Source organism: Cyrtonyx montezumae, unplaced genomic scaffold, assembly GCF_038088225.1.
Source record: "Cyrtonyx montezumae isolate F1298 unplaced genomic scaffold, pur_monq_1.0 scaffold_8, whole genome shotgun sequence".
Classification (NCBI taxonomy): Eukaryota; Metazoa; Chordata; class Aves; order Galliformes; family Odontophoridae; genus Cyrtonyx; species Cyrtonyx montezumae.
In genome coordinates, this window is record NW_027072089.1 from 32,935,273 (window position 1) to 33,007,361 (window position 72,089).

The following is a 72,089-nucleotide window of genomic DNA, read 5'->3' on the forward strand; positions in this document are numbered from 1 at the left end:
CCAGGGACCATTCTGACCTCTGTGAGTGGTCATGGGCTTGAGCCTTTGCCCTGACTGATTTTATTTGTTAGAACAGGCACAGCCTGAGAGAACCTGACTGAGAAGCACTGAACCTTTTAAGCATGATCTCCCCTCAGATGTTGACAGTCTGCCCACTTAGCTTGCCACTCACATCTACTTTGTGCTTTTCAAATTTTACCTGAACTCTGAACAGAAATAAATCATTCCAGAGCTACCTTTCTCGTGGGTAATTAGACTGCACTGCTGGATTGTGGCATTGAAGAGCAAGTACCAGCATCTCCATCCCTTGTTTGGTCTTCAAAGATTTCACTTCTGCCTGGGGGCCTCCAGTTTTACATTTCAAGGTCTAAGGCTTCCCCTGTCTGTATATACATAAATAGGTTGTACATATGATTGACTGGCTAGCTGGCTGACCAACTATGTTTATTCGTATCAAGAGGAGATTTTGGTGCCCAGAGTGCTGCTTGAGTTGTCTGTGAGACTTAATACCACTTGAATAATTCGGATACATTCTGTAGAATTAGTCCAACTAGTCAATTAATGGTGTAATGTGCTGAGAAAAACCTTAGATTCAAGTATTCTGAATGTTCTGCGTATTTATGTATTCACAATGATTCTGCATTATGTCAGGCAATTATTAATACTTCTTGTTAATACTAATTTGTATTGCAAATTTTTCCCATGTGTGTGCTAAGTGATGTTCACAGAGAAATGTCTTCTCATTGAATGCAGTATGAGCAACAGAGCTGTTCAGATGCCAGGGTAAGTTCTATACATTGATGGGTAAATCAAAGCTCAACAATTTTATTGCAGCACCTGGCAGCCTTGTGTTGTGAGAATTTTTCTCCTCCTGAAAGCAGAGAAATTCCCATGTATGATTCCTCTTCTGAGCAGTTCTGCCTATCACTTTTCTGTTTCACTTTGGACATATCCACGTTCACTGCTCACTGCTAGCAACTGTGCAATTCCATGGGATCTTCTGGTTTTAGAACTCTAAATTGGAGGCTTAATCTGTGAAGTATCCAGTAGGCCAGTGTGGAATAAATAGCAACTCAATATTCACCTTTTTATTTTCATTATTCCTAGATGATTTGATTCTGTGCTTTCAGTGAAACTGACCTGACACTGACATAAATTAAAAATTGTTCAGCTGTATGGACTGATGATAAAGTTGAACTTATGCCAATATTAGAAAGGCATCACAGGTTTAAAGACTTACATAAGAGGCATAAATGAAGAATTACATACTGTTCTGCGATTCACCCCTCAAGGTCTTGTGATTTCCCCACAAGGTCTACCAACACGTGACCCCATTCTGCCTTTGTTCCACATCGGTTATAATCCACCTGACTGAATTAGCCAAAGCCTGTATATTATTTCATTTCTCTGTCTTGATAGCCAGGACTCAGTGTTGCTCCATCTGGAGTCACGAGGTTTGGCATGACCTTGCAGCTCAGAGGGTAAAAGACAATGCTGCTTTCTGTGTCTGCCCAGCACCCCTCCCTGGTGCACTGAGCTGCTTTGGGAGAAGCATTTCTATGAAGTTGGAAACTGCAGTCACTAAAAATAGTCAGGAAGGTTAAAAAAAGCAATAGTGAGAAAAAGCATTTAATGTGTTATAAAGTAAGTGCTTTTATAACTGATTTTATTACTTAAAGTTTAAACATTATTTTCACTAGTCTTTGTCTGGTACAAATGAAGATGAAAGAAGTTGGACAAGAGGAGACTTGGGTACTGCAGTATGCTTCAGGAATCACATCTTTAAGGGTTATTAAACACAATTCATTTTTGTCAGATTCCAATTTGTCTGTATTTTAGCAAATTCTACAAACTTGAGTTCTGACATTTTGTATATTCCTATTAATTACTCATTCCTGAGAATCTGTACTTGTTTGACCTTAAGAATTACTGCCTGTTTACCTTGAAGAAGACACACTAAGACTTGTCATACATTGTCCTTCATGAAAAATAAAAAAAATATCAGTCTTTCTCCCTGGGTAAATGAGGAAATAAAACAAGCTGGGCTGGGTCAATGGTTTTAATACTGGTGGAAAACTCTTAACGTGCTGCAGAGGCAGCAGCTCAGGAATCTGCTGAGGCAGCTGGATCTGCAGTTCTAGGTTAAACTTAGGGATAAAGGGCCACACTTTATCAGTGTTATGTGGGTTGAACTGACCTTTGTGCATGCTGTCAACGGAGTACTCACACATCACTTATGCCTGACAAAATGTCCTAAGTGGGACTTTGGTGGTGCATAAGGCTAACATGGTCATTTGTCACAATAGCTAAGTTTCAACCACTACAGGTAGGAGTAACGCAATCTCTCTCTTTATATAATCTCTCTCTTTATATCACTTTGTTTTTATTGTGACAAACTTCCAAAGAAATCAAGCACAGAACTTATGCAGTTCCCTATCAGAATTGGTTGCATATTTCCAGATAGAACAAGATTTCACTGGAAAATCTCAACTCTGTGAAACAAAATGCATTCAGTGGTGTCAGCAGTCCAGTCAGAACCTCTGCTGACACAGTTTTACACCCTTCCCTAGTGTTCTATTGAAGGTTACCAAGGAGCAAGTTTGACAACTCCCTCTCTGCTTCCCTTCTCAGGGAGCTGCAGAGAGCAATGAGGTTGTCTCTCAACTTCCTCTTCTCATGACTGGGCAACCCAATATTCTCAGCCTCTCCTCAGTCACTTGCCTTCTAGTGCTTTTGCCAGCACAGTTGCCAATAATCTTAACATCCCTTTTAGGATACCTAGAACTGCCCACCATGTTGAATGTGAAGACACACCAGTGTTAAGCAGGAGAAGAATTACCTCTTTTGAATAGCTGGCTATGCTGTGTTTAATGAACCCCAAAATGCAGTTTGCCCCACAGAGCACACTGCTGGCTCATGGTGAGCTGCTGTCACCAGCACCCCAGGTACCTTTCTGTCGAGTTTCTTTCCAGTCACTTGTCTCCCAGCCTGTGCCTATGTCCAGCATTACTCCTTTCCAAGTGTAGCACCTGATATTTTCTGTTGTTGAACTTCATATCACTGATGAATACCCAGTGCTCTAATGTATCTTAACCCCCTCTGTAGATTCTTGAGATCAATGCACTCAGTTGCTTATATTACATCATTTGATGGTGGGTGACTATCTTTTTTAGGCCTGCCCTGGGAATGAAAGCTGAATTAGAGCATTGGCTTGGCTGCTGTCTTTCCTAAAACTGGGTAAAGACTTGAGTAGAAAGCTGTGTTGATGATGCTAATAAACTATAACTGTTTTTTGGATGTGTTGATCATCTGTCAATCTATAAGCTGCATCTGTTTGAAATGACACTATGAACTTCCCAAAGGGAGTGAAGAGCAGTACCTGCTGCAGAAATTGTAATTCTGGAGAAAAATAGGCCCCATCCCGCACAATGTTCTGTGGAAAAAAGGGATCTTGGAAAAGTGGTAAAACATCCTGCTTGAGCTTGTCTGCCATAGCTGTTCTCACAGAGATGCAGGCTTGGTCTCCATTCCATGGGAGATTTCTAGGATATTGTTTCCTATGCTCAAAAGGAAGATTTGTAAACTCAATCTGAAAATTCAAGATTCCATCTTGATATCAGCATCAAAGATGCTGAACTTCTTTTTCTTTTCCATTTTCTGTCTTCATTTAATGTAAATCCTCCTTTGCCTGCCACCACAATTTTCTCTTTTTTCAACTTGAAAAAATTCCTCTTCCCAAAACGAGTCACTAGTTGCTTTCTTATCATGTTTTGTCTACTTCCTGTTTCCTTCTCTCAATTCTTAGGGTTCTTCAAGGGAGCTTAAATTCCTCCTAATCTCAGTGAAACACGAGGTGCGTCAGTCCCAGCTGTCATATCAGCATAAGCAATGCATTTCAGAACAAGAGACTTCACATTCAGACCTAGCTGTTTTCTAGGTGGATGGTAAACATCTTATTACAGACTATGTAAATCAAACAGTAACTAACTGACTTTGCATCCCAAGAGATGAAAAAAAAAAAATGCATCCAGAGCACCAGGTTTTCAAAGCAGGAGAATGTAAATAATGATCTGCTGTGAACAAGAGAAAGAAAATCCTTTCTGAGTGAGTTCAGGACTAAAAAGTTGTTCAGTGGTGAAGGACTAAGGAAAGAGGAAAACCTGAAACTAGTTTGTCTCCAAAGGAGAAGGAGCTTAGATGGAAACACTGTCCCCAGGATCCACGTGAGAGAAGAGGGAAGAAGGTGACTCACATGCTTGCAGGTGTTGCACCCTATCTGCTGCACCACAACAGTTGCCTTTAAAGCTGAGACAAACACAGAAATATACATAGCTTTCTTTTCATTGTTTATCAGTTTCTGTAAGCTATATACTGTGAGAAGCTGAGCTAACACACAGGACACCACAGTGGTACTCTGGCTCTTTGGCTATCTTCAAATGACCAGTGGGTTATTACTGCACTCAGTGAAACTTATCAGTGAACACCATGAGCTGCTATTCCTTGTAAAATGAAAGGCAGACTGCTTTCCCTCAACAAAATTCACTTGTTTGCTGAACATTGTTATAGAGCAGTTTTCATCTTTTAACGTTAAATGAAGATGATAATAGCGAAACCCCTCTGTCTTGTGAAATGTAACCTTCACATTTGGATATTAAAAGCTGAAAGGTTACATGGCAATAAATAAATAAATAAATAAATAAAACAAAAATGTATACACGCACATATATATATACATATATATACACACGTGTGGGAACTATTGAATCATGGCCTGAACCACTGATTGATTGATCACCTGAGGCAAGCACTGAGTCAGCCACAGGAGCACAGGTGAAGGCAATTCATCTGTGTGACCCAAAGGGGGTGGAGTCTGGCTCCACCTCTCTTAAACCCCATTTAAGGGCTGACCATGATGGGGAAGGCTCTTTTTCTGGAGTTAGCTCCTTTGAAGTTTCCACTGTGAGTCTGGAACACAGGTGAGCTTTCAATCTCTTTCTGTTTATTTCTTTCCTTTGCAATAATATTTCTAGTTATATATCCTGACTATTATGCTGTTTGAACTGCTTATACTGTTAACTATACATCTGTTAATGATACAGTACATATTATCAAGTATATTGTTATCTAATCTCTACATGTATATAACATGAAAAGAAGGCACTGTTTTTGGGGGAAGAATGTCTGTCACTTAAAGCCGAATATGGATTTTCTATCTAGGTGGTGAGCAGGGAAGAGAATAGTAGGACAAGTTCAGCCTGGGGGGCAGGGCTGCAAAGAGAATCGAAAGTGAAGCAGGGGCTTTCTGGTAGGAAAGGTAGGGTTCATAATGGAACCTGTGTCTGTAACCGTGGGATTGTTCAGAATGAAATCATAGAATTGCTCAGGATGGAAGAGACCTCAAAGATTGAGTCCAACTATGACCTAGCCATACTACCCTAACTCTAATAGCCCTCTGCTAAATCATGTCCCTGAGCAAAATGAGATAGAATGATTAGGTTAACAACAGATCTAACAGATCTAAGTTTACTTCTAACTTGCTGTGTGATTGGTGCCAATTCATCTAATTTCTCAGGGTGTAAGTTTTTCCATCTGTAAAATATGAACGAAAGTGACCACCTTTAATAAATGTCACAATTTAAGTTTAATGTGATACCTTTCCCCTGTGCCTCATGGACAGATTTTTATTTAGATACTCAACCACCTTTGAGATCACTTTGAATAGGTGATTTGAAAGCTTTGTCATAAATCTGAATATTGCTGACACATTAAGAAGAATGAGGTGATCTGAGGATGCTCTGCATTAGCAGGAAAAAATGTTTAAATCTGCTATGAAATGTAGTGTTATGAAGGTATTTTGGCTCAATGCCTAAACAAAAAAGTAAGCCATTCACATTTTTTAATCATTTTCATGATTTTTCTTTCAATATACATAAAATACGTTATTGTTACAATTTGGCAGATGTAAATAAATCAAATACAATCTGACTATTGCTGACAAACTGTGTAGGTAAGATTTGCTGTAGAGGAAGTAATTTTGTGAATGTAAAATTGAGAAGAAGGGGAACTCTATGCTCACACTGCTATTTTTTTCCTCACAATAAACAGATCAAAGGGAAAGCATTTGCTTTGCAGAAGACTGTGCACTGATTTGAGGACAGTTTTTGTATCAGCAATGGGTATCACCTTCCAGGTTTTCCCAAACTCTCTACCAACTTTATAATTTAAAGAGCTGAGTACGTCTTTTTAGCACAGGATAAAAGCTCAAAGAAGTAATGCTGTTCAGCCTTTCTTGAATGAGTCCTTTAAAAATTCTGCTGAAAAAAGGCCCTAATAATAAACTGAATTGCAACTCTAGTTTCAGTGCTGCAATATAAGCCATGCATTTTAATATGTACATCATGCTTGCAGCAGTGTGATAATATGGAAGCATAACAATTACATCAGTAGAATGAACACATTTCTAATGGTATTTGTATTATATGGATATATAGCAGTTGGCCTGTATGCTGATACTTTCATTGCTGCCATATACATGCAATCTACTTATGGTTAAGGTTGCCAGGCAAGTAATTACCAGAATGGAGTGCTAAGCAAGCAGTCCCGGTGTCAAAGAATCTGACCTTGTGAAGATAATGAGACAAGGAGAATTCAGAACAGATGAAAGCCAAGAGCACCTACTTTATCTACTGACAGCCAGGGAACACCTTCATGCTCAATCAGCTCCTGCTAATGAGACAAGATGGGGCAAGATGGTAAAACAGCAGTAACGGGCAAACTTTTTTTCAGCTTAATGATCTATAACTTAGTTTGATAAAAATGTCTTTTAAACCAGGCAGTAGCATAAGTATTAACAGAGAAGTACAAAGAATGTAGTTAACATCTTCTGGTTTTGTTTACATTATAATGGAGAATGATTAATGGGTGGGGAAACATATCCTATAGCGTGGCTGAGGGAAGCTCAATTCATTTGACTTATCAAAGGGGGCAAAAGGGCAGCACAATCTGTCTCTGAGAGTCCACATCAGGAGAGGAGACTGGTTAATAGAGGGCTTTTCAGCCTAGGCAGCTAACAGGAACAGTGAATGCTGTCTGAAATGAGAGAAAACTTGGGTGAGAAATAGTGAGATTTATTTGCGAGGGTAATTTATTAATCAGTATAGTGGGTGACTCCTTAATTAATTTAAAATGCCTATTTAATTTATTTAAATAGCAGTCTGGTTTTGTTTACATTATAATGGAGAATGCTTTTTGAAAGGTGTATGTGTATTTTTTGTGCTTTGGAGGTCCAGGGGCTACTCTGAAAGGGTCTAAGAAAGGCTATCAGGAAGGACAAGTTCATTATCAGTGGGCCTGAAATGTTTCTACAGTATATTCAAGAATATTAGAAAGTTTAAGGGTATGCAAATTGTAAAAGGTTGGAAACTAATGGACTAGATAAATAGACTCTTGGACTTGGATCAAAAATTAATGTAGGGGAATGCTAAAATCACTCTTAGAATATCAGACTGAACAATTGCTCTGGACTACTCTCATTCTGCAGTCTATAAGTAGGAGTAATATTGTGGAACCAGACAGAGGAGATCAGGAAATTCTGGCATATGCTATAGATTACCTTTTTGTATGTATATTAGGCAGACAACCCTATTATGTGTTTGCAGTATAGCTAGTTGAGTTTCTAAATTATCTTCTTTCACAGTGTTTTTTTCTTTTTTTTTCTGGATAGCAACACAAGTTGGAGCCTCATTCCTTCTGTTCTCCACTGAAAACTTCTGCACTTACTCACTAGAGGCCAGGGCTTGGGAAGAAGGTAGCACAAGGAAGGAAAAGAGTGAGGGGTAAGAGTGATGACCTATAGTTTCAATCTGACTTGAAACTCTAGACAAAATGATAATTAACAAAGGTCCTTGGCAGGTTGAAGACAGGGAAGAATATGAACTCTCTACCCAAGTCACTTTGTAAAATTCTTTTCCTTTGTTGTTTATTGCAGAGAAGTCAAGCCAAGCAGAATAAATCAAACCACTTGAGAAGAACAGATAAGAGGTTTTTAAAAGGTGTTCACCTTTCTTATTTCCCTGGGTGGGAAGAATAAGTCATCACCTCTAGAAGCTGATGGGCAGAAACCTGCTCTTTCTGTTCTGGGAGGGAAGTTGAGTACATCTCTGGATCTAAGAAACCATTTTTAGAGGGCAGGAGAGGCACCATGAGGTTTTTGAGTTCAGTTTTTGTCCAGTCTGGAATTGTGTTCATTTGTTTCTATGCTGACCTACAACAAAGTTTGTTGGCTTTTAATAAAAACAGAGTTTAATGCCTTCGAGTAGCCAGAGCACTCTGCAGACTTAACTTCCTCTGAAATTGAGGAAAAAGAACTTATGGTAGTTTCTAAATACAAGTCACTCCTTCAGCTAGGATGAACCGTCGCTCCTATGATGCTCCTTCCTCTTTTTACTCCATTTAATAAGCAATGAAGTACCTAGTAGCATACTGATAGGTGATGAATTATGCTGATTCATTTCCAGACTTGTCAGATCTTGCATGTTGCCACCGAGACACAAGTTACTTGCTCTTGTTTTGTGTTCTTCAGGCTTGGCCCACCTCTTAGTGTCACGCTACAGTCCCACTGCCATTGCAGGTCAGGGTGCTGGTTCACCTATCTCACTGACAAATATGTTTAATCTTTTATCTTAAAGGTATGGTACATTGCATATAATGTATCAATACATCACATATAATGCTGTATATATAGTATATGTGTAATTTGGATTTTACCTCTGTTGAGTTAGTACACTTCTGTTTCATGGCTTTCTCTCCTTTTCAGAGCTACGAGTAGTGGGTTCAACAAACCCTTATCCTTCCCTTTAAAGTAGCAGGTAATGTCTAATTCATTTTACCACTGTGGATAATAAGCTGCATTTGAAGTTTGATCTGCTCCCATCTTACCACAGCTGCACAATGGTTATAAATCCATTGCTGACTCAAGATCATGCTGCCCCACACCTTTGTTCCTCATTTCTATCGCAGGGGTAACAAGCTGCATCCCTCATAGAGCCCTACAAAAGTCATGTATTGAGATTAGTAAGAGCTGAGAAACTGGCATGGATTAAAAATCAATTCTGTCTCAACCAGGGAAGCTCTAATTCATGTCAGTTCAAATCTGCTGCAAAAGGGTTGGATGTTTTCTTCTGACCTCCGGGGTTGGTTCTGATGAGCCCCGAATGCTTTCCATTGAAGTTGCTTCCTGTAAGGTTTTTCACTTTAATTAGACAGCCCTACACCAGTAGGTTGAGTGTGGATTTAACAACATCTTTAGATCCTTCCCTTTATGGTCCTGTCAGGACATTGCTGTGGCTTCTCTGCTTTCTATCTGTTTAAGCAAGAATTAGTGTCTTGCAGCTGGAAAGTCTGGGCCTTTTTTCTTGTCCCATTCTTGTTCTACATGTGAACTGTCTCCATCAATACTGTGCTTTAGGTTTCTGATGCAAAATAAAACGATCTTTTTTAATTTAAATGAGTAATTAATTAGATTCCTTTCCCTCCATCAACACTTCTAATGTTTCTACTGTTATATTGAAAGGAGGAATTTTGTTTAAGGAAGAGTGAAGGCTAATTCACATACCCGCTTGAATATACTAGAAAAAGTAACTAAGGGAATGCATTTTTCTGTCTTCAATGTTTTTGACAATATTAGTCTTGCTTCTTCCAGTTGAAAAAGACAAAAAATATTCAGACAATGTAAACATTTAACAGTATGATTTTTATTGCTGCTGTCATTCTTTCCTGAAGAAAATCATGAGCAACTGTATGTAAATGCTGAAAATGAGACTCCCTCTGTGATTTTGAAGATCTACAAAAATAATTGTTTCAAAATTGCATTTCAAAAACACAATTGTGTTTTTTCTTAGAACATATGAGCTGCTATCAGAAAACAATTCAAAGTTTAGTGTAGAAAAAAGAAGAAGGGTTATGGTTTGGAGTGGGACATGCCTACTTCTTTTAATTCAGCTGTGGCATAGAAAATTTCCTCTCCTTCTGTTACATATTTTGTAAATTCTTAAAGGAAAAATTGGGGAAATCTAGTATTTTACTATCTTTAAATAAATTGGAGTGTATGGAACTGTACATGCATGTGTTAAATACACCTACATATAAAAGAAAAGGAAAAATAGTGTTTTGATTTCTATCTTGATTCAGATTATAGTGGATATAAACAGAGAAAGAGAAGCTGACCACATCATTGTATTCTAGTATATGGTGCTTTTTTTTTAATATCTTGATTTTTGCCTGGTTAGCTACCAAATGAAACCTACTTTTGAAAAATAGACGGCAGCACTCATTTTCTGAGCTAGCAAACAGTTTAGTGAAGTTGCTTCATTCATACCTGTAGCAAGCCTCAGCAGGGTCATTTGGGTCTGTCTTCTGCTTGGGAAGCCAATAATGTGCTTTTTTTTTTTTTTAAAATACATGCAGATTGACTTTATCCTGAAGACTAGATGTGAAAGAAGTCTTTCACAGATGAAGTCTTTTTAACTACAGAGTAGTTAAAAGGTGCAGGGATTCAGAGCAGGGAGGTAGGTGATCATCCCCGTGTATTTGGCACTGGTGAGGCATCACCTTGAATGCTATGTTTGCTTTTGGGCCCCTCAGGACAAGAAAGATAATGAGGCCCTGGACTATGCCCAGAGAAGGGCAACTAAGCTGGTGAGGAGTCTGGAGCGCAGGTGTTAGGAGGAGTGGCTGAAAGAATCAGAATTGTTTCCTCTGGAGAAGAGGAGACACCCTATAACTCCCTGAGGTTTTAGTGAGGTGGGGTTTAGTCTCTTCTCCTAGGTAACTAGCAATAGGACAAGGTCTTAAGTTGCTCTAGGCGAGGTTCAAGTTGAATATAAGAGAAGTTTACGAGAAGTACACCTGATAAATGAGCTGAGGCAGCAGATAGGCTTACACCACTGAAGGATTACCATGGGAGGAAGGGAGGAGAACATACTGAGGGGTCCAGAAATGGAAGCAAGGCCTCTCTCATGGCTTGTGCTGCTCCCTTCTTCTCTGTGCTGGTGGCCCTCATTGTAATCCATGTTTCCCCATTCCCTGGCAGGGAGCACACCTCAAACACCTGAAGCGTGGTCTTGGTGGGGGGTGAATTCAGCTGGCAGCGTGCCATGGCAGTCAGATGCACACACTGCAGGAAGCCTGTCAGCCAGGAGCTTTGTGATGAGGCACAGAAGGAGTGAAATTCAGCCTCCTGACAGCTGATCAGGGGCTGACAGCTCTGCAGCAGACACCAAAAGTAATTGGTAGGTGTAGCTTTGTGGAAGAAGACAATCGCAGGCTGAGTGAGGCACAAACTGTCACAAGGAGTGTAATGTGGTAGCATCAGCTGTCCTGCTGCACAGCTCGCTTCCCAAAACTTTGCCTCAAATTCTGTTCATTTTTTTCAAAAAGAAAACAACAGATAGTACAAATTGTGAGGTAGGTTCCAGGCGAATCTCACTTCATCTGCTGAAGGTTGAATCATAGCTGAAATAGCGTCAGCTGAAGAAAGAGGTGGAGGGAAACTTGACAGCTGAAGTTTGGCACCCATTTAGAGTGGTGGGATGACCTGCTTGTGTGGAGAGTGGCCCAAGCTGTGGTGAGAAGAGCAAAGAAACCCTCAGCTCTCTCACAATGGGTGTGAGAGAGATGCAAGAAGTGGGAGAAGCTGCTGGTATTTTCCTGATGAGAGGGAATGTGTTTATTCAGTGACAACAGAACTTATGATGATTGATAGGTAGGTGTCACTTGAAATGTACTTCTCATATGAGAGCTTGTATCAGTTCACTAACTGATCAATTTAATTTTAATTCTTATCCCCTGCTTCCTTTTGTGTCACCTTGTGGCACATTTCATCTTGGTAAGACTGGTTTCAAACAAACTAAATAAAATGACTCTTGTTAACATTAATTGAGCAAGTAGTACAAGTTCAGGATCCTTCAATCTCTAAAAAAAAAGACAGAATCTAACTCACTTAATGATCAGTGTTTTAGGCTGAAGATTTTTCACAGCTGAAGCCTTCACATTTTTCTAAGCCCACATTTTCTAAGTGGAAATTTCTGACTCTACACGAAGAAGAATTTGGTTATGCTGTTGTAAGCAAATTCCATGTTTTCCCTAGTAGCTGTTTAGATTTGTGATTTTCATTTGACTACCACTGAAAAACAGAATAAAAGATGATATCTGGGCTAGTGAATGGAGCATAACCATCAAGCTTTAGAGAGTGTTCAGGTCTGAAATGATGTAATTCTGGTTAATGAAACTTTGCCAACACATCTTTTCAGGATGTACTCGTATTATACCCAGAAATGCAGAATGTTTAACTTCTTGTTAAATGTCTGCTAAACTTCATGGACATTGATCCAGTGAAATTTTGTTTAGAATAGATGCATGTGTAAAGGCAGTAGTTACATGCAGACAAGAAAAAAGAGGCAGTTTTCCTAAACAATGAATTGAATTGAATTTAAAAACATCCATCAGCGAGTTGACATGATTTTCAGAGATGCCTCCCATGTTCTCTGTTTATCCTTTCTCTACTCCCTGGAAGAGTGGCTGCAGACTGCTTATATTTTATTCTTCAAGATAGGATGAGACCAAGAAGTTTAGAGGCAGAAAATCTATTCAAAATAGCTTTCAGTTCAACGCATTCTTGTGTTTCATAGAAAACAAAGATTCCTTGGATCAGTACGAGGGAGCTGTAACAGAAGAAAGCTTATGTTTTTGATGGGGAACTGAAGTTGAGCAATAATATTCACTGTGTAGTTTTGTAGTTTATCACATCTTCCTGTGTGTTGTCTGCCTTGATAGATAGCAGGATGACAGATGACATCTGCCTGCATCTGAACACAATGTTAAAACACGCAGACGCAGTCTGGAAGGATCCATTGGTGCAGTGATATGCCTGTTCTAGGAAACCTAAAAGAAAAAAAGGATTGAAATCAAGGCTTTTTAAGATTTTTTTTAAATTGAATTGAATTATAGATATATACCTGTATACAAGGGTTTTTTTGTCTGTTTGTTTTTGTCTAATTTAGTAGTCTTCTCTACATCTATGGCTTAAACATTCCTCAACGCTTTTTTGTCTGGGCCTCTATTATCACTTATTTTCTCTTACAATTTTCTCCCCTGAACCACTGCAAACATTTTATCCTCCATTACATGTTTTTGCTCTCTTACCTTACTGTTTACCAAGCTGTATATATTCTTCCATTTGGTTTTGACTGTATCTCCAATTTAAACAAAATAGAACAACACAGCTTTTTCAGTCCTCAGAAATATGTTCCCTCAGTGATGCAGCTCTTGAGTGGTGAGAGGATAGCTCATAGGGAATGATTTTTAGTGGATAAATTAATCTTGTATTGCCCTGTGCTTTTCATAATTGGCATTGTATGCCACCAAATGTGTGAAACTAAATGGAAAACCTATATGTGAAATCAACTTTCTCCTTAATTGACCATTCAGTGTCCTATGGTACTAACAGAGCTTTCATTACTGAATTATTATAGATACCAGTTTCATAGTGAAGTGGTTATAATGGACTAGATGGACTCAGACAAGGAAGACTACGTGCACCTTCTTCTTTTAGCCTTATCTATGATGATATGGCCCTTGCAAATCAAGTTGAATGTTATTAAATCTAGAGAACATAAAATATTTCTATGCAAATATCTTACCTAAATGCAAGATTTACTCCATTATAAACCTCATGAATTCTCTGGAAATAGTCTTGAAGGTACTGTATAGTTTCTAAAGAGACCCTGGAGGTTGTCTGTCAAGCCTACTGCTCATACTATTTTACAAGTCTAATGGAGTGAATATGCAAAACAACAACAAACACAACAAGATAGGTAGTTATTTCATTAGTTGGATTAATACCTCATAGTTATGTTACAAACGTTAGTTATGGTATCACTCCACTATACATGGACACACCTCAAATAGGTTGAGAAAATTTCATCAGATTGTTGAGCATGCAAAGTTTTAAATTAATACCAAAATTAAGACTGAATAAATTTATTGAACGCAACCCTGCTGAAAAGGGCTTGAGGGTACTGGTGGATGACAAAATGGACATGAGCCAGCAAAGTGTCCTCACTGCCCAGGAAGAAATCTATGCCACGGGATGCATCAAAAGAAGCATGATCTGCAGGTCAAGAAAGGTAATCTTGCACATCTACTCTGTGCTGGTGAAACCTCATCTGGAGTACTGAGTCCAGATGTGGTGTACTCAGTACAGAAGAGACATGGATTTGTTAAAGCGCATCCAGAGCAGGGCCACAAAAGTGTTCTGAGGGATGACATATCTCCTCTATGAAGACAGGCTGAGAGAACTGGGGCTGTTCAGCCTGGAGAAGACTGCAGGGAGATCTGAGAGCAACCTTTCAGCATCTGAAGAGGGGCTATAAGAAAAAAGGGTACTGACTCTTTAGCAGAGTCTGTTGTGACAGGACAAGGAAAAATTATTTCAAACTAAAAGCGATTCTAATCTCTAAGAGTTTCCAATTACATATAAAGAAGTTTTTACTGTAAGCGTGGTGAGGCACTGAAACACCTTGCCCAGAGAAATGCTGGATGCTGTCTCTGGAGACATTCAAGGTCAGGCTGGACAGTGCTCTGAGCAGTCTGATCTAGCTGTAGGTGTCTCTGTTCATTGCATGGAAGTTGGTCTAGATGACCTTTAAGGGTCCCTTCCAACTTAAACAATTCTATAATTTCATGATTCCATGAAATATTTGTTGCCTGATAGCATTTGCCCAAATGCTTTCCCTTTCATTGTCCTTGAATAGTTTTTCTCTGCACAATTGTATTTATTATTCAGGAATACTCATCAGATACGTCACAGAAATAAATCACTTAAATTTTGTTTTGTAGCGCAATTGGTTTGCATCACCTAGTATTGAAAGCACTTGATGGCATGACTAAAAACCAAATGGGAAACAAAATGTAATGTCACAGCATACAGTCAATTAGCAATGTCAGTAGTTCTGAAATGGGACTGGATCACATAACATTTATCCGAATATCTATGAATTCAAAAGAATTCTTCAGCTAGTCTTTCTAAAACATATTTTACATGTCTGAGGATAGAAATATTTGTCTGTTTCCTAATCTAAATCTCAGGACTGCACCTGTCTAAATTCCATGTGATGAGCTTTCATTTATTTTAGAATTCATTTATTTGACTCGTTAAAGACAAGAATGGTAAGAAAAAACCTACTTCTGATTTTCAAATGGATCTCCTAGAGAATTTTACAGTAATCATCCCAATAGCTTTGGCTCAGAGCTAAGTGAAGACTCATGGATGTTGACCGAGTTGCTCATGTTTCTACATCATAATCCAATGACTTTAACACTGTATATTCTCATGAAAGCAAAAGCACAGTATCAGTGTCTAAAGTGGTAGAAAATAATTCTACAAGTTACCGGTTGCCTAACCATTGTCTTTTGTTTTTATTTTACTCATGTTTCATGCCTGTTTAAAACAAAGGCTTCTGATTGAGCCATTAGAAGTCAGTAACAATACATAGCGAACTTGAGAAAAAATCTGCAGAGATTTTGTTTCATGGATTCTTTAGAACATTAATTTCACATCCTGTTCTTTAAAATGTGTTCCCTTTTGTAGCAATAATTATTGAGGATGTGAGTAAATCAGAGTCTGAATCATTTAAGACCTCTACATCCATGAATAATGGTCACCAGTGACTATTTCTAAGCTACATATTTATGCAGTAATTCAAACAATGAAGTCTTGAGGTGTTTCTAGAAAATCAGCATTAAAGTAAACATCTTGTTCTGTATTGAGATTATTAGAGGAGCTATTCAACAAAGATGAGACTTTTGTCAGAGTTTATTATCAAAAGCTATTGCAGTAATACAGTTATTTCAGTAGATACAAGCTGATCAAGTTTCCTGGGATTTAAAGGTCAATTCAGGTCACTCGTTACTTTTGTTGACCTTGTAAATCTGCAGCATTATAGGAAAAAGAAAGAGATAAGTGTGCTACAAATAGCACAGATAAATATGGAAGAGATCATTTTAACCCTCCTGCATGAAAATCTTGTTCTCCTTATGCAAGAATCACAAAAACAAGAGGCAAAAAAAATCACAGATTTTCCTTTTCCAGCCATAATATATATACATCCTTATTTCTGTAGAGCATCCTCAATGTCCTCAAGCTCCTGCACTCTGTGAATTTCCACTGGTTCCTTCAAACATAAGAGGTCATAACCACCAGCTCAAACATGAGGGAGAATGGCAAATTTGCACAATAAACTACTTGAAGTCTGTGCTGGTAATTCTAACAGCTGTAGTCTGTAATGTGAATATCCCTTAATTCAAGTCTAACTCGTGAAAGCTGTGTTTAAATTTGTGTTTCAGTGCAGTATGAGTAGATCTACTTCTCAGCAGACTTGGATTGATTATAGTTGCACATCTTCTGTCTTCTTTGTTACATTTTTTCTCCTTCTTTATTCCCAAAGGAGATGAAGGGCCAAAAATGACACATTTGCCCTCAAGTTCTCAAAAGTCATAGTAGAATGTTTCTCTTTCCCAACTGTTCTGCCTCACAGATCAATTATTTTTTTCCATGGAAATAGTTGAAAATTTGTTTCCTGTAACACGAAGACTAGATTGATAGCTTCTAAGCATATTAATCTTGCTGTTTCTTCATGTTAACTGCTCCTTATTGTTAATTTATTTGCTGTTGGTTCTACTTGCAATTATGGACAGAAGTTGTTTTTTTTCTTCCTCTGGTAGAAGCCATATATACTTTATTCCAGGAAAGGTCTGATGGATGTATGTGCTTTTAGTGTTTGGGTAAGTAGAATGCTACAGGACTCAGTTCGCTGAAAACTGCAAGCAGAGAAGTTAAAGCAAGTTTTTATCTGGAGCGGTGTTTGAACAACATCTTTGTTTTGGGATCTCATTTAAGCATCTTCATATACACAAGTGGTCAAATGTGAGTCTTGCAGGTGATGGAGCTGAGATTTTGTTCCTTTCAAAGGTCAGATTGGAGTTCGTTTTTTTTCAATACATGCAAATAAATCTGAGCCTTGTAGGTAATTTTTCATTGAGTCATTGAGGCTTAGTGCAACAAGTACTGAAGTCTGACTATGAAATCTTGGAATGGTCATTTTCCTATGTATACCCATATAAAGACAGAAGCTCAAAACACCTTGCTCTTTTTGGATGTAGATTTTTATCAGATTGTAGTGGCTGATTATACATCTAGAAAAGATAATAAGAAGATGAATCATCTGATACTAAGTGGAGATACAACAAATTGGTCCTTGAAAAAAGATTAGAAAATAGAATTGAAATTGATTGAAATTCTTCCTGTCATGAGCATTTTTAAATGATATCCCTTCTGTAATATAAAACAATGCTCTTTTGTTTGTAGGACCCAGACTGAAAAATTGTTTGAGATCTTAATTTTACCATTATGTCTCCTGTCTTCAGAGTCTTTCTTCCAAAGATAGATTCTAAACAAGGTATTGAGATGAGATACAAGGGGATGCAGCCAATCAACCCCTGTAATCATCGGAGGGTACATTTTGAAAACAGCTTGGTTGCTCAGCTTCTCTCTCTTCTACCCACTGTATACAGAGTCTGGCAGATGACACATTCGTTCAGCCCTGCACTTACTATCAAACACCTTTCAACAAACACAAGCTAAAACACTCTACTATAGTAACACTAACTCCTACTTCCAGTGAAATGCTATTACAGTTACAGGGAGGAAAAGCATCAGCTGTGTGGGGAAAAGTGTTCCCTCTTCTGAGCATATCTGCTGTCAGGATGGTTAGGTGTCTAGCATGAGTGTTTGTGCAGACTGCTTTTAGCACAGCTGGGAGTCCTGCTGCCCGACGAGCCCGTCTGGCTGCGGAGAGCGCAAGCTGACTGACACCCTCTAAGGCTGATGTAGAAACTTTGCTGTAAAACCTGATATAGTTTCTGACACTGACGGGTATGAATTGTGAGAAATGTCAGTTCAAGCCAAAAAGCTACTGGTGAAATAGCATCCGCCAAACATATTCCCATGATACCATGGAAGACTTTAGCAGCCTTGATTTTCTTGACGTGGTAGCAGGTAACTAAATGTCTCGATGTAGCTACAGTCACATTATTTTCAAACAGTACTCAAGAGGCTGTATCCTGATTTGCAGGGTGCATTTTCACCCCTATTGCAGAAGAAGGTTGGTTTCATACTGTTAGATACTTGGAATTTAATACATTTATATGTATGTATTAGAGCATGTATATATGCTTGATTTTAGCATAGAAGTATGTGGGAACAGGACATCCTGGAAACTATTTTTATCTTTCATTGTCTCACTTTTCTGTAGTCATTAATGTGACTAATAAAAAGCACAGAAAGACAGCTATTCAAATAATTAAGTACTTTATTTTTGCCTCAAAATATGAAATTTCATCTTCTAGACTAAACTCCTTTGGACTAACAAGCCTGAGACTGAATGATGCTATATCATGTGCAAAAAGAATACTTAATATCAGAATTTTGCCCTCTAATGGATATGAGATAAAAGTTGGCAAGATAGTTTTCACTGAAAGCAAGGCTTTTAAACAAGGCTTTTTACAATTCAATTTAGTTTGTTTGCCCTTAGCTTGGTTGCACTTCTTGCTCAAGAACACTGAGGCATTGGCTCCTGACTTGTTCTGACACAAGCAGACAATTTTCATGAATGCCTCTGCTATATAAAAAATACTTACTCAGAACAGTATTAACTGTTTCTATCTAGTGACATTTTAAGTTATCTTTTTCCATCACTCATTTTTTCTGTTGCTTTTTAAGAGTAGAGCTCAAGGCTTCTTTCAAAATACTATTATAGCACCCGAATAGGTAGATTTCTAAAGATAGAAACCTGACTTCACATGTAAAAACTAATGACTAAGTTGTCCTCAGAAGGCTTTTGAAAATTCTCTGTAATATTTGTAAAACTTTCCTGCTAAGTGTTTTTGTTACCTCTTTTTCTTACCTACAGCACACTGTAGAATGGTACAACAGTTTTACAATCGGTTTGAGGACATACAGCACCTACCAAAATTGCAGGTCATTTATCAGAAATGTCAGAATAACTTTCACCAGAAGACTGCTCTGTTTAATGGTGTCGTACTAGTAAAAACCAAAAATAGACAGAGATATTTAGTTTGAATGTTAAGAAATTATTTTTTTTGGCTGCCAAGGGTCTTATGTCAGGCCTAATAAGGTGTAACACTAAATATTACTGTCCATCAGAAATATGCCATTCTCATTCTTTGAGCAGTACTGAGTTGTGGGACAAAGTAGTAGGGTTGTCATTATTCACGGATTTTCTGACACACCTTAAGTGAGCAAGTTAGGAGTTATTTCTCCTAATCTTTCTACAGAAATGCTTTAAAAGATGAAGATGAAGATTCTTTATAGTACTTTTTCATGCAACCCCTGACTCTGATTCTTCTCTTGGAAATGTCTTCCAGGATTAGTTTCTCCATCACATTCCTAGGAATGTAGTGAGGCTGACTGACCTGTAGTTGATCAAATCCTTCTTCTTGCAGGAAAGGCAGAAGTGACAGCTGCTCTCATCCAGACCTCAGGAATCCTCCTGATCAATTTGGCCTTTCAAAGATAATTGGGAGTGGCCTCACAGTGACACCAGCCAGCTCCCTCAGCACTCGTAGGTGCGCTCAGTCAGGCTCTGTGCTTTATATGTTTAATTTGTTTAAATATTTCCTAACCTGAGCCCTGCAGTTATCACCAGCCTCAGGGGCCTGTGATTTCTGAAGGTCTGAGTCTTTTCATAAGTTCATAAGTTCATAAGTTCATAAGGTTGGAAAGGACCTATAAGATCATCTAGTCCAACCATCCTCCTATCACTATCTCTACCCAACTACTAAATTAAGTCCTTTAGCACCTCATCTAAACGCTTCTTGAACAGTGCTAGGGACGGTGCCTCAACCACCTCCCTAGGCAGGCCATTCCAGTGCCTGACCACTCTTTCAGAAAAGAAATGCTTCCTCAGGTCTAATCTAAATCTTCCCTGGCGCAACTTGTGGCCATTCCCTCTCGTCCTGTCATTACTTATCAGGGAGAAGAGGCCTACCCCCTCCTCACCACAACCCCCCTTCAGGAAGTGGTAGAGTGCAATAAGGTCTCCTCTGAGCCTCCTCTTCTCCAGACTAAACAATCCCAGCTCCCTCAGCCGCTCCTCATAAGACTTGTGCTCCAGGCCCCTCACCAGTTTTGTTGCCCTTCTCTGAACACGCTCCAGGGCCTCAATGTCCTTCTTGTAGTGAGGGGCCCAAAACTGAACACAGTACTCGAGGTGCGGCCGTACCAGAGCTGAGTACAGGGGGATGATCACCTCCCTGCTCCTGCTGGCTACACTATTTCTAATACAGGCCAGGATGCTGTTGGCCTTCTTGGCCACCTGGGCACACTGCCGGCTCATGTTGAGCCGAGCATCAACCAACACCCCCAGGTCCTTTTCCTCTCTACATTCTTCAAGCCATTCTGCCCCAAGCCTATAGCATTGCATGGGGTTATTGTGGCCAAAGTGCAGGACCCGGCACTTGGTCTTATTGAACCTCATCCCATTTTGCTCAGCCCAGCTGTTCAGCCTATCCAAATCCCTCTGAAGGGCCTCCCTACCCTCAGGCAGTTTGACACATCCTCCCAGCTTTGTGTCATCTGCAAACTTACTGAGGGTAAACTTACTGAGGGTTTTCAAGTGCAGGTACAGGGATCCTGCTACTTTTCCCTCTCTTCTCAAGATCCTGAGCTCTACCATAACATAGTTTCTCCAGGCAAGGCTGCTCTGAACCTTCACATCACTAATGTGTTCTTTCTTGCTTTGAAGTATGAGATGCAGCAGAGCACAAGCTGTTAGTTTCCAAAGGAGGACTACAGAGAAGATGAAAAATCTGGAGAGCAAGGTATATGAGGAGCAGCTGTAGTCCCATGGTTTGCTCAGCCCAGAGCTGAGGGGAGGCCTCATGGTCGTCTGCTCCAGGGAGTGGAGGGGCAACGCTGAGCTCTGCTCTCTGGTGGCAGTGACAGAGTCTGAGGGATTGGCATGGATCTGTGACAGGGAGGGGCAACTGGAGGTTAGGGTCAGGTTCTGCACCAGAGGGCCATGGTACGGGCAGCCCAAGGCAGCAGGCATGGCCCCAAGCTGCTGGAAATCAAGAAGCATTTTGCTAAAACTGTCACATAGGATTTGAATTTTTACTGGTTCTGTGTGGATCCAGGAGCTGGAGTTCAGGATCCTCGTGGGTCCCTCCCAACTCTGGATAGTCGATGATTCTATCGTTTGATAAGAACACGTCTCCATGTTGTATCCTTGATCAGCTGTTTCAGGAATTTGCCATCAAGGCATTCCAGAAACATCCTGGGCTTCTTTGTGCCTTGCTGTATTCCTCTCCCCACAGATCCTGGAGTGGTTACACCGCCCTGGAATGATCAGGCCCTGTGAACATGGAGCTTCTCCCTGTTCTATGAACAAATGAGTATCTTATGTTCGCTAACAGCCAGGTTGTACCATCTCCCCTTTTCAGGAAACATGTATAATGAGTAGTTTGAAAAATGTTTTGGCTTCAAGGTAGCATATTTGTTTTTGCCAAAAAAGCCATACATGATCAGCTTGATTTCTGAGCTAGAGAACCTCCTGCAGTTCAAAGAAACGTGATTTTTGAACAGATACACAGGATTATTTCTGATGTGTGTGCCTTGGATGCAAAACCAAGACATCTAAAAGCAATTCAGAATATCCTAGTTCATAAGCCTAAAGAACAAAGGACCAAGCTTATTAGGTATCCTTGACTTTGAGTTCCTGTTTGATATCTCCTGTGGCCTCAGTGGAATGTCTTTCCTGGACAGTGCTCTATACTTCTGGCCAAACTGCTCCTTGCTATGCAATATGAGTTTGTAGCACTTGTGGGACTTTATGTAAATCTCTTGCATTCAGTTACTATATTAATTCTAGTTTTCTTGGATGATTTATACCTACCACACTAGATGTGACATTAGAGGCTATGGACTATCTCTTATTTTGTATTGCTCTTTTCTTGGATGAGTTTATAAAGTTCACTGAACCTGTGGGATTAAAACTGTGTTTCTGATGCTGACCATGTCAGCCAAGGTTACTCACTAGGTCTAGAGTGGTTCAGTCGCACCACATTTTATAGCTAATGTTCTCAGAAGAGGGCATTCTCATCCCTGTCACCTGTGGCTGTGCTTCACACCAATCTGTCTAGAATATCAGGTCTATGGATGTAAAACAAAACCTAAACTCTGACACTATAAGAGACCTTTAGAGGGATCTTTATTTGTGTGACATTTCTTTTAAATATTATTTTCACTGCTTCATGTAATAATAGGTATTACAGGATACATTATGATAATGTACTGTGACATTTGGATTTCTCTTGCAGCGACCATCTTCATGACATTTGTTACTAATTCTTAGTTCAATTTTTCATCCATTTATTTTTAATTCATGGCTTATTTTGAAATAAACTTCTTCAGTGATTATATGTAGACAATATTTTGGCAGAATTAACTTGACATTTTGATATTTTTTCCTTAAATTTCCTCAAGTAGTTGTCGTAAACCACCACAGAGTTTTTTGAAGTATGCCAATAGTGTGACTAGCTTTTTTCAAGGCACAAAAAATGTGGGAGAAAAAGAAAAGAAAAAAAAAAGAATATCTTGTCAGTAATATATAGTTAGACAAATTGCTTCTTCAATTTGGAAATGCCTAAATTACAGTGTTTGGATTTTGTGACTTCTCCTCAGGTTCTGTTATCTGTAATTGAAACCCTGGTTTTATTCTCACTCTGTTGATCCTGTAGTTTAAAAATACATCTTTATAAACTACAAGATGTTAGATTGTGTCTCATTTAATATTTCTTTTGATGTTCTGAGTGTGGCTACTCGTGAATTGGGTTATTTTTGAGGAGGTACTGATTCCTGTAGTTTGACAGTAACTGCAATACTCGATTTTGGCCGCTAAGTGTCAGACACTGAATAATCTTTTGACACAGAGGTTTTTTTCAGCTTCTTCATTTTTTCCTGCAGGATAATGATAAAAAGGCAAAGTAGTTACAGCTCTTCTTGGCCCATGTTTAACCTGGAAAATATACTATTTATTAAGTTAAATACCATCACTGAGAGATACTGGAGCTTGATTTAGGAAAGCTTTGTGTTACAATTTATGCTACCTGTAATGTGATACACTGTAGCATCACATAGATTAGCTCATCAGTTAAGAACAAGAGTTGCATTTTATTGATAAGAGGCTTAAATCCTGCTTGTGGTACAGCTGTTAGAGGATCCTTCCTCAAAAGCTGAGAACAGACATGACCCTGAACTATATCTAGGTATTATTCTGGGATGATGAGATGAGGAAACTCTATATTGTTTGGTTGTCCCTAAAACGTGCTAAGGGCCTGTAATCTGTGCTGGAGAGGTTAGCTGGGAGCTTTTCAAGCTTTCCTGGTACAGATACAATTTATACAAGCAGTAATTTCACTATCTTATTCTAGTTTCTTTTCCCTTCTCTAGCTACTGCAACTACTCAGAAAAAAATGTGTAGACAAAATGTTATAGTACTATTGTTGCTAAGTTGGAGAACTCAACATCATGAGAAGTTGACTGAGGCAATGTATGAAATTTCTTTTTTTTTTTTCTACTACATTATGCTTAGAAAACCACCTGAAGAACAGTCAACTAAACTGGAACCTAATAACCTGTGTCTTTGCCTCCCTTCTATGAGATGTCCATGCCCCATCTTCAGGATATGCTGATGAGACATTCATAATGTGTATGGATTAGTTGCTGTGAGGTGACATCATCATCACGGAAAATTCCAAGTAGTAATAAATAACTTCACACTCAATGAAAGGTCGGGGTGCGGCAGAGTTCAAACCCTCCCTTAGAGAGTAGGTACATGGAAAAGTTCAATGCAACTTTTCATATCATCTATTTTAAACACTTCATGAGACTACAATGTGATACCGTGGTCATGTCACAGTATGTACTTTGTGTTACACAATGGAGTATTTAATCTCACAATTCCTATTCACAGAGCAGTTGGATGAAACTTGGACAATTAGCTTTCATTTCCTTGTGAAGTATGGAATGCTTGGTCTTCTGTAAGTTTGAATTTCTTTTGAGACAAATTTTAACCGCACAGCCCAATTGTGGTAAGTCTCTTTCTGCCTTCCTAAGAATAGGCTGTTGGTCAATTTACTGTCCAGTGAGGGCAAATGTTATGGACAAAGATCTCTTCAGTAGGGTTCTCTCTTTCCTTCACATTTTCTCCATCCATCGTACAGTAGATGGGCCTATTTTAGAAATATAGGCTTACAATTTTAACTTGGTTTATGTAGCACTTTTATAAAATTTTAGTCCATAGCAAATCTGCTCGCTTAAAAAATTGCTCACAGTGGGATTCTACTTCTAAGAAGTATGAGTAACATGCCATTAGGAGGATTTAACAACAAAACCTAGAGATTTGACTCAAGAAGGAATAGTCTGAGCTGACCTTGGTACGCTGTGACAAATAATGAAATTTGAAGGAAATCTAGTGAGTTTATAAATTGTACTGCCTTAAGCCAGCAGGAAAGAACAGAGAGATATTTTGCTGGACTGCATCCATCTCCTTGAAGGGAAGAGCTATCCATACGGTCTGACCCTCACTGGGAGGGCCAATGCTCTCCTGCTCTCAAAGACAGTTTTTATTTTGCCTTAGCACTCTCTGTAAAGGAGACTTCCCGGTCAGTGCATGAAAAGATCCAAAAACTGCTAATCCATCCTCTAACATGCGTGGTGCTGCAGTTCATGTGCTTGTTGCAGTGGGTAGAATGGAAAGGAGAGCAATGGTCCAAAGGCAAATGATGTAGATTTTTGCATGTCAAATTCAATGTCTAACATTGAATTGCCACGCTTGATGGCTTATGATCAGGTCTATTTACAGCAGTGGGTTATAGAGCTAATAATAAGAAGCTTTCAGTTTGCTTCTGGTTGGGCTAATCAGGATTCAGCATTACAGGGATGCAGATGGCTTTTGGTTCTGGCACACAACATTTTGAACCCCACTGGAACACTGAGCTCAAAACTCGGGATTTTGGTGGTCTGGAAAAGGTGATTGAGACTGCTGTCCAGATGGTGGCACACTTACACTAGTAGTGGAATAAGTTTTCCTTGGCTCCCCCATCCCTTAAACATCACATGTGGATTGAAGTTCTGCTGCTCTCTGTAGGGTTGCCTGAGTCTATGTGAGCAGTGAGAACTCTTTGGAGATGGAGATGCAAATAGTTGAAGCAGTGAATATAATAAACTCTAAACAATTTAATCAGGATTCTACTGGTCTCCATGGACTATTTCTGTGGCATCTCAAAGGAGAGCTTAAGTATGCAGCTTTATTGCCCAGAGCTTTGACAGAAGTTAGCATCTCTCATTAATAAGCTTAAGTGAAAAAGGTTGAAAACTACTGCATCTAAACTACAGATGAGTGGGTTTGAAGAAGAAATCAGTAGAAAAAAAGCTTTACAAACTGTTGTGGAAGATTACAAGCTTAGAGAACTCCCTACTGGTCTTAAAATAAGTGTGAAGATGTTTATTTCAGTCTTATAGTTATTGTGAAAGTCATGATGATGATGTTTATCTAATTATAGTCTTCGTCTTGTAGCAAAAGACAAAACTTTATACTTTGTTCTACGGATGGCTAAAGTACTCCTTGTAATGGCAAGAATTATGGGTAGTAAAGTTCAGCCTGCGGTGAGTCCACTTGGCATGGTCTTCTGTCTTTCATAGATAAGTGACAAACTGAAGTTGAGGGGCTCATCTGATGTTACTGAGAAAGACAACTGGAGGTGTAGGGATAGAAGGCAGCAAACTTGCCTTGTAGTGCCCTCTGTCTTGTCACAGGCCTTATAGCTGTGAACTGTCCACACATAAAAAGACAAGAAGGATAGCATATATGTTCTCTAAGCAAGTTGGGTGACTTCCTCCACTTCATGCATGGTGGAATCACTGAACTGTGATGCAAGAAGGTAGATGACTTTTTTTTTTTTTTAACTCTAATTCTTTGTGGTGCAAACAAGATCAAGTTCTCAGATAAAAAATTGTCCCTTTTCTAATACCAACTCAGGAATAAAATGAGTTAGCAATGAAACTCATAAAAATTAGAACAGTTTCAAGATTGAGAATCTTCGAGATCTGAAAATTTATAAAATTAATTCAGGTTCTCATTTCACTATAAAATATTTTATAACAAAAATTAAATATCTTCAACAACCTCTGCTTGCATCTAGCAACCAGAATCATTTCTCTCTTTTAGTAAGTTCTAGAGAGATGAGACACCATTTGGCAGGAAGCTTATAGCTCACAAGTTTTTATCAACACAAAGTTCCTATTTAGCAAGATTATCAAAATTTAACTTCCATTTACAATATATTCTGCCAATTCCTGTAATACAGGCCATGCCTGAACAAAGGTAATGTGCAAAAATACTGCAAAGTCATTATGAAGCACAATCGGCCAGACAGGATAGGGCAAAAAATGCTGTCAGTTAATTTGAATGGAAAAATATGTATTATTGGTTGAAATGTAATCAAATGTTTGAGATAGTTCTGTTTGGAAAGGGCAGATGATTCTCACTTAGAATTGCTTCATTTCAAAATCTCTGCCAAATCATCCTGCTGGAAAGATAGAGCCACCTGGCAGTTCTGAATGGCTGCTGAGGGTGGCTGCAAGCCAAATAAATTACCAGACGGTGGCGATTAGTTTTAAAGTTGGCCTATGTCATTTCTTCCTTACACAATGCTCTCCAATCCCTCAAGCCAGGCAGATTCCTGCAGGTGTATCAGAAAGGACACAGGTCCTTTGAAGTTGGCTGGTGAGGATGTTCTTGCACCAGTATTTTTCATCACCAGAAGTTAACATGGCAAACAATGCAGATGTTTCCAGGTATCTCCTTGCTTTTTGCCTTCCAGTTTCCAACTCATAAGTGTTGAGAGGCAAAGGTTGTGCATACCTCTTCTGATGATGCTTGGAGTCCTTCTGTAGCTGATGATAACAGAGAGATCCATGTTCCTGGAAGGAAACACTGAGATGACAAATTATATGTACTTCTTATTAACAAATCTTTTTTCCACACTTCACAGCCTTGGCCCATTTATGTCAAGCAAAATGAGTTCTATGTTTTGGTTTTTAAACTAGTGAGATACTTCTCATTAGAAAAAAAAAGGAGAAAAAAAAAAAAGAAAAAACAAACAGTATTGTTCGTATTAAGATTAACTGTCATACTTAGAAGATATCCATTCTCTAGATGTAGGCACTACAGAGATACATCATTTAGTTTTGAATGTGACTGAAACAGAGAAAAAGTTTGTCCTGGCTCTGTAGTGTAGATGCAGCTCTTAACAGCAAAGAAGAAAATCTGATAAACTCTCTGGGTATAGAAAGTGAATAAGCTTTTGGCTTCACAACTGATCTCTTCATGCAAGCATCAAAACACACAGCCAGTGTGGAATGGGGAAACTAGTGATCACATGTACTGAATGTATGATCAAATAGAAGATTTCAGTCTTTAGATTGTACCCTCCACAAAATACTATGTTACCATGACTATATTATTTTTCAAATGACAAGCTTCAGGCACTACCATTGATGTGACAGTGTGAAAAATAAAAAACATTTATACCCTGATTTACCAGTATTACAGACACAGAATCATAGAGGTGGGATGGGACCTACAGGAAGCATGAAATCCAGTCCTCTGGCTAGAAGTATGGCTACATATTTACCCTCAATAGATTGAGACATTCAGCAGTTATGTTTAGATAGAAGTCCTTAAGTTTATAAATGTTTCAGAGAAGACTTCTTGTCTTTTTCATGCATTTTAATATGATGTTACCCTTACTTCTGCTGTGTTCTGCGTTATATAGTGGATAGAAACAATAGCAGAGATAAACATGAATAGTAATTTATTCCAGAAATAGTCCAGTATTACCAGTAGGAGTATTTTTGGCATAAATAACTGCTCAGCCTAATTTAATGATGACTTGACCTAGCCAACAAGAACTAAAGATACAATTCTAGAAGTGATATGATATTCAGTGTGAGTAAGAGTAGCAGATCCTGAACATTAGCAAGAGGCTCTGTATTCTCTGTTTTAGCCAGCAAATCAGCCTTAGGTGCCATCCACTCAATTATAGAGCTAACTTTAGTGAGTTAAGTGGTCTACAGATACAAGAAGATTTTCACAAGCACACTGTTGTTATACAACAGGTGCATGGAGTGTGCATTTCTCTCATTTCCTTTTCATATTTACAAGCATCTGAATTTACACGTAAAACTTCTACTGAGAAACGTGCACTTCCAAGTCTTAAATAGGAAGGGCACAGGCTTTCAGTGTAAGAGTGAGGGATTTAACCATGGTAGTGGTTTTAAACAAAAATCTTGCCATTGCTATAATACAGAATCATAGGATCATAGAATAGTTGAGGTTGGAAAAGACCTCTAAGATCACCTAGTCCAACTATCAACCCATCACCACCACGCCTACTGACTCATGTCCCTTAGTCCTAGAATATGTAGCCCTACCTTTGTTTTCTGGGTAGGAGATTCAATATACTACCTGTAAACAAGGTTTAGAGATGAAGTGGGAAAAACAAGATAGTCCTTGAGGCACGAGTCTGAAACTTCAGTCTGGAGGAAAACACCTGCCAACCTGCTATCTAGTGGGTCCTTTTCACCATGCTTCTCTGTGCACACTGTCACAGGCCACTCAGTCATGCCCAATTGTCATGTCCTGAGGTTGCTTAATCTGGAGAAGAGTAGGCTCACTGGAGTCCTTATCTTTCCCTATGACTGCCTGAAAGGAACTTGTAGCAAGGTGAGTGTCAGTCTTTTCTCTTAGGTAACAGCAATATGACGAGAGGTTATGGCGTCAAGTAGCATCAGGGGTGGTTCAGGTTGGATATTAGGAAGAATTTCTTCTCAAAAGGAGCAGTTAGACATTGGAACAGGCTGACCAAGGAGGTGGTGGAGTTATTGTCCCTGGATGTATTTAAAGAAAGTGTAGATACAATAATGAGGGACAGTATTTATTGGGTAATATTGGTGGTAGGTTGGCTAGAGGACCTTAGAGGTCTTTTCCAACCTTAATGATTGTATGATTCAGTTCCTCATGGTGTTGTTTTTCCTCTCCCTAACTTGGCTGAGGGGCTCCTTAAGTAGGCATTTTCAGATGCCACCTGATATATTCTGAAATCATCAGACTTCTCAAAATGCAGGTGGCAACAGTTGCCTTCTTTTAAGACAGGAATAATGATACTCCATATTTTCTCTGATAGAATAATGGTGGAAAAACATAGGCAGCAAGAAAAAAGCCAGGTTCATATGTTGTCTTCTGGCAGCATAAACTTAATTTTCCTTCGGTGATACCTTAACCATGCACTTTACTCCTGCTTACTCATATACTTTCTTTCAGGTTCACTAAATCTCTATTTATTTCTTTGCAGTGGAATAGCTTCAGCTGGAGCAATTAAAAAACACAGAGGCAGCTTTTCTTGTAAGTATGATCTATTTGTATTTCTACTAAGTGTATACATGTATACATGCAGTTGCATTGACAGAGAGAAGCTTGTGAGATGATATTGCAAGGGCTGAGGAGATTACTGGCATGATTCTAGGATGGATGTATTGTTTATTAATACTTGTTTCTTATGAAATAATGGGTTGCATTTCTAAGCTATGTTGCTTAGAGACCAAACCAGTTTACACTCTTGGCCATATTTTTGCAGTTGCTTACCTTTCAATTTTCTTCTTAGGGTTTTGTTTATGGGTTCTTCAAAGATTTTTCTGTACTTGATGCTCTGTTTTTCCCATCATCAGCTTGTTCAAAAGTTCCTAGCATATGGTGATCCTTCTCTCCATAACCCCTGTAAGGCACATTTGCCTGTACCATCTCTCTAAACACTGCAAAGATGAATAACTGTTGCCATAGTTGGCACGTGTGAGCAGACCACATGGAGCAGAGAGAAAAAAGGAATCAGAAAGTTGATATGCTCTAAGGCTATAGGAGTACACAAAGCCATTCTTAGCTATATACCCATTTTGAATATTTCCAGTGAAAATGTTTATCTGCCACAGATTATGTACTTATGTACTTACTTTGTGGCAGGACATTCTTTCATTAGCAAATTTCTAGGCTAGATAAATCTCTCATGTATTGGTTAATGTGCTCACACAAAATACCAATTAATAATCTAGATTATAAATGGAGAAGGAAACAGAATTTCCACTCAGCCTTTAAATGGCAAGCCTCTTTAAATGGCTTGACTGACACCTCTCTAAATTCACCTTGAAGTTCTGGGGACTTTTGCTCACCACCTATGAGGTTTCTTGGCACTCAGAGGCAGGTTTTGCAGGACCTGAGTGTCAAAGAGACTCAGGCCTGCTATTTGTGTATTACTGAAAGTTCTTTCAAAACTGCTGTGACAAGTGGAATGGCACCATTATAAAGCAAGAATTTTGGGAAATGTGCCTTTGGAACTTTTTAGGAAGGAGGAGGAGAGACCATCTGTTTTGCTTGTCACAATTCTTGTTTGTTTAAGATGTGAATTGCCAGAAATGTGGAAAGATTGGGTACAACGACAAGTGATAGAGTAATTTTCACACTGGACTTATGGGAAGCATGTGTTGTCCATCTGTGTGATTCTCATTTTATGCAAATTTAGAGATATAGTCTTATGTCTAATTGTCCAAAGGTAGTTCTGAACATTCAAATGGTGGAAAGATATCATGCCATATCGTCAGTAGACCTTCCTTTGGCTCTGTAACACACCAATGCAGAATGCTGCTTGCTTGAACTACAAATCATAATAAACATTTATATTTAGAATCCAATAAAATAATGTTCAAGGGTCTGCAAAATACTTCAGACCCATGCTTGGGTTTTTCTGGAAGTGGAAGAGGATGCCAGTATTTTCCTGACCCTCCTAAGCAGGTGTTACTTATTGTCATTCCTGCTGGTTCATGATGATAGAGGAATACTAAAAGAAGCTGATGTGAGACTTTGTTATAAAAAAAACAACAACAACATCTGTGTGTATTTAAGGCTTATTCAAGGAGCTGCTGCAAAGAAGCTTTGATTTAAGGTTTGTTTTTGGGAAGGAAAGTGTTTGTTTTCTTAAAAAAAAATCACATTTGCAGAAGGTGAAGGAAGATTTACCTGTAACATATTGCTTTTCTCAGAGATGGTGAAAATAATACTTTCTCTTATCAGCCTTAAGTGTTTTGAGAGAAAAGCTCTCAAAAGATTTTTTTTTCTCCCCCCCCACATCCCTCCCCCCCACCCCTCCCGGCTGTTAATTATATGTCTATAAACTGGAAAATAGTTCTGTACTTCTTAAACTCTGAATTGCAACTGGAAATTTGACTAAAAATATTTCCTAATTCTGCTGTAATTGAAGTGTGAGTATTGTGAATTTAAAACAGGCTTTTTGAGACTGTCCAGTCCAGAAATGCTTCAGTGCTTAAATCGTTACGGTAAAAAGGATGAAAGGAATCCAAATAAATTGAGAAGGAGATTTGGTCTGGAATTCTTATTAGAGGTTCTTATGAAACGTTTTTGCTTATGCTAATGCTTTCAATGGTACCATGCCAGCAGCGACCAAGGTTCAGGTTTATGTCATGTCAGTTACTGAAACCTCTTAGCTAAACACTGTGGCGCTACATTCAGGCTTTTCTATTCCCTTTACTTTCATCTTCTTCTCATTATCGCTGTTTGGATGATTCTAAGACAGTTCTCATTTGTGACTTCAATACTTCAATACTCTGTTTCATAGCAAGGTGTGTTGTTAAGGCAGGCAAGAAGGCAACCCCCCTTTAATAAAGAGTGATACAGTATTTGTAATTGATAAAAGTACCAGAGGGAATAGAGTTACAGTAGTGACTCTAGTTTCTTGCAATCTGTCTGTCTTTAGGCAGGAGGTCTGTAGGGTTTGTGAGTGGGATAGAAACCTTCTCCAGGTGTGAGGCCTGAGGGTCATCTCTGTGACAGCTGAACTTGGAAAGAGTGTCTGTGTGTAAATTTCTGAAGTACTCAGTATAATGGGGACTACGGTGTTGTCTGTGACAAGAGTAGTGCTCTAATAGAGTTCAAAAGTCTTTAGTGGTATGAAGCTAAAACAAAATAGGAGAAATGGACGTACTCAGGGAAGATAGAGCAAGGAAGAGAAATTGGGAAAGTAAATCAGGTTTCTTCAGGTCTCATATGGTGAAGGGGTGGAAGGAGGAGAAGCTGTATCCATCAGAACATCAGAGGTAGAAATAGATATTTCATTGAATAAATATGCCCTTTGTGTACTGAGAAAGAGACAACGTGGTGGACAAAAGCAACTCTTCACTTGGAGAGTGCTCTGGGAGAGGAGGATGCAATGATGCCTTCATTTGGCCAGTGGGATTATTTACTGGGGTTGGGGCAGCTGGTTTTCAGAAAGTAAAGAATGGGAAAATGTACCAAATCTTTACTGGCAGGAATATCTATCAAAGTGAGGAAGAGAATCAAAGACAGAAGAGAAAGAAAAGGGTGTTGGGGAGACAGAACAAGACAGATGTTCCTTTGCTACTCAGGATGGGTGGAATCAAAGAAGAGGAAGTGCATTCTTCTGAGACAATGTTTTCTCTCTGCTTGTTAGAAGCTGAGCTCTGTGACAGCCTCCTACTGAAATGTATCTATTACCTGGAGGAAGGACTGCTCCTGACTTAGCTCGGGAAATTGGGAACACTTCTTCAGTTTCTTTCTCTGTCCTAGACTACTTGTTAAGTGCATCACTGTGGTGGCATGTGGGTAAGTACAATAAAAAATACAAGATTATTGAATATTTATGAATGGAGCTATACATAGTAAGTTGTCTGAATATGGTACAACTGAGCATTTAGCAATTTTAAATGGAGAAATAAAGTACATTATCAATGTAGCAAATGTATTCCAGATCCAGCAGAAGCAGCTTCATAATGCAGATTTATTTTTGTTATCTGTGAATGCAAAATATATATACAAAAATATTTCTTAAATCTGATGTTGTATGTTCCAAGTTTCCAGCAGTTCTCAGGAAAAAGAAATTAATGTCTTTAAGCTCACTGTGGCAGATCCTTTGCAATAAGTAATGACTTATTAATGACTTTGAATAACAAAAACTTTCCATCTGAAGGAATGAACTGCATTGTTAGTTTCATTTCCTACTTCTCTGAATTATATAAAAATATGTTTAAACTATAGCTGATTTACAAAAAAAAAAGTTTTATTTGCTTTCAATGCTTTCACCATGCATTACCTTTTTTAATGCAAAACAAGTATGAAATTCCACATATTCAAATAATCAACTTGTAGCTCTTTGTGTTTTCTGCTTGTATGCTTTAATCAAACAATCTCAAGCAAAATGTTGCTGTGTTACTGCTTTGTCTTTGTCTGCTTGCTTTCAACAGGACTTATTATTCCCAAAGCTGCACCACACTCATGCCACACTACAATATGCTGTGTGCATGTGCCCTAAGCAAGTTAGCTGAAGTATCTCTGCACTGAACACTGATTTAAGAAAACAGTAAAGAAGAGGTACAGTTCCTCCATTCCACACTGAAAATATTGTGGAATTTACAACAATTTCAGAAATTCTTGCGTGTTGCTGGAGGTGGTTTCAGTTTTCACACCAGAAGTAATTTAATTTCAGCACTTAAGATCCAAAAAGCTCCAACATATTGCTAGCGTGCAAAAATTCCATGTGTGCTAAAAAACAACAGCATATGGTTGGGTGGGGTGTGACCAAAATGAACATAGTTATCACATTGTGAACTTTCTTTTTACAGACTTGATTAAATAAGTGTGGGGGGACATCTAGGACAAGAACCTGGAATCCTCCTGAAGTCTGTTTTTGCAAATGTTCTGTGGTTAACTGAAAGGTTCATCTTGCATAAACTGTGGCTTAAAATAGGAGAGTGACATTTCATCTGAACATGAAGAAGATATATAAAAGAAAGGTAAAAAGAAGGTGGGATGTCTGTGGGGCAATGTCTTTGAGGGGACAGAGTACGGGTTGGAAGAAAAATTCAGTCCTTCCTGTTTATTGTTAGAAGATAAATAGATTATTTCTTATTTCAGTTGTAGCTTATTGCCTGAGCTTGCATTGGGTAGAATGGGCTTTAAGTGGGTTTATTTGTTGGGACTGTATATTTCATGGTATTTAAACATTGACTGCAATTCTTCTCAACATAGTTTAGTTCTGAGTTAACTATGGGCATGGATAACTTACCCATCTGTGATAGTTACTGTGATATACATCCAAAGGCAGTTCTTTGACTCACGTCTTCCTTCTGTTGAGTCCAATGGTGCTTGAGACCCACTCATATAGGAGTATTTGAAAAGCGGTTAGGCCAAAATCAAAAATACTTCTGGAAACTTAGGCCTAGATGCTTGACTTATCCTTCTGAATCCCAGGTGGCAAGGTTGAAACCCTTTTAAATAATAATACCAAAGTCTTGGAAAATTGATATTAATATGTAGCTGTTTTGCACAGCTATTTGGTTGTACTCATCTGACTCTCAGGTTATTGTTAATAGAGGCTGTTTACTTAGTTTTACTCTTGTGTGGACTTTTTTGTGTGCCCTTCTAGTAAAGACAGCTTAACAAGCAGAATCTTTTTTTTCTGGCACATTGCTTGCTGTCATATCTGGCATTTAGCAGTTGATTATGACCATAGCCCAACTTTGCCAGGTGGGGTCTCTTTGCAGGCTATTTTAATATCACACTCTTGGTGATCTGCATGGCCAGCATTGTTTTCCTGTGGACAGCCAAGAAAGATGTCTTGTACTTTGTATTTCCAGTCAAACTATATAAATTCTGCTGTGGAGGCCAAGCATCGTCACCAGGCCAAGTGAACTGTGCCATGAAAAGTGTGCTTTTATTTTCTGCATGTGTCTGTCAGGCTATTAAATATGGGGAAAAAAAAAGAAAAAAAGAAAAAAGAAACACACAAACAGTCCTATTTTCTATTTTTGAATAGTTGATTTCCTTGAACTCTCCAGTCTTCTCTGATTTCTATTGGAAAATGTTATCTCACAGTGTTCTGTTCCTCTAGTCTTTTCAAGTGAATAGTCATTCTTGAGCAGCATTAGTGAATAGTACATGTAAGATTTTGGTCCATTTCTCTTTATGTCCTTACAAAGTGAGTCTTAGAAACAACAATGTGACATTGCACTTTCAAGGATAGTTGCCCAGTTTCAAAGGTAAGAAGGGAAAACAACTTCAGAAAACTTTAGGAAAAAAAAAAAAAAGAATTTTAAGTAGAATTTTACCTGGAAATCTCATATTAACTAAGCTGGCCAAGACAAAGCAACTCTTTCAGAATAAAACTCAGGTTGCTCTGTAGAACAATAGTGCCTGTCAACATTTGACAAAGTCTTCATATCTCGAGGGGAGGATCCAGTTGATACAACAAAGCGTCAGTCAGGATGTAGAGCTGCAGGAAGTTAACTCATGCGTACTCCAGGGTTGTCCAGATAAGTTGAAGGAAGTGCCAAAATAGGTTATCTCTCATCACCAGTTGAGAGATGAGGTACGTGTGAAAGACAAGACAGCTTGAAGGGCCCTGAACAGTAATATCAGCAGATGTGTCCCTCAAGAGACAGAGCCATGCTTCATGTCATTGTATAGTCATTTGATGTGAAAATACTAAATAAAACATACAGAACCCTCAGGAGGGCATTTCACCAAGGATCTCAATTGGGAATATCCAGCCTTTTAGCAGGTGCTGGGCCCTGCCTGAAAGTGGCATCATAGATGTCTCCTGAGCCTTCCAAGTAAGCTAGTAATGGATCTACAGCTTGCAATGGCTGGGAGGAGGGATGGCAGTCTCTTTTGTTCCCGTGTCAAGCATGCAGTGAAAAGACTCCTACAAAGATAGATGGTTCAAGTGGAAGCAGCTGCTGAGTTCTCGATTCTCCATGACTCTTTCAATTTTGTCTTCTTGTAATTAATGAATCTTAATATCTTGCATGCTAGTGGATGAATGCTGCCTTCTAACAGTCAGAGAAATAGAAAAATGCTAAAAACTTCATTGAAAACATGACTGTTCTGATGGTTATGCCAGGACAAGTTGAAAGGACTATGTTTTGATGCCTGTGCCAGAACAAATTAACCCCCTGTGTGGGGTGTCATGGACTGATAATTTTAAACTCCTATAAAAGGGCACACTAACTTGATTGCTCTAGTCTATTCAGTAAAAACCAGCAATACAAACTCTTCCAATTATGTGATGGTGAGTAATTTTTCCCACTTTAATAACCCCAAAGCTCCTGGCATTATGTGACTGTCTTAGTGTTTAAAACTTCCTTTGAAAGTGAATAAACATTTGAATTGGATCCTGAAAATCCTATAGATGTAAAAAGCTGGACAGTTGATGAACATTTCTTCCTTTTTCCCTCCAAAGTCCTGTCTTGTTACTTCTGGGCTAATATCAGGAGCCTTATTCATAGGTTCTGAGTATTCTGGTTGACTGTACTTTGGCTTCAGTATCACTCAGCATACTATAGAATTATTCGTGACCTCCATAAGAAAGAACTTGTCTTGGAGATTTTGTCTCTATTTAAACTACCTGGTGTAGCCAGAGCTGTAGAAATATGTCACTGTACCCTTTCAGATAAACTCAGTAATTACTCCTGCCTACTCTCACTCTGACATTTGAAGAATTCCATGCTTCAGCCCTGGGCCATATTGGTTTGTAATTTCTAATTGCTCTGAGCGTGGCTAGCTCTGGTTCTACGTTGATTTTGGGGATGGCAAAGGTCTAGCACCGACCTGTTTTTCCTTCCTCCCTGCCACCTTGTCCCTAGAGGAATGCTCGTTGTCAGGGAGGTAAGTAAGGGTTGATTTGGGGACTCCCTTTGAATCGTGCCTGCTTTCTGGCTGCGATTGCGTGGTTTTCTCTGCCAGCTTGGAGTACGGCGCCGAGCCGAGCCGTGCGGTGCCAGGCTGCGGTCACTAGATGGCACCACGCGACCGGGCTGGGAGAGCGGTAGCGGCGGCCGCCCCGGAGCTCCCCCTCCTGCTGCTCCGATTCGTCCCGCTGGTTTGCCCACCGGAGACCGAAGCGCTTCTCTGCCCAAGCTGGAGTGCTGAGCTCTTGGCTCAAACTATTTTACTTTACATATCCACTCCTGTCAGGCTGTGATATGCACTAAGTTCGACACAGCCTAAATTGCCTCTGGCATCAGCAGAGATGCATGTGAGGAAAACCCAAGGGGGGAAGCAAATGTCTGCAGTTTAGGTACCCACATTTGCCTTGAGTTTGTGATGTGGATAAAAGCAGTAGTGTTGAAAGGCTTCTGTTTTCCTTACGAATAGAATCACAGAATCATAGAATCACCAAGGTTGGAAAAGATCATCTTGTCAAACCATCTGCCTACCACCAGTATTTCCCCACTAAACCATTTTCCTTAGCATTACATCTAAACATTGCTTGAATACCTCCAGGGACAGTGACTCCACCACCTCCCTGGACAGCCCATTCCAGCACCCAATAACTCTTTCAGAAAATAAACTTTTCCTAGTATCCAACCTGAATCTCCCAGCATATATCTTGTTGATCATCTTGGGCTTCATGTTGACAGTACTGTTTATTTTGCAATACTGACAGTTTAGGGAAGATGCTTGTAAGATAAATACATTTTTTTTCATTTTTGTTTCACTCTTAACATAGTCTCAGACTTTCTGCAGATCCAGGCAGGTCTTTCTGCACTTTCTCAGTTATGTCAATTCTGAAGGGCTTTTTTTTTTTTCCACTGCAGTCTTTATAACTCCTCTTTTAAGTTCAAATCAAAGGCCATGGGGAGCCATTAAGAGATTAGTTCACATACTCCTTATTTTGAAAAGCAATCTCAGAACACAGAGTTCTTTGTGACTGTAGTGCCTTCATTCTGCAAGCTGATGTCACTTACCAACTGAATTTTTGGTATACCCTCAAATATGATATTTCTGAAAGTGAAATTTTTGTTGCTGGGTAGGGAGAGTTAATAAGCCTTTACATATTTAAAGACATATGCTTTCTATATTCATGAGAAATTGTATTCAGTGGCACGTAGATATGGGCGGTAAACGCTATGAAGCATCCAGCAGCTTGGTGAGTGGGCATCTAGCACCTCCTTCATAGAGCATATTTCAGAAGCAGTGCTAAATAAGTTGCAGTAATTTGTGAAGCTCAAAATCCTGGAAGCAGGAACTACCAAATTTGGGTGTCCTGCATTACATCCAATCCTGCTTTCTGCGCTTTCTGCTGCAATCAAGGGTAAGAAAAGTATTTCACATCATCTTATGCTACCATGTAACAAATCATGCTTCCTGGACACCTGCAGTTTTCACATACTCTAATTCATTTGAGTATCTGATTTATTTATGTATTTATTTATTGCTGTATCTACTGGTACAGGCTTTGGGTGAAATACCATTCTGTTTTTAAGTAAAGAAATGCAATAAGCATTTTGGAAAGATAGTATTTTAGCGAGATCTTGACAAGATTACATCTGTGCCAAAAATAAGACACTTTTATAAAAGGCTGTTGAATTTAACCCTGTTTTCTATGATCTGATAAAGTACGGAATATTTTTATTAAGAGAACTCCTTCATTAATATCTTAGGTAAGTATTTTGAAGGACTGCAGTAAACTCAGAAATCACAATTTATTTTAAGTGTGGTTTTCAGTTGCTAGAAAATGAATGAAAATACTCTACTTTTTCTTTCTAAGTATTTTGTTTTCAGTGACACAAATTACAAATAAAATCTAAGCCTCTAAGCATTACTGGTATAAATTAAGGATACGTTAAGGAGAATTTGTTTTATAAAAAGTTGACTGTATTTTATTTTCAAAGATGGATTGAAGGAAAAATGCTGAAGGCAAGTTGTTCCAGCACTGCTTAACCTCCTGGTATCTTTGAGATTATTCCTGATGGCTTTGTGGGCTTTTTCAGTGTGATCTCTGAAAATGTTAATTAATTTCCGGGTAGCTGTGTATGTGATATGCTTTGACATACAGAGCAAATTAATAATATAAAAATCTTTGTAAAAGAATCTTTACAACAATTTATAGCTCATTCCAGATGTCAGTTGACTGAGTAATTTATCACACTTGTGTAACTGAAATGTAATAGCTTCTTCTTGCTTGCTATGCTGCTTACGGATATGACTGACAAAATTTATGTCTATTTTGTTATGTGCATAATCTGAAAAATTCACTCCCTGTTGCAGGAAATAAGGAGTTCCACAAGTGAATGTGTTTTAATCATCTGAAACATATAGATCAAATACTGCTTGGTTTGTTTCAACCAGGAAAAGACTTAATTCCTCTAAAGGAAGTGCTGTAAATGCAAGACCGAGAAAATAGTTTTTGGCCTATCAGTAAATGCAGAGATCACATTACCATGGAAGTCTTAAAATGAGAAAATACAGCACTGTCAGCTTATATGCTGTTCTGGAAAATCTACCATGCTCTGGGGTCTAGAGTGTTTCTTCCTATATGTTTGCACTCACTGTTATAGATCTGAATCTTACAGTTTTTAGATCTGGAAGAGGCCCTGGGAAAGAGGGTAAGAGAAATTGGAAACCTTGCCAGTCTTTGATATGCCGAGACATATTTGACCAGAGGAAGAGCTCCTCCAGAGCTCTCCAGAGCAGGAGAGATAAAAGCACCTCTGAAAGCAGGTTCATGCCCAGAAGTCAGATATTCCTCAGAGGGAACCGAGCCTAAATAGGAAGAATCTCTCTGTCCTTACATGAAAATTAAAGAAAACTATACAATGGAGTAGAAGGTGTTCCTTTTTATATATCAGTGAAAAGACTGGGTTTCACAACAATCTTGCAAGTTATGACACCAAACATTTTTAATATTTTCCTATTTTTACAGGAAGCACCATTTGTAATCTTTTTTGTTTCAGCCTTTCCTCAGTGTTAGGTGTCTCAGGAGCTTACATCCATAGTGCTTGTTGCAGTGTGGTGGTAACACAGGCCAGCAAGAATCTTTCCAGCTCTCCACTCTACTGCTGACTACTGCTTCTTTGCTCCTTTCATCTCTGAGAAAGGATTAGCCATGCAAGGTGTCATTAAGTTTAACAAACATGGGACTTGTCAAGCTAGGTGAAGTGCGGTGACCATTCTGAAGTGTAAGGAAATTTGGTTCCTGCCTGCATTCGTTCAGCTGAAACTTTACTCCCAACTACTACAGAAGCTGAACTGTGGCAGAATGCATCCTGCCTTCTCCTTCTCCCTTTCCTTCTTCTCCTTTTCCCTCTATTTTGCATCCTTCTTTTCTCCCTCCCTCTCCTTTTCATCTCGCCTCTTTTTTGTAGGTTGTTTGTCCATCCAAGTTCAGTAGTCAGGAGGCCATCGGCTATATCTTACAAATATAGCACCTGGCAGGACAGAGACTTGGCCTTGGAGTGCCTCCTTATAGTGTCTGAGATTAAGATGAACAGTTACTTTATATGCTCAGGCCGTTTCATGATTCATTTTCCTCTTTCTTATAGGAAAAATGTGTTATTTTAATCCTGTTTACACATGCTATGGTAAATTACAGGGCTTTTGAAGGGACTGTGATGTTTCTCATCAGTAGCCAGTGGAGAGTTGGTGATCTATAAGGCATCACAGCCTGTATGTAATCTATTAGCTGATCACAAACAAAGCTTAGGCATATGTTCCCGTGCACAGAAGCAAAGGGTCGATATAGGGAAAGCAAGAGTAATGCTGTAATTGCTGCTCAATTTTTATTGGATTTTACATGAAACTGATCTTACCACCATCTTATAAGTCAGTCTGTCTTATGTTTTCTCCTCAGAAAATGTTCTCTGAAGTATGCAAGTAGGCCCTGGGCAAAAATAAATCTGTAGTGCTTATAAACGTATGTTCTCATTATTGTCGATAGACAGATTTTAGTGTTTTCATTTGATATTATCCATACATTGTTGATACAAGGGGCAGCTAAAGCTCTGCCTATGATGCCTCCTTCTGAGCAAGGTTTGCCAGCACCACATTAAAGCTGAGTAACGGCTTTCATTCTAACTGGGGATCTTCAATCCATCTCAAAGGCTTCTGTCATCAAGATAACAGAGAATTCTGTGTTTTTTTTTCCTGTCTATCTGAGACAAAATGGAAAGATTATACCCATAGTCCACAGGCTGGCTCTGGTTACCTCATGTAGCTCCAGACAGCTTTTATCTTGTTTACATCTTCCCACAGGTTGGCTGAAGTCAGTAGAGATGCATAAGAGTACATGAGCGCAAACTTTGTGCTTCACAGCAAAGACAATTTTAAAGCAATCTTCATTCCTTATGGCAATATCTGTATTTGCTGACGTTATAATGTTGCAGGATTCTTGTTAGATGGGACATGATTGATAGTTTTGATAACAGGCTTGAAAATATGCCTGATGTAATTTGAGTCTTATGCACTGTTCTGACTGGAACTACGTTCTATGGTTCTAAGAACTAATTTGCTTATTTACTGTAACAGCCCATTTAAGAGAAATTTAATCTATAGCAGTCTTCATGGCAATTTTTGGTTTCATGTGTGTAGGAGGAATATTGGATTGACATCGCCTTCAAAACCAGTAGCTTGGGATTTTACTGGTGTGTTAGTAGAAGCACTGCTTTCACAGTTTACTTTTGTAGCTGTGCCACAAACTAAATGTACTTTCTCAAAAAATGGGGGTTTGCCAAACTCTCATAGTAAAAGAGGCTACACAAATTGCTGCAACATAGCACACAATGGCACATTTCTTTTCTCACTGCTGCAGGAGAAGAGGTTGTGTTGGGTTGTAGTAAACTTCAATAACAAGACTTGGAGGGAGCAAAGTGGAAATTCTGCAGAGGCAAAACTGACCTGGATGTCTCTGCTGTGGCTGGTCTGACATCTGGACTGGTTTGCTTTGGAAGGGGAGCTTAATAAGGAGTAGGGGGAAGGAATGAGATGCCTTTTGTTCTCTTGTGCATTAGCATATGTTGTTTTGTTTTTTTTACATGTAACCTCCCTTCCAATAGCATAAGAGAAATGTTAATTCTTCTTTTAAATGAATTTTGAAAGTATGAGTTTCAAATGTAAGTACACTTTTTGCAAAACTTACTTTCTGACCAGTTTCACTCTATTAAGAAAATAAAGAGCAAAACACTTTGTGGGATGCCTTAAGCACAGTGTAGCCAGACAGTCACATGATCATCCTGCTACACTTTGTGTTGGTACATTCTCACCTATACTGCATGCCGTCCTTTTCTCCACAATATAAAAGGGTTTTTAAGGTCCTTGAAAGCATCCAGAGAAGGGCAAGAAAATTGATAGCAGGGCCTGGAAGTAATATTGTGTGAGAGAGTCTAGGATGTCCACTCTGAAGAAAAGGAGACCAAGAGCTGACCTCACTGCTCTCCATAGACCTCTGAGGGGGAAATGTGGAGGTGTCAGGCTCTGCTCCTGGGAACCAATGGTAGGATGGGAATGGCACAGGGCTGTACCATGGAAGGCTCAGACTGGATACTAGGAAACATTTATTTACCTTGAGAGCGATCAAACATTGTAATAGACTTCCTAGAGAGATGATTGATGCCCCGCACCTGTCAGTATTCAAGAGGACTCATTAATATGCTTTAACTTTTGGTTATCCCTGAGGCAGTCTGGCAGTTTGACTCAATGATCTCTGTATATCCTTTCCAACTATTCTATTCTGTTCTGCTCTATACCAAATGAGATATTAAGTACACAGGGGATTCACCTAAGTTCACCACAAGCATTATAAAGTTAAAACTCCAAAGAGTGGATAAATCCTTCTTGCATGGCAAGTACATCTTATTGGATTTATATGTTGCATGCATTTAGATAATCTTTTTCCTCCAAATTCTTCTCAGAAGAAGACTGCTTTACAGGACATCTGTCAAATTATGCTACTGAGGAACAATTCAGAGTTTATGGATTGTCCCTGGACTATTATAAAATGTGACAAGTTATCAAGGTCTACTATAGATCCTAGTGACATTGTTGGCTTTTTCCATGTCACCTGCCAGTATTTCCTGTTGCTTATTTGCACAATTGGAGGAAAAGCACGAAGAGTGTTCACTTATAAGTCAGTCTATCTTAGTTCACTTATAACTCAGTCTAACTCTTCGTGCTTTTCCTCCAATTGTGCAAATACAGCATGTTGAGGTACTGCTTGCTGAACTGTATGAGAACAGGTTTCACAACAGTCTTGCAAGGACAGTCACACTGAAGCTCCACAGCTGAAAGAGCAGTGGGAGAGCAAAAGTCCATGACTAGGAACATTGATGGGGAAAGTGGAAATGTCCTTGCTCAGCCACTGTCTTGAAGAGAGTGCCTTGTAACACTATACTGCAGAACCTCTAGGATTATTGAGTGAAGCTCAGACTGAATCAGGCAGTAGAGATGCTTCTCCTCCAGTGCTGCACTGGCTGCACACCAGATTATTTCTTCATTACCTTTTCTGTACCACCACTGAAGTCCTCAGTCACAGAATTAGCCCAGTTCTTGAATTTAACACACATTTTTGCAGAGGAAGAGGAGACATGATGAGAGTACTTTAGGAACACTTGGTTTATATTCAGATAACCTTGCCAGCTGAGTCTCTGGGAAAAGAGCCCACTCCCTCCCTGAGAGTTTATGTGGTTTATGCTTTGTATACACATTACAAACGCAGTCACACACACTCATCCCCATTTGCACATATCAGTTGTGGTCAGTCCAAACAACTATTCACAGTTCAATCACTGCTGCATCAAACTGGTGGCTGAGTTGCACGTTGCAATGAATATAATTGCATGCCTAGAAGAGTAGGTCAAGATTTCCAAAATAATTACTGGTGTTGGATCCTCATACAATGAGTTTATCACAGCAAACATGATTTTCTGAAGTGGAGCGCTTCTGAAAATGAGGTTTTCAAAGCTATTTTAAACTTGACTAACAAAAATTTGAAGTCGTATTTCAATGTCCTATTTTTTTTCTTAGTAGTAAAAACTGAGAAACGTGAAAGAGTATAAAAGCATCACTACATTACAAATACATATCGAATGTGATTGTTTATTAAGGAGTGTTTATTAACATTACTTTAAATTATAAGACTTATTCAAGGATTCACTTACCTTCAAGAATGTCCTTCTGTGTATGTTTAAGTGCTTTCTGGAACAGAGATTTTCTACACTGGTTCAGTTACAGTGGAACTGGATCAGAAATAAATGTAAATACCAAGGATGTCTTCAGACTCAAGTTAAGTATGTTGGAAGCACTTTATGTTTTGATAAAGGAACAATGGAAGAAAGCATAGGATGAAGTATTCTGGAAGATTTCTTTTCCTTCTTCTTTTGTAATTCCAGTACTATAAAGCTTATCCCGACCTCTTTATTTTAGCAGATGTGTTACAAAAGTATGTGTGTTTATCGCTATATATATATAGATACATGTGATGTCTAAACATGACTCATGGAATTAAATAACCATGTAGGATGATGTTGTAACCTGAAAAAGGGGGAGCTAGCAGGACAGTCTAGTTGCATGACTGCACTTCCACCTGTGCTTGACCATGTTTGCCCGGTCTTCCTCTCAGTCACTCTAATAACATAAGAGGGAAAAATCCCAGACTACACAATTTTTCCCACTGCTATTCCATGAGAAATTTTAAAGTGGACTGTATAGCAATAAACATTAAATACAAATTTAGTTTACACATAACTATAGCTAAATTGGAAGTGTTCTTCACGCTGAATATCCAGATTTTCTCATTAGGCCCATTCCAATCCCCAGAGCCCTTCTTATAAGTTGGTTAGCAGCTCTGATCCCTACAGAGCTCTTAAGCTCCATCTCTCTTCTGCACAGTATTTAGAAAATGTGGTTTAGGATAATTGCCCATAGGTTAGACTGTCCTGATTAAACAGTCTCTACCATCCCTACTTTGTTATACAGTTATACAGAAAAGTAACAGAGCAACAGACATAATAGTATGAATTAGGTACTGAAAATGTAACATTTGCAATGCTGCTCATCTGCCCTGCCAGGGACTGGCCTGCTTAAGTATTTGTTCCACTTTCTTTTTAATCACTTCCAGTGTCAGAGCTTCTGTAATAACCAGTACCATGGTTGTCACAGTTTTCTTATTCTGGGAACAGAGAAGCTTTAAGTGGAACTTAAATGAGCTGTATTTGTGCTGCCCACATCCTGGTGCGGGGGACACAGCTGTATGGCTGTGTGACACATGTAAGCATGGCTATCCACTCCTGCCAGGGTAGGCAGATCCCATGTGCTGTAGGTGGTAGTCTGGACTGAGTACTGTTACAGAAATGAGGCCTCACATGAAAGTTTCTATTCCTATAGTTCTCCACATTAAGATGTCATTGGAAGATTATAGATACCAATGAATTGAGGTACAGTTTGTCTGCCAATTGAGGCTACTGACTTGGTTCTCCAAGCCTTGCAGGAAAGGTAGTCAGTCCTGCTGTATCACATTCAAAGGAAGAAAAGTGTATAAACAAACTTCTTAAAATTGCTTTTTCTTTTTTCAGTAGTTGAGTATCCCTGTGATGTCGTATTGAAATGTTAAATTAGAATATTTTCCACCAAGCCATGATTTTTCACAGGTGATGAACTTTTCCAAATGCCTTCAAAAAACTTCAAAATAAAGTTAGAATATAGAAGTTTTTTTAAAAAAATAATGCTTAATCACACTTCATTATTCACCTTAATGTTTTGCCATGTATTTTTCAGTTTTATTTTTCTGAAGCTGCTTGTCTGGGAGAGCTTGGACAATTTTTGAGCATGTAGGAGCCTCTATTTCGCTAAATCTTCCCTCGCTGTTAGGGAAAATGTAAGAAATTCAGTAGTAGCTACTTAACCATCTCTTCAGATGCCTGTTGGGTTTGTTTGCTTGTTTGGTTGGTTAATTGGATTGTTGTGTATTTCTCTAGAGCCTTCAGAAAACATGAACCATTGGTACAATGGTCACTAACTCCTTACCTTTGCAACCACTTTCTAAATGTGCCATCTCTCCTAGCAATAGAAGGGCAGAGAAATGCTGCATGCAGCTTGGGTGTTTAAGCTCAACACCATCTCATGAAGCAGCAAAGGGTTTGTTTATCACAATTTGACTCCTTAGCTGAGCAGCACTGATGACTAAAATCCATCCGTCACTCTCAGCCAGAAAAGCAGTGGCTGCAGTAGGACAATTTCTAAAATTAAGGAAAATATAGAGATGCAAACTCAAACACAACAGGGAAACATCAGGTTTCATATGGAGAGCACATGCAAATCTGTTGCATATTATATTGATTTGTGTTACGTCAATTAATGTGTGTGCTGGTAACACAATACCTCAATGTTTCTGTATAATTCTAATAAATGCAAAGCCAGATTTCTCCTGCTCATTCTACAGTGATTATTTCAGAATAATTTAACATGATCATACAACTTCCTCTTGTGTTTGTTCTGATTTATCTTTTCAATTCCTTCATGGAAGTTGTTTCTGCGTTTTCCTGCCTGGATTCCGCTACTGTTCTTCTTTACTGATCTTTCTCAATATAGGTCTTTCCATTTTGCTCACTTCTCTGATGTTCATAGGAAGAAAGAAGGATTTGTTTTCCTGATCCATAGAAGCCTTTCATAACTCCTCCATAAGGCTCTGTAAGGCGAGGCTTTGGCTTGAAATCATGGCTTCAGTGCTCAAGGTTTATTCCCATGTCCTTTCCCTTCATCCTCCTTCACAAGGCTTAAGGAAATATATGTTGTGGTCCAGAATCCAACCTGTGCATGAACAGACACAGCTTTCTCTATCATGCTCAGTGGATGTTTCAGTTTTCATCAGAAAACAGCTCTTTGAAGGCATTCTTTATTACTTGAAACCTGTTTGTGGATCTTGCTTGCTGAATGGAATTGTTTTCACTCTTTGATTGGATAAGGTGCTTGAGTAAATTCAATGAAAACGTGCATGTGGAGATATAAAAATGTGGGTTTCTGAGCTTATCTACAAAATGTTAATGTTTGCTGGAAATGAACTTGCTAGCACAAATGTCTTAAGCTCAACATAAAAGGATGGTGATACACAATTGAAGAAAATGTATTATAAATTAAAAACAAAAGCAAGCAAGCAAACAAACAAACAAACAAAAAAAACCCAACAAAACAAAATATTTTAATGCAATTTTCACAGTCCTGTTGCTCTTTGCGTCATTTCTGTGCTTCTCCATGTTGCAGTGCAAAGTTCTGAAGCTGGAGAATTATTTCTATTGATTTGATTTTGTATAGTGTCTCAGTCCTCCTTTCTACTCAGGACCAGTCGCATTCTTTTGAATACGTAGCCAGCTTCTATATTCCTATTATGTTCCAAGCACTTTTGCTGTTTCCATTTGGACTGGCTTGGGTAGTCTTTCTTCTCTCCTTCACACCCATTCGTGAGCTGTAGAACAGTCATCATATGTGGCAGGCTCATGTGCTGCATCTGAACACACAGTCATGTTTGTAGACTAAGATGGTAAAAGCAATGAAGAGCATTCAGTTCTCACTCAAGTTCCTGCGTTTATGATTTCTCCAAACTTTTGTGTCATTAGATGACTTTTATTCCAGCATTTGCTTTGCCTCAAAAAATTGAGGAAAATAGAAATATTTTAACATAAATATTGTTACGTATTGTTGAAGATCAGTTATGATGTAACATGCCTATACGAACTGGTGATTATCTGAAAACAGATAAATATGAATAAAGTTGATATTAGATTTATAATTTATTTATATATTTTTTGGAACTTATATATGCCTCTGTACAAATGTCCACGTAAACAAAAACCAGTAAATCTGATCTCAAATGCGTGTTTGACCGTGAGTGTCCAGCAGTTAAATTCTTCACTTCTATGCAGTCAGCAGAACATAAAAATAGCCAAAGCTCTTCTCTCAGCCCACAAAACTTAACACAGAAAAAAGAGGCTTTGCATTTTCCTTGTCTCTGTTTAAAATCACAAAAAATAATAAAGAGAAAAGCTTTTGGATCCCTTAGTTCAGAGAATATTAACTGAGAATTTCTTTCCAGCAACGTTAAACAAGACACAACATAGTCCAATTTTCTGTTCCTGTAAGCTTCCCATATTTTTCACTTACTTAAGCTTGTGGCAATATGCAAATTATGTATCATGAGTGAAGGAAAACTTCACAGAGGTTTCTTTGTGTAGTAGCAGATTTACGGTTTTTAATAAATTTTTCAGGTATAACAGAAAATGCTGATTCACTGAAATCAAATAGTGAAAGGGGACATTTCATTAAATGACCTAACTCAAAAGTACTTCAAATGAATGGATTAAAATACTTTGTTGTGAGCAATTCCTTTTATTTGAAAACATCCCTTTTCCCTTTCCTTTCCCTTTCTCTTCTTTGCCTTGTTTCTCTCTCTCACACACACACTCCTGCTCTATTGCTCTTGGTCATCTGCTCTTTCTCTCATTCTCACTTTCAAAGTAACCTCTTATTATAGAATGTTCTATATATATATATAAATTTCAGCTTGTTAGGAAAAAAAAATCAGAATAATCATTAGTAAATGAATTCAATTACTCACACTGCAAGTCAGTGTTCCCCACCTCCACTAGTCTTTTGAGTGTATATGAATTTACCTCCCTTTATGCTTAGATTTATTATTTATTATTTATTTCCAAGACAGCATCTGTGCTTCCAAACTGAAGTGCAACTATTTATTTGACTAATCCGATGTTCCTTCTTAGACATTTCCAAACAGCCATCACACCTCCTCCTCTGACTTCATTTTGCTGAGCTAACGCATCAGCTTCTGACTACCTTACAGACAGGAGGTTCTTTCTGCTCTGTGCTGTCTTGGCAACCCTTTTCCTGACTATGACTGTACATAATATTCCGAGTGAAGTCTTGCCTGCACCTAGGGTTATAGGATAAAATAATTTCTCATAATAGTAACTCACTGGTCTTTTTTTATCTTTTTTTTTTCCTCAGGTGGATAGCACATGCAGATACTATGCAATCAAGTCAAATGCCAAAATATTTTCCTGCTACTTCCCCCAGACACTGCAGTCCTAACTTATAACATGAAATTATGTTATAAGTTAGGACTCTTTAACTCCAGAGTGTGATCTTCCACGTCCTCACATGACATCTCATTCCATTTCTACTGTTCCTGATCATTATGTCCCCTTTTACGCAATGTTTGAGAAGTCTGACATTTTTCATAGATCAGGAAAAGTGTTTGGGGACCATTTCTGCCACTGTTGAACAGTCTGACTTTTAATACAGAATTAATTCTGTTTTGCACATGTACAGAACTAGGTGATATTTAACTGACTGCAGTATACGAATTCTGTTACCCATGACCTGTGCAATTTTTTTTACATGTATGAATGTTCAGTTCAAGTGTTTGCTGTATCCTGTTGGTCTCTCTGAGCACAGATGTGCTCATCTTGGTGCACAAATGTGGGGTCTGAGCATAGCTGGGGCCTGCAGTGCATGCTGCAGTGCCAGCCTGAAGCAAGGCTTCATGCAGGGGAGGAAATAATTCATTTTCTACACTTCAAATCTTCATCCTGCACACTTAAACCTGGCTCCTTGTCTTAAGGGTCTTGCTAAAAAGTCAAGTATGCTAAAATGGAGTTTGTGGAGATGTAAATTCAGAAGACCTATCTGAATGGGCACATGCACTGTTTCACTTTTATACTGAAGATGATAAAATAAACTTTCTTCCTTTTCCCTGTTAAATTAAAATGTAGGGCTTTCTAAGAGTAGCAAAAATACTTGTGACCTGTAAACTATGTCCTCTTTCACTGATTTGACCGAAGTAGGTAATCCAACATTTTAACTGATTAATATTGAGCCTAAGATACTCTGAAAAGGGAGAAACTTCAGACTTTTTTTCTTTTCTTTTTTATTTCTGGCACTCTTTTAAAGCAAATGATTTAGTCTAATTGATCTTTATAGTCCTGTATAGAACAGACATGAAAAACAACAAAAATCTTTAAAATAGGTCAACATCTTACTAATTATGGCTTTAATTAGTGACAGGCTCCTTTTATTTTTTATTTTTTTATTTTACCATATTTAATAGGAGTCAAAGGTATCCCAATTTTGTTAATTTAAAGGAAGTTCTGCCCTGATTTTTAATGGACTTTACCAACTGTCAGATTACCTGAAAGGTTATACAGTAAAAAAAAATCAAAGAATGTACTTTTAGTTTACTGTCAAAGCTGTTCTTTTCATTTTATCCACAAATATCTGCAGACAGAAAGTATATCATCCAAAGAAAGAACAAACAACAACAAATGGGTTCGAAAGATAGTAGTGTAAATGTAGGAGCATTTTGCTGTGATCTGTATAATGCTCACTGAAAGAATGTTCCCTCTGTTGATTGCCTCATAGTCAGGATGTATAGTGGTAAATCAAAACATAACTCTTTGGATGGCTAAAATACATTCAGTATCTCTAACAGATCAGGCTAGTGGGATTTGGAAGTTATATGGGGGAAGTTTTATGTTTGGAAAAGGCTGAACAGTTCCTTCATATAAAAATGTCATCAAATAGCACATAACTGCTGTGTGCTTTAAAATTCCTAGAAGGGAAGACCTATGTTAGATTATTTCCTGTTCCAGGCACTGTAAAGAGATATCCTCAAAGAACTCCACAGTTATCTGGTAGGATTGTTAAGAAACAAATGCTGTTGTCTTGCTTGCTAGCCCCGTTACCAGCTGGATTCATTATGATCAATTTACAAGTACACAGTTTGTTGCTGTAAACAGAATGTTTCATCTTGTATTTTCTTGTACGGAATGCTTATGTAAAAAATGTTATTGACTCATATAACAACCTTAGATTAGATTTTAACTACATTTGGCTAAGTATTAAGTGTTTATTTAAGTTAAATTTGTTTAACGCTCAACCTGTACTTTTGCTGCCTAATGAACAGAATTACTTTAATACAGTGAATTATAAGCTAACCAGAGCGTGAAAAGTACATGATGTTAATTTGGTTATTTTCAGGTGTTAAAGGTAAATCAAATTGTCTTTCAGTTATGCTTTATCATAACAGCGTATTTCAAATTTGGTTTTTCCTTGTTTTGTGGTTGTAGGGCTTCTCTAGAGCAGTCATATTTTTTAGTACTACTTCAGGCAAGCAAATACTTAACATTAAGAAACACTGTATTCTATTCCCACCATGCTATTTAGCAATGCCTGATTAAAAGAAAATTAATTCACTTTAGAGTGCAAATTGCTATCTGCTATTATCTCACTCCTTAGTTATTGTGGTAATTCATCAGCATCAACGGAGCTAGATAATACAAAAGAAATGAAAAGAGGTTTGTGCAGATTGTGGAAATGAATTTCATGCCATACCTTGCTGGCTGGCTCATACATTGTCCCGCTGTAGTTGTGCACCAGGCCTCGGGGTGCTGGACACAGTGCTTCAGCTCTACATCTCTTGGTGCAGGCACTGCAGAAGGTGCTGCTCTTGGGGCAGGCTGTGCTGGAGCAGGCAGTAGGAGAGTGCTCGTTCTGCGGAGGGCTTGCTTTGCTCACCACCTCACTTACCTGGGCTCTGCAGCTTGTAGAGCTACAAGGTTCATAGCCGCTGCCTTGAATACAGGAGGACAGGTGAAATGAAACAAAATGTTGGCATTTAATCAGTCTGATTTGTAAGCCCAGTTTAAGGTTTCATTTTAACTTTATGAAGAAAGCCTATCTCTGCAACTGGGCAATAACTTGACATTGACTCTTGCAGTAAGACCACAGGCCCCTGGGTGACAGCGGTGCCCCAGACCACCTCAGCAGCCTAACTAGGCAAGCAGCAGCCGTTTGCCTCTCATATTTCTCACAGCCTATATTCTACAGCACCGAAAGGCATAGCTTTGATTTCCAAAGCCGTGAAAAGATGTCCCTCCCTGCACTGCAAAACGCTCCAACTTCACCGCGGAGGGAGCGCGGCACCGCGTTGCGCTGCGCTGCTGCATGCGCCCTCCGCAGCCGCCAGGGGGCGCCACAACTGCGGGCGGCGGAGCGCCGTGTCCCGCAGCGCCCCGGCCGCCCTTTGCTCCCATGAGTCCGGGGCAGCGTCGTTTCAGAAAGGAAAAATGAGGCGAATTAAAAGGGAGGAGGGTCTTAACGCTTCTTACCGCAGAGGGGGCTCGCAGGGAGCGCTCGCTCTCCGTGGGAAGCCACGACGGGGTTAGTCTTGGAAATCAGGCTGACTCGAGGAAAAGATGTTGAGAGCGGGGCTTCGTTCCTTCCTCAAAGTAGGAAGGAAAGTGGTTAATATTAAATACCGGTCGCTTTCAGAAGCTGCCACCAGAACCTCAGTATTCCTGTTGCTGCAACATGACATCAGAGCGGGAAATGCACAGCAGCACTACCCAGGTTTCTGCTAGATCAGACCTTAAATTACACCCATTTTTTCATGGGCTATATCATCATCACCACCATTATTATTGCTGCTGCGATTGAGAAGGCAACATTGTTCCATGTCTTTGAAAGTTTTACATAAGAAGTCTCCATCTTCTCCAATAAATAAAAAAAAAAAAAAAAACAACAAAAAAAACCCCACAACCTCAATTTCTTTCCAAGCTATAAAAAATATTTGAAAGCATACACTGTGAGGTTGACAGTGGCAGCTTCATGTACATATTTATATATCTTTTGCCATGGAATGCTGTATTATTTATAACGGATCTTTAGCTTCTATTCGCAAGATAAAAAATATCAGTGAGTTATAGTGGGCACGATGCCTCAATGCGGGAGAGATCAGCTTGGCTTTGCAATCCTTCAAACAGTTTAACTGGGCATTTCAGGTCACGTATGGGGTTTAAAAGCCCTCCCCATTCTCTACCTGTATAAGAGCCAATCTGGTCTGCAGCTCAGGTGAAGATGGACTTTGCTCTGTTCCTTGCTCATCCCCTCTGAGATCCTGTGAAGCTGTAGGTCTTACAAAGGAAATGCAAACAAGAAGTGCACAGAAGTTTAGACATTACAGTCTAAACCTGCACAAACACACAGATGTGAAAATCTGTGCACATGTAGAGGTCTGTATGTATACAGAGATCTCAGAGCAAACAATGAGAACCACTCTGTGGCCTGGCAGGAGCAGGCAGTACATCGAGAGAGACTCGATCCCAATTTGCTGAGCAGGATGCGGGGGTAGATCACCTCATGTGCCTGCTCTGCCAGCTGGCCCACACGAGGACAATTTAAAGGTGAACGGAAGGGAGAGGCCAAGCCAAGGGCAGGGACTGTGCCCTTCATACCCTTGCAGGGAAGGTGGCCCTTGCAGTCTGCGCTCTCATCTTTGTCAAAAAGACAACTGGGATCACTGCTCCTTGCTGAGCGCAAGAAGAGAGAAGGCAAGGATTCCAACCCCATGTGGATATCATTGCTATCGTTATTGCTCTTATTATTGTTACAGGGTTAGTTTGCCTTATCTGGTCTTCGAGACCACCCCTGATCTCGCCGGTTGGGAGCGGGCAGCGCACAACGGGGCCGCCGGAGTGCCGCGCGCCGCCTGGCGATGGCCGCGGCCGGAGCGCGGCTGGCGGCCGGACGGATGCCCCGAGGGACCCGCTTCCACCCCGGCTATTTCACCCCGGGCAGGAGGCGGAGTTGCCGGGAGAGATGCGCTGAGTGCCGCTCCCGTGGAGCCCGTCGGGGCAGGGCGCACAGGGCCGACCCGCTTCGCATCCCTTCCCGCAGCCGCGCCCTGCCCGGTCCGGATCCCCTCTTTACTTCCGTGCCCGCCCCTCCGGGGGATGCCCTCTCCCCTTGGGCCCGAGCCGCGACGCCGGGCTCCGCCGCCAGCACCAGGGACAGCGCCCGGCAGCCGCCCCTCCCGGCCCGGCCCGGCCCCGCCGCTCCTTTGTTCGGACCCCGCGGAACAAAGGACGCCCCGCGGCCTCTCCCCTCCCCGCACCCTCTGCTCGCCGCACCGCCGCGGCCCCGCAGCCGCCTTCCCCTCCAGCGGAGCCGTGTCTCCGCTGCTCCGGCCGCGCATGCACTGCTCCCTTCCCCCCCCCTCCCCCTCGCCATCCTCCCCCGGGCCCACCGCATCGCGCACCGCTCTGGCCCTGCTCTCGCAGCGCTCCGCTCTCCCCCCGCCGTGCCCACACCGCGAGGTGTCCCCGCCGCCCCTCGGAACGCAAACACCGCCCGCAGCGCCGTCCCGCACTCAGCTCCGCGGTGCCCGGACCCGCGTGCCTCGAAACCCCGCGGGCACCTCTCGCTGCCGCCGGGGAGATGCGCAAAGAACGATCGTCGCGGTGATTAATAGCAGAAAACGTATTTATTTCCCATGAAGCGACGTTACATGGCTTAGCCCAGGAAAGCGAGAGGTCGGGACGCACTGCCACGCAAATCACCGCCGCCGCCGCTCCGCTCCGGCGCTCCGCAGAGCCGCCGTATCGCTGCCCGCAGCGCCTGTGTCCCGTAGAGGTGAGTACAGGCTCCGAGCCCGTCACTGCTCATTTTTTTTTCCCCCTCTCCTTTCTGATCCGCGACAGACCGCTATTGCTTCTATTGGTAGCGTTACGCTTAGCGAGCTCCTTAATGTCGCTGGAGGATCCGCTCTTGGCATTCACCGCGTGCCTTAATTGTATGACATTAAATCAAGGTCCGCTGTGAACACGGAGAGGCAGAGCCTGGGAGCGCTCACGCGCGTTCTCTCTGGAAATAGAATAGCGACGGATCTCCGGGAAAAAAATAAATGAATGAATAAATAAATAAAAATAAAAAGAAAGAAAAAAGGAAAAAAAAGAAAAAGAAAAAAGAAGGCGGTTCCCTTCCGCCGTGGTCCCATCCTGGGCTGGGTGTAATTTGCGTTCCAATTTTCCTACTCGCCCATCTGCCGTTTGCAATGCCCAGGAAGCTGTTCGATAAGCACGTAATAGACTAAAAAGAAAAATCACAGACATGAAGCGTGTGCCGATCCCAGGCGGTAATTTCGTCCTCGCTGCGTGTCAGAGCCCCGACGGCTGCGAGAGCTCTGCGGCCACAGGGCCCGCTCGGCCGGGAAGCGAAAGGCCGGGACGTGCCATCTCGTTTTGAAAAGAGCAGGAAAAAAACAAAAAACAAAAAACAAAAAGTAACTCGCTCGCACCTGCCCTTTTCCCGGGAGGGTCGGGGCAGTCCATCTGGCCTGCCCGCACCGAGCTGTGCGAGTTGAGAAAATGAGGGATGAACTCATTAGAATAATAATAATAATAAAAATTAAAAAAACAGCCTACGCTTTGTATTCTTATTGTTACGGTTGCGGCCGTCTCTCAGCGCTCGGGACGGGACCTTTCTGCCCCTGTGCCGCCGGCACGCCCGGGAGCACCGACCCGGCCGGACCCCCCGAACCGTGCGGGCTGACCTCGACTGCTGCCGGGGGCCTGGGCCCGGGAGGGAGAGGGCTGCGCAGCGCTGGGCTCCGGCGGCGAGCTGGGCTTCCCGGGGGCTGTTCCGCCGCTTGCCGGGGCATCCGGGGGAGAGGCGGGCAGGCGGCTCAGGCCCCCCCTCGGCAGCGCGGCTCCTGCGTGCGGGCGCCTGGAAAAGAGACAAAGCGAGAGAATTAGAAAGGCAGGCGGGGAGGGACGGGCTCCGGGAGCCCGCACGCCGCGCGGTTGCCAATGACAAAAGGGAGAGAGGGGGGAGGCAGAGCAGGGGAAGGGCGGGGAGGAAAGGGGATGGGGAGGAAGGGAAGGGATGGAAAGGGAAGCGGAGGGGGGCCGCGGACTGACGCGGAACTGGGGCCGGCCAGCTCCCAGCCTCTGCGGCCGAGCAAGGACAGGCGAAACGCCCATCACCGCAGAGCCGGGGCGGGCGGGTGCTCGGGGATCTGCGGCGCGATGGGAACCGGCACGGGGCGAGCTCCTGCCCGCCGCTGCGGAAACATGCAGCCTACCTCCCCACACCCCCCAAAAAATCTTATCTTTTTTAAAGAAAGGAAGGAGTAAAATGGATGAGAGTGGAGGGAAAAAGAAAAAAAAAAAAAACAAAACAACACTGCAGTTCCCTTTTCTTTCTCGGATTGAGGAGCGCAGAAAGCAAAGTCCATGGGGAGAAATCCGAGTATCCAAACAACAGCAAAAAAAAAAAAAAAAAAAAGGAATTATGACCTCTGTCCAAATATTAAAAAAAAAAAAAGTAATAAAAAAGCAAATGGTCAAACCTGCCGAGGGCTGGCTCGTCCTACGCCCAACCGGAGCCGCGGAGCGCAGAGAGGAGGAGAGTCCCGCGAGCGGCTGTCGGGGGGTAAGAAGCGGTCCGGTCTCTCCCCCTCGCTTGCTGCTCCAGAATTAGGGATTAATGCCTCTCCAGCCAAACAAATAAGGCATCTGCCTTCAGTACAAGAGGATTACACGGGGCTGCTGACGTCACCAGCCAGGCAGATGTTGGCTCCCAAAGTCCCGATCATCTCCCGTGTCCTTGAAATCCGGCACAATCCCAGCCCCGCGCCGCACGGTCAGGTCCCCGCAAGGTCGAGGGGGACCCGCTCGGAGGGGACCCCACCGGGCCGCTCTCTCCCCAAACATCCTCTCGCACGATGGGGAGAGAAAGGTGTGAAAAGCCGAGCCCAGCAGAAAGTTCAACCCTCCCCCTTTCCTCCGGCTCCTCTCCCTCCCCCCTACTCCGCCTTCCTCCCACCTCCCCAACCTCAATGTCGCATGAATCCGTACAGTCAGAGAGAGGAAGAGGAAGAGGAGCCCGCTCCCAGGCTCACCCAGAAGCCGCTCTCCCCAGTCTGTCACCGATCCCTTCCCACTGCACCATTGCCGCCCCCAGCCCTCTCGTGTCTGCAGCCTCCGTGGGCTTTGTCCCTGCTGCGGCAGGCTCTGGGCAGCACGGCCCTGTGCTCGCTCTGCGGCTCTGGAGCGCTGCGGTGCTCTGCAGAGCCTTGAGGTCGCTCAAGGCCTCCTCTCAGTGGGGCCGTGAGAGGCACAGAAGTCGGGGTTTTCTGTCCAACGGACCTCGTGTGCATGTTTGTGCCATTCCTAAGTGGCCGTGGAGTGGGTTGGTGTTCTCAGAGCTCAGCTCTGGGTTTGGTGCTGGCAGCTGTGCGGAGCTTTAAGATGAACTGGAAGGGTGGCAAAGTGCATCTGAAAGGGGAGTCCGATTGGAAGCGTGAGCAAAATAAAAGAGAAATTTGCCTGAGAGCCACGTCTGTCTGTTGCCTTTGCTGTGACAAAAAGTCCATGACTCATCACTGTCATTCCCTTCGCATCAAACAATGGTCTCAATCATTTCGGTGCCGCAGAAAGGCGAACTTAATGATGTGACATAACAGAGAGGGATGAAGAAGAAGGGATCGCCGCTACCTGGCCTCCTGTTGGGTTGACGTTGTTGTTGTTGTTGTTCAAAGGAGCCGCCTTATAGATCCGCTCTGCATTACCCTTGTCTGTCAAAGTGGCATTTAATTTTTCCAATTGTGGAACTCGATCACTGATAAAATCAATTTAATTTACACCACTGTCATTCAGCTGATCAGAGAAGTAGATTTATTTTTGTCTCGGAAAGGGTAGGGGGCAGAAAGAAAAAGCAGCGTTATGCGAAATGGGGAAATCTTTCTACTTCTTTAATGGGCAGTAAGAAGAGAAAGCACTAGCGTGGTATTTCAGTAGAGCTTGCTTTCGCGACAGAAAATTCTAAATGTCATTTCTTAAGTCTTTTGTTCTGCAGCCACAAGGAAAGGAAGGCAAGGAGCTCGGCCCTGCCGGGCATCCCGCCGCGCTGTGCGTGCGGACAGCCCGGGTGACCCCGCGTCCCCGCGGGGTGACAGCCGCTCCGCGCCCGCCGCACGCCCGCGCTCTGTCCATGGTGCTGACCGGCGGGCGGGCATCGGGCGCTGCTAGGGCCGGCAGCTGCCGCCAAGGGCGAGGGGACCGCTTCTGCTCTATTATCGGTAGTAGCAGTCATAGATATATGCTTCTATTCAGCACCTTGGAAGGGGAGGGGGTTGGAATCTGCATTTCCTGGGGTTTGTTTGATAGCTCCCCAGTTACAAAGTGCTTTTAATCACTGACGCCTGGGCAAGCCTACATTACAAAGAAAACTGGTTAATATCCGACAACGGTCTTAAAACCTCGGACTCTCAATTGTTTCCTTAAACGGATTAGCGTACAAATTCAGAGGCGACTTTCAGTAAGGGGTATAGCCTCCAGGACGACTTGAAACGTTGCATACTGTCTTTTATTTGCGTGTTACTGCTGGGATAACTTGCCGACAAGGCTTAAATATGCTCTGACACCTCACAATACATCTACACAACCTCTTTCCTAACCCAAAATATCCTTCATCTGTGTGGCTGCATGCATATGCGCATATGTGCATTCTCTCTCAAACACGTATATGCTTATATATAAAGTTTAAATAATTTAATGGAAAAGTCAGATCCTCACTCTGTGGTTCACAAGTCTTTTCTCCGATGAATTCGCCCTTCCTCTAATTGGCTAACATTTCTCCTTAGCATTTTATAGCAAGGAAAGTGCAGCACTTAGATCACTATTTCTTCAGTCTCCTTTCTTCCCATAACCTGTCTCCACGAACTGAAGAACGCGGTAAGAGCGGCTCCAATTGCTGCTCCTATGATAGAGGCTCCTAAGGCAGCGGCTGTAGGAATTGTGCAGCCTCTCTGTGAGGAGAAATGTGTGGGCTCTCTCATACGTGAGGTATTACTGACTGGGGAAAAGGCAGAGCTGCGGCCATTCACTCTTCCTGGGCTGGGAGACTTCTTTCAAAAGAGCCATGAAGTATTTAGGATTTGGGGGAAAACCCTTGTACCGGAAGAAAATGGCCTAAACACAATAGGACTCGCCATTTTCTCCTTCCAAAGCACAAAGCAGCTCCGCGGCTTCAGCACCACACAAAGAAAGCCCGGACCCTCTGAATTCTCTTACATTTTCCCCCACCGTTTCAAAAGCCTTTCCCTTTGCCCGATCCACTTTCCCAGGAATGCTCACACATTAAAGAAAGAAAGAAAGAAGGGGAGGGGGAGAAAAGCGGCTGGCTGAGGAGAGCGGAAGGCAGTTTTTATCTTGGTTATTTAAATCAAGTCCTGCCGGGGAAGGGTCCTGCTGTCACATGTACGCTCGAGAGGAAAAAAAAAAAAAAAGAGGAAAAAAACCCACCTCGAAACCAAGAAACAACAGAATAAAATAAAACCAGCTGGAAAGATGTTTTGTCCACCACATTCCTTCAAGCTGGGCGTGCTCACGTTGCACCAAGGAGACTCGAGCAAGACCATGCTGCCTGAGGATATGTACGCACACATACAGGCACGCATAGACCCGTGCCAGAAAAATGCCTTTCCAGCTCAGCTAAGCCCACAGATTGACGTTGAAAATACCCCTGTGCCCCTAGCACTGCCGAGACCCAACATTCCTGTGCGCTGCCTGTGATTGCATGACTCGCAGCTCGGCTGCCTCCTGCCTTTTGCCTCCTTGCTTCTACCTTCCTACCTCTTGCCTCCTACCTCCTTACCTCCCTGCATCCCTGTCTTCTGCCTCCCGCCCTTGCTTCCTGCCTCCCTACATCCCTGCTGCCTGCCCCTGACCCCAGTCTGTTCTGAGCTGCGCGGGGCCGCTCTCCCTCTCCTAGATTTTGCCTTATTTAAGTAACTCAGCGGGAGGCTGATAAAGAGGTGATGATATTAAAAAGAGAGAACAACAAAGAAGCAAGCCAAACCTGAGCAACTAATACCCAAACCGTAAACAGCCTCTCAGTAGCTCACAAAAATGCAGCAGGAGATTTGTACTTACAGTCAGAGCTAAAGTGAGTAGTCCTCATCCCAGCATCCTAACGCGGTTGGACTTTTTTTTTTTCTCTCTCTTTTTTTTTTTTTTTTTTTTGTCTATTTGATTTTAAGCACTTGTTTGTTCCCATCGTCCGTGTCTCCGAGTGGATGCAAACAAAAGCGGCCCGTTAGCAGGAATAAAAACAGCAGTGATTTCATTGTGTAAATGCAGGAAAGAGCCAAGACACTGCGTTTCTCCCGATAGTTTGTGCTTGGGAAGCGGCAGCTCAGGAAAGCAGCACTGTGTGTGTCTCCCCCTCCTCTTTCCCTCTCTCACACGAACATGCACGCACACGCACGCACACACTCACACGCACACTTACTCTTCTCCTTCTCCTTCTTCTATTTTTTTTTTTTCCAAAAGAGGGCAGGTCGTTCCCTGAATCCCAATGAGTTAAATCAGTCGCTTTCCTTCACATGCATCACAGCCTCCTTAGAGCTGCAGGCACAAAAGAGCATTTCACTGCCTCCAATTTGTGCAGAAGGCCCGTACTTATTTTTTATTTATTTTCTTTTTTAGTATAATTAAATCATGTATTTCACTCCATGTAAAAATACCACATCCTCAGCTTTGATGACCGAACCACCAATTGTAACCTTTTAAATAAATTCCTGAACTTGCATGCTTGCTGAGCCAGTCTGCAGGGCTTCCCACTGAATGGATGTCCCGTGTTTCTTGGCTGGGCAGACCTGCACCCTGCAAAGGTCAACCTGTGCAACCCACAATTACTTTCCAGTGAAGTCTTATACCCACAAAATCTCCCTAGAAGGATTACGGCCTTTCATAATAAAGCTTTAATCTGAAATACACATGCCAGCATGTCTCATTTCAACTGAATATGAGGGACTGTTTCAAAAAGCAGTCTCACACATACATGTGGGGAGCAGAGATGTGTGTCAACATGCTAGCGCTCACTCCACACTTCAGTGGCTACATTATGTCTATTCTTTCACCTGGACAACACCAGTGTACCTGTATATACATATACACACAGATGCATATATACATATATATGTATATATGCCATCCCTTTATGAGTGGGTGCTTCCAGCCAGAAGATGGAGGAACAGCAGCAGCCTGCCATGAGGCCAGTGCAGCAGCCCTGGTGATGGGGGCTGCTACTGAAGGAGACCAGTGGGGATGAGCAGGGCTGCTGGGTGCTGACCCCAGCCCTGCAGCCCCACAGGGGAGCACGGGCTGTGCAGGGCTGGGCTACCCCAACACCGCAGTAACCTCGGAAGCACTTGGCACTTTCTTTCCATCCTTGTCATCTCCTAATTCCAGCTGCACTTGCTCAAATGGGTGGTAATCCGACTCTAGAGGAGATTAGGGAACCAGAGATAGCTGCATTTAGGATTACCGAAAGGAAATGAAGGAATCTAATCCACTCCTACCCCTTACATTACTGGGCTGCAGTAAGACCTCATACCACCTTTTAGGATTTTAAACAAATGAAATCGCTTGGAGAAGGAGACAGAAAGAGACTGAGAGATGGAGAGTATGTTTACCCATTTCATGAGTCGAATGGTGGAGGATAAGGTGAATTGTGAAGAGGCGGTGGTGAGGCTGCTCACTTCTGCATCCCAATAACCAGTGCATCTGAACGGGCCAAGGCCCGCAGCTCCACAGAGCTCTCCTCAGGTCCAAAGGAAGTCCATGCTGCAGATACAAAAGCTGCAGAAGTGATCTGGTAATGGTCTGAGCAGCAACACCAACCTCACTCCCGGAAAATCTCACACCTCGAGAAAAAACCACCCCCACAGCATAATGCGGGACTCTCAGTGTACAGCCATTACAAAAAATCAGTAAACTTAGGGTGTACTTTGCTTCAGAAGATTTTCTGCTCCATTCTGTTTACATAAAGTCAGGAAGAAAATAAACAGTGCTCGCTACAGTGATAAAAAAAACCAAAAACTCTTATTGCTTTTTCTTAGGTTCACTTTAAACCAGTGAAAGAGGATACAATTTTTCCTCCGATGATGCAAGTGTGCAACAGAAGCTGAGCTGAACTAACCCAGTCCTGGGCCAGTTCCTTCCTCGGAAGGGCTGTGGTATGGGTAACATAGAAAATAATAACAACAACAACAACAACAAAAAAAGGTGAAATCTGAAGAGGTTTTCTGTTTGTCATTTTGGATACAACCTTCCTTTTCTCCAGACAATTTTTATATTTGAAGTACCAGACTGTTTAAACCTAGCCTCTCTAAATAATATTAATTTGAGTATGGTTAATTGTATTGAGCTTCTTCACAGAATGATTATCCTTGGTGCATTATCAGGGCAGCCTGAAATGCTCTTCGCTTGCAAGAAGAGAGCCTTAACGTGAGAAAAAAGTGGCTAGTCATCCTCGAGTAAGATTCTGTTTTGTAGAGTGCGTGTCACAGCCCTCTGCAAGCCTGGAAGCACGCGAATCAAACGCTTCGGTGGAAGACCGACGTCGACAGAGGCTCCGTGTACAGCAGGCGCTAATTATTAAACCTCATTCCCTGATTTAGTACTCTATTTTCCTTAGCAAGCCCGTCACCCTGACACAACGCAGCTCAGGATGTTTGTTCAAAGCTTATGAAAATGTAACCCAACTCATTGCTAGAAGTTGTTGCTAATTAGTTGATAATAAACTTCTCCGGCCAGGACACAAAAGTCTTTCAGAAGTGCAAGGTGTTCTTTGTTATGCCCTCACAAGGAGAATTAGCATATCAATCGAGAAGGGGAACAATAGAGCAGGGCGCTCCCCCCTCCTCCTGCCCCCCCCTCCTTTCTCTCTCTTATTTTTTTCTTCTTTTTCTCCCCTTCCTAACGCTTTAAGTGGCTCTGGTGGCCATGAAAGTGAAAGCCGAGGCCGGCGTGCCCCCTCGCAGGGATGGGAAGGACTCTCTTCTACTGAGCCCCCCGCGCTCATCGCACTTGTGGCCGCCGCCCGCTCCGAGCCCCAGGACCACCGGGCAGCCCACCCCTCGCCCCGCCGCCTTTACGATCCTACCTCGGCGGCGCTGACAAATGGAGAGGCTGGGGGCTCCGAGCCCCCGCCCTGCCTCCCCCTCCCCTTTCGCCGCCGATGAAAGAGTTTCAGCTTGAAAGCCCTTTGCAAATGAGTGTTTTACAACGCCTCCCCCACCCCCCCCGAGGTAACTCTGCTGCCCAGCGCCCTTCATAAAGACTCTTGTTTCCCTTTCTGGTGCTGGGGCTTCTCGGCCTCCCCTCCTGCACCTCCTGCGCAGGTGTGAGCATCTGGAAAGCTGTGGGCCTGATGCAAGTGGTCAGTACTTAGACATTGCTATAACCTAGAAGAAATTCTGAGCCATTTGACAGGAATTTGTCCTATTGATTGCAACCTCCTCCTGTTTAGTAATAATAATAATAATAATAATAATAATAATAATAATAGCAACAACAACAACAAAAACAAAAACAACAACAATAATAGAATTGTTTTAGTGCCCAGTAGATTCACAGGGTGCGCAGGCTGCAAAGACAAAGCACAACCCAATACCCAAACCTCACCAGGCACAACCAAACAGCCAGACTGCCCAGCTGCTTGGTGACATGTGAGTGGAGGCCATAGAGGAATGGAAACATGCACATAATGGGCAGAGGAGTGTGATTGAACTCTGCAATTCTGGGGTTCTGATCCATGTCACTGTGCTCCCATCCAGAGGCTCAGTAGCTGCAAGAGTTATTTATCCTCATGGCCAGACTGCAAATAATGCATAGGTTGGAATGGGAACGGTGGCTTGAGCCTTACAGGTAAACTAAAGCGCATGGAGTTTGACCTCCTTGGAGTCTGTGGATGAATGCTTTGTTTGGAGCGGGGGGAAGAGGCCTGGCTGTGGGCAGATAAAAGCAGGACTCACCTAATCAGGGCAGAAATAAACCGAGAGATTTCAGTCTTCTGCTTTTTTTGGAAAGGAGCAGCACTCTTTAGCTGGCTCCCACTCAAAAGAGAGGATGCTCGAATACAGTTATTTTTAGGAGCTGCACAGATATGTAACATGCATTAAAGCATAGTGATGTGCTAAGAAATAAATCTCATTTCTACCCCCCCTCCTCGAATCACTAGGGAAGCAGTTCTCCAGGAAAAAAGTGTTGTGTAATTAAAAAAATAGAAAGCATTTATTCAGAGGAAATATTTGTTTTCTAAGGTTTATTTAGAAAGTCTTGAGAGATGGGAATAAAACCCCAAATCCTAGGAGTTTTCCTGATATTCATTTAAGGGAAAAAATGTTGAGGATGGTTGTTTCCCCAAATGCAAAACATCAGGGAGGAATCTGAAAAGAGCTTTACTTTCTGTGCAAAATCTCTATTGTTGCCTGGCAAACAATGGGAGCTCTGGGCGACTGTAAGGCTGTGAGAATGAATAGGGAATCCGCAGGATGTGTGCGGGTCAGTGCTTAGGGTCTCTGTCCTAAAGCCCCTTTCTCAGCTTGCCACAATAAAGTAGCACAAGGTTTAGTCTTTCCTGGGTCATCGGCCATCTTCTATTATTCAACACTTCACAACAAAAAACACTTATTAATCAGCGTTGACCAGAGGCCCCTTTTGAAACAAGAGAAGGGGAGAAAGAGAGAGGGGGGAAGAGAGAGAGAGAGAGAAAAGAAGATTGAGAAGCCCCTAACAGACCCTCCCAATACAGGGGCAACCAAAGGCACTTTCTCAACTGGCCAAAGCTTTTTTTTTTTTTTTTGCCACAACAAAGTTTCCAATCAGGTCACAGGGGACTGGACTTTCCCCCTACCCCCACCCCTGTTTTCTCTCTCATTCTCTTTCCTTCTTGCTCTGAAGATGATGGAGACTTTGTTTTGCAAGTAAGGATGGCTTGAGGTCAGATTGCCAAGGTGTACGATCCTAGAGGTGCATCCTTGCTGTGCTCGAAGACAAGGCCGCTCCTCATCTGGGCCTCGGCTCTGGCGATGGCGTAGGAGAGAAGAGGTTTGCTGTGGGGTTTGCTCCCGTGTGCGAGGAGCTGATGGATGAGGTGTCAGGGCTGTGGTGGTGTGAGGACTCGTTCCCAAAGGGTGTGAGGGAGAGGCAAATGTGCCGTTTATTGGCTCTGCTGAGGGCAGTGGTGGGCTCGTTGTTGTTTTTGCTCCTGATTTTCTAGTATTGCAGAGGGCTCAACGGTGAGCGCTGGGGTGAGAAGGAACCGAGAGATTTCAGGGAAAAACTTTGCACCCCTACGTGTGAAGGGAGCAGTGGGAAAGGAACTGAAAGCATCCGATAACCGAGGCTCTGATTCTCAGGGGAAATCAGGGGGATCTTTTCTTCTTTGTTGCCTTCTGATCATTTTTCTTTTAGGATTTTTAATTATTCTTAAGTGAGTTGGTATCTCTGTGTAATGAAATATGCATAGACAATGATCTCACAGCCCGTATTATTAAATTCATGTCTCTTACCCACTCAAAAATTATTTGAGTAACTTTGTACCGGTAAGTTTAGCTCATTGGAAGAAACTTGTTATTTTGAGTGGGGAACATGACTGCAAAATCTAGAGTTCAGACCGTTAGCAGGATGGGCACAGCTGTACCTCAGAGAAAAAAGCAATTTGTACTATTTTCTTATTTAACGAATGCACCGAGACAGCAAATATTGAATCCCCCGTGGATTGCCTGAAAAAACTGAAATGGTACTCAGAAAAAAAAAAAATAGTTCACTAGAAGGGGAAAACACGTTTGGCTTTCTTTTTTTTTTTTTTTGTCTGATGAAATTCTGAGTGTGTGTGGTGGGAGTGGGCTTCGCTTGTTTGTGTGAAGTAGTTGTGCATGTTTTAGTGAGGGCGCATCATCACCGGTATGAGCCTGAGGAGAAGCTACTCCTTCAGCCCTGTGGGTATCCCACTTTGGGCACGAATGCTGCACCCAGTGTACCTCCGAACTTCAAAGGACAGGGTTTTGTGAGGGGAAACTGAAACCCGGCGTTATTTAGGAGGCAGCCTCAGTGGTGCTCTGCCATGAGTTGCCTCACAAATGCAAGGCTGTGGTTCGTATGTTGTTCTCAAGAAATTTATGTTTTTCTTTAGTGCCTATAGCAGAGTATTCTCTCTTTTCCCCTCAAATATTGTCCTACGCAGATTTTGCAGAGCTTGACATTCCAGCAATGGAGTAATCAAGTGTTCCCTAAATTATTTAAAGCCTGGGATTAAAGGCCTTAGCGCTGAGTGCTGACAAGCTTTCAGATGTAGCCTGGGAAAAGTTTGTATCCTTTCCTGTCTGCATGCGCTTTGAAAATAATTTGGAAAAGTACAGTGAATTATTCTCAGAAAGTATGCACAGAGAGAATGAATAATTCTTTTATAAGTTCTTTCCAAAGGAACGAGTCACTATTAAAAATAGAGTAGCAATGTACACACAATAATATTGTGGCACCCGTGCTGTTGTTTTTTAGCAGATCCATTCCCTTCATCAGAGCTTGTTTAAAGGAGCTCTTTCCTTTTAGAACTTGGTTTGGTCTGCAACCCAGAGCACACATTAATTGGGCAGAACAGGCTGTTTCAAACATTAAGTTCCTTTATGTCTCCAGGCCTTATCCTTCATTTTTTACACTTCAGTACATCCAGTGGCTCCATGCATCTGTGTACTGGAAATTAATGGTTATAATGTATGACTACTTTAAAACATTTGATAAAATGCATAGGAAAGTATTTTTAGTCAGCTAAATTGTGTTTTTTATCTGTATGTGGTTACAGTGAGCTATTTGTATTTCAGTGGTTGGCTTTTCTTTCCTCTTTTTTTTTTTTTTTTTGTAACCTATGGATGAATTGTTGGTATTAAACAATTTTGGAGATTTCATGTACTTTTTTAGGTAATGCAATCCCCCTGCTATCTATAGTGTAAAAACAGATGTGAGACTATTGTGCTTTGGGTTTTCACTGCATCACTACAATATCCTTTGGATGATATTCTTTAATGTTATTCACAGAAATTAGGATTTTCCCACTTTGTCAAAAAAGAAATAGCAATGGCAGTTACATTTTGCAAAGCTTTGACCACCAGGAGATTGTTCTATGCCATCAGAAGATACACATTAGAAATGCTACCATATAATGTCAGTTTATCTTTCTATTCCTACTGATGGCTGACTGTCTGAATAACTCTCATTTGAGCCAGTGAAGCTATTCATGGGCTGAGATACTGCTCTACATGACAAAGGGAGGACAAAATTTGGCTCACAGAACTGAATGGGTCCAAAAGAAGAAGATAGTACTTGGAGTGGGGAAAGGTGCACACTTCTCCCCTGAGTTTAATGTCTCATCTTTGCATAGTGCTGTAAAAACAGTGACATTTCTGCATGTATGGGTTTGTAGATTTAGCCCAGAGAGGCAAACACAAGTCACTGGGGATAAACCAGGCATGTGAGGCTCTCAGTGGTGGGAAATGGAGAGTACTGATTACAGCAGCAGTGAGGGGCTAAGGTGGTGAGGACAGGAGGGAGCGGACCTGGGTGCTTGGCAGATGGAGGATTTGTGCCAACCTGAAGGGCTGCTATAATGCTGAGATGGGTTTAGGAGGGAAATGGGTTTAGGAGGGAAAAGGAGCCTGAGGTTACTGCTGTAAAGAGAAAGGCAAGTCCTTCTTGTGTGTTTACATAACATTTATTGTTTTAAAATAGCTTCATACCTACTTCTATTGACATTTTAAGGTAGAAAGATTTCTAAAATATCGTCTTTACTCTACAGTGCATCCTGGGAAAAAAACGACTTATTTCATTGCAACAGTTCCTTATATTGATGGGAATTCTGAAGCCCCTGGCATAAATTATCTCTTATCCAGAGAAGGCTGCTTTATTCCCATGCACTTGATTCTGTAAAGACTTTCCAGTCAACTTATTTCAGAGTAGGCCTGTTTGCCACTCAAAGTGCATTGAACAAGGTTTTATAAAATGAATTTCTCAAATTTTGTAAGGGAAAAGAATGCATTCAGCATTTTAGCCATGTTCACCTGTACAAACCTGCTTGACACTCACCTGAGAAGTTACACCTTCACAGATGTTGAAATGTATGCTTCACTAGAGACTGATGAAAAATGACATTGAACAGATATACTTAGTTTTTTTGGATGTGCACCTTGGGTGTGTAAAAACATCAGCATGGTTTTTCCTTTGTAATCTTGGTCCTTGGTACTGGACACAAAGGCTATATTAAATCAGGAGAAAGCATGCTGTATTTAAATAGAAGATAGAAGGATGCCTGAGTTTACCTCCTAAGGGGAATATTTGTTTGTCTACTCTAGATCTGGTAAAATGAACATGACTGAAGGTGTTTTGTCAAAGGCAGGTAGAATAAGTAGTTAAAACTTTGACAGAGTCATGTTACGTTTTGTTGGGTGTAGATACAGATTTAATAAATGAGATTATGGAACAGGCAGAACACTGTGGAATGCAGCAAGAACTGATATACACAGACTGAGTGTACATCCACGTTTATTCACATCACAACTTTACTGTCCTGATCTGCACTGCAGCTCCAGACTTTCATGGGGATTTTGTCATGTTTTAATAGAGGTATTTCTCTTGAAAGTCTGCCACAAACTGTCCCTTTGATACCAGGCTGGAGCCAGTTTACCTGCTGGAAGGCATCAGCTCCCTACGGACATGGGTTTGGGACGTGCAGTCTCAGCAGCTGGTGAGCAGGGCTTGCTCAGAGGTGAGGCAGGGGCCAGAGCACTGAATCTCTTGGTCAGGTGGGAAGCTGGGTCAGTAACTTTTCTATTTAAGGTGAAATCTGAGTTATGAAGTGTTCACCAAAAATTAGTATTATCTACTTAAAGAACTCAAAACTAATGAGTCATTCTTCCTAAAGATTTTTTTTTTCTAATAGTAATTGATTTAGGGCTTATTGGCTGTCTGAAGCCCTTTCTTTTTTTTTTTTTTTTCTTTTTTTTTTTCAGACTTTACATCTGCAAAAGCTGGAAATTTACTTTAAAAGCAAGATTTGAGCTTCACTTGCATATATCCTGATTGCAGCAGCTGGGGCTTTATGAAACACCAGCTCATGGGAGAGATAGTACTAAGGAGCTGAAGAAGGGGCCTGGAGTTATAATGAAGCCTTATAGCTGAGAGAGATCACTATTCAAAAGCTTTTAAAAACCCTATAATTCAGCGTGTGGGGTGTTGTGTGTATAGAGGGGTGAGTTGGATTACAGATCCTCACTAAGGGGCTGTGGAAATGTGAGGATAGGATCTGGTGGGAGGGAAGTCTGTGGCTGATGCAGCTGAGTGGGACTGTGCATCCGTGGGTGATTGCTGGGGAAGAGCATGAGGGTGGAGGCAGCCATTCTTTTCAGGAGAAGGGGTTGAGAGGGGAACTCTTTCTCATGCACCTGATGATTAGCTGCTCAAATGCAGCAACACTGATATTTTATACAGTCAAATTCAGTTTGCTGTAGGCAAGAGCTGCTTTAGCCTGGCTGCAAAAGATTGAATTGCTCAACTATATCTTTCAAGAGAAAACTGCTCTGTAACTTCAGTTGTAATGGTTTGGGGAAAAAAAAGTACCGGTAGGTGGCGTGCAGAAATATTCAGAGCTGCTCATAGGTATTATTGGGCAGATGCAAGTTCTTTTTACTGCAACTGCCTTTGAGTATGGAGACAACTGAGAAGTGAGTTTAGGAAGGAGATTCCTGGTAAGCAGGCAGGATGTGCATGCAAAGGGAAAAATGAGTGAGATTAATTTAATCCAATCTTTGTGTCTTTTTGCAAGCAGCTCTTCAGGTGCTGCTTCTTTTTTTAACATATCCAAAGCAGGCACACTTCTGCAAAGGGTCTTTTCCTCCCTGGACTTTATGCTGCAGTCTTCTTTTTTTGTAATGCTGCACAATATACATAGCTAGACTTCCACTCTGCCTTGAGGAAGAGAGCACACAAAAAGAAGCAGCTTGTTTCTTTGAACTTTATTAAAATTTACAAGTAAGAATAATCTGCAGGAAAGATCAAGCATTGAATATCTCAGGTGGAAATATCAGAGCTTTGGAAAGTTATGAGTTCATGAAATGGGATCTGTTTGATGCTCTTAATTTTAGTGGGTGTTGATATTGCATGTCAAACTCTTCAATCTCGTGTAATCTTCCTGCAGAACTGGAAATATTCACACTATTATTATTTTTATCATTATAATTGATGTGTGTGTATAAAGCATCAGTGATAATTAATTTCATTTATGATGCTAGTTTTTTATAGCAGCCAGCTGACACTTGCAGAGCTTAAAGTAGGATAAAATGACTTTGCTTCCAGCAACTCCAACACAAAGATGTTAAAATGATTTGTACTTATAGATGGTCATGGATGTGGTTGTTTGCACATGAAAATGTCATGTTTGATAGATATTTCTGATGTTCTGCTTCTCACTCAGTAGTTTTTCTAAGAATGGTTTGGAGTTTGCAGGTACCCCTCACCTATTCTATGGGAAGATATTATACAGTGTTATTCAACTGAGTGTAATAGAAGATAGCCTGCAAGAAAAACTAATTTGCTAGTAGAGTGATGAGTATTTTAAAGACAAAATTCGGCAACAACTGCATAAGTATGTGTAAGTTACTGCTATCAACCAACTTTGTTCAAGTATTTACAGTGAACAGATATCTTCAAAGATCCACTCTTGGAAAAGCCCTGTGTATGGTAACTGCTGAGTCACAGATTGAACCACTGATTGAGTACCTGGAGAAAAGACCCAGTAAGTTCTGGGAGCACAGGTGAAGACAATTCACATGTGTGACCAGAGGGGGTGGAGCCAGGATACATCCCTCTTAGACCTCATTTAAGGGTTGACTGCCACTAATGAGGGAAATCTTCTTGGAGGCTCCTCCTTTGTGGAAATTTTTTCCTGTGAGCTCAGATGCTTGGAGATAGGTGAGCGTTCCATTTTATTTTGCTCTTTGTAACGCCTTCTCATTGTATTGTTCCTGTTGCTGTTAAATTCTGACAAATACGTTCTTCCCTTTCTACTCTTAACCATGGTTCACTGAAACTGTGTGAAAGCATATCAGAACTTAAAGGTGAAATTTCTGTGCGTAGATGTGATATAAGTTTGTCTGTAAATGACTGAGGGAGAAAGTACCAGCACAGCTTAGGAATATATAGTGCTGCTTGTAGGCTTATGAGAGCTAACATGTGCTACTGCTCACAGAGGTACAGATTGGAAAAAAACTAAACTTCACATCATTGCTAGCTTCTAGCCAGGTACTGGGAGAGCTATAGAACTGGGACTTTGCTTTTGTTTTTCCTTTCGTAAGGATGAAATATGCAGAATTTTTGCCTCCTATAGAATAGGAGGCATAGAGCTGTGTAGTTGCAGCAGATTTTTCAATTAAGAAAAGTATTTTGGGAAGTTTAGCTTGTATTTGTAGCTCATGGTTTCTGTTTGTCAGTTCTACTCATTTTTTGCACTGAACAAAACACTTTCTAAATACAAACTGAACTACCCTATTGACTTATTTTTTTCTTGTTAAACATATTTTATATGTTGCTTGCCTTCCTTCTGTGTTTTGTCTTAATTACAGCTGTTTTACAGCAGCCTGTAACTTTCATGTTTCTTGGGACAGTGTACTAACACTTAAATCCAAAGCAGTAAGGCCTTTTCATCGTGCTATTCCCTCTTGATTTCTCACTTTCACATGTGTGGTAGTGGTTCTTATATGTATGCCCTGTCTACAATCTTTTATCTAATTCACTTCATCAGTTGGTTCTATATTTCAGTACGTTGAAATGATTGTAACTGTTTTACTTCCTTGACAATTGAGTATTCTATTTGTAGTGGCAGAGTAAGGTATCAGATGAAATGTGAAAGGAAAGTTCTGACTTATGTTCTGTTGTATACCTTAACCCCAGTTAAAAAAAGCATGTAAGTATTCAACCTAGATGAGATGTTAAATGACAATGTTTCAATTGATTTGCCCTTTTGGATGGACTTCAGTAGTGTTGATGACCTGAGTTATCCAATGTAGAGCTTCAAGTGCTTCTCTCAGTCTGTATTTTTTCTTGGAATTTTTCTGGGGAGAGGCATTTAAATAATTTGGAAAAGCAAATACTTTTTTTTCTATCAAAACGGGAACATTTTGTGGGGTGAGCTGATTTTAATTTCATTTTAGTCAAATTGATCTTCAGTGTTCTTAACCAGAACTAGTTCTGTGAACTGATGAATCCTTTCTCTGACAGTACTGAATGAACAGTATTTTAGAAATTCCTACTTTGTAGGAAAAACGTTATATTGGTTTTACGTTTCAGTTGTGTACTGAGA